A 72089-nucleotide genomic window follows, 5' to 3' on the forward strand; every position below is an offset into this window, starting at 1 on the left:
CCCCAGCAAATAAATAAAATATTTAAAAACTATCGATTTTGGAAAAGCTCATGAAGAATCACTGGACTTGAAAAGTTTACTCTGCTCTCTCTCTGCAGATGCTGCCAGACTTGCTGAGTTTCTCCAACAATTTCCATTTGCGTTATTGAAGCAGTCATTAAACTGCAGTAATGACACCGTTCCCCACCCACCCTCCAGTAATTGTTCACAGACTAAATTATTAAATTTCCAAAGACCTTATGTATATTTTATGATGGAGGTTTCATCTCCAAAGTGTCTATGAGTTTTATTTCCATTTGCTAACTGGAATGACAAATTGGTTAAGTCGAAGAAATCTGGACATCTAAATGAATTGTTAAACAATTCAGTGCCCACAGTTTCTGCATGAAAGGTCTTTGTGAACATTTTGGGAATTTTGCAACAGGCTAGGTTTCAGCACCAGTTTACTTTGTCACAGTAAACCGACTTATTGCTGGGAAAGTTCATGCACTACCTCTGCTTCATGGACATTTGTAATGGAGTTAATTCATGAAATATTTGAATTATTTTATAACATGTGTTTTAAATTGATATAAAATTTAAGAGCAGTGGTCAGAATGTAGGTCTACAGACAAATGAAGGCTGAAGTTCCATCATAACCCATGACCTAAAGGACAGTTAATGAATAGAAAGAGCATTAGAAAGCCAGCAATTCACCAACAGCTAAGATGTGTGTGGATACTTCACTACAGCCAAGCCTATCAATAGGAGAAAGTGAGGACTGCAGATGCTGGAGATCAGAGTCAAAGAGTGTGGTGCTGGAAAAGCACAGTTGGTCAGGCAGCATCCGAACAGCAGGAGAATCGACATTTCAAGTATAAGCCCTTCATCAGCAATGGAGGGCTGATTCCTGATGAAGGGTTTATGCTCAAAAAGCCGAGCAATAGCCCAAACACCCAAGAACCAATTCCACTGAGAACTAAAAATGGATGGGCACTCATCAAGGACAAAGGAAGCCAGCATCAGAAACAGATATTGATGCATCCGCACCAAGATATTGAAATATGTTGAAGAAGCAGTCTCAACGTCAATACCTTCACTTATCTACCTCAAGTGGAAAGAGGAGATCATGCCAATGGATTTACAAGATTTTGTAATTTTGATGATCTTCAGGAGAGGAGATAAGATAGATTGTGGTAACTACAGCAGGGTGCTATATACCAAAGGGAAGGTCATTGCAAATGTTCTCCTGAACTGTCTCCTCCCAGTGGCTTCAGAGCTCCTACTGGAATCACAACACAACTTCCTTCTAATAAGAGGAACAATGAACATTATCTTCACTACAGCATTGAGTTCCATGTACTAATGCACCACTTAGTCATCTGGGGAACAGAGCATTCAAAGAAAAAGACCTTAAGTTTGGCACCAAGCTCAGGATCTATAAGGCAGTAGCATTAGTAGACACAACAGCAATATACAGCAAACCTTTCAGTTCTTTGGGAATTTCACCAATGATATCTCTTCAAAATCCTGCAAATCCTGTGTCAGGATAGGGGCTCCAATAACAGTATCCTCTTTCAGGCCAATAGCCCACAGTCAATGCATTGGTTGCAGTCAATATGCTGTGTTGGATGGGCCATATCGTCTGCAGGGCCTGACACAAAGCCTCCAAACTGAATTCTCTCCTCTCAGCTTCTGCATGGCAAGCAGTTATAGGAGGGCAGAGAAAATGTGTTACGGTCGTCTCCAGAGCTTCCCTGAAAAAAATCATGCAAATCCCTGCCAACCAGTGTGAAGTTCTTACCCAAGACTGCAAACTATCTCAAGCATCTCTAATGAGCCAATGTGGAGGCCAAATAAACACTGGAAACCAAGCCATCTTACCCAACTACCTCAGCAAACAGCTCCTGCAGCAGGGTTTGAGGATCCAGCATCATCTGTTTAGTCACCTCAGGACCCACAGGAGTGGAAGAAAGTCACACTTGATCTCAAGGATCTGTCTAAGAAGAAGAATTCAACTTTATTGAGATCAACTGAGGAGAGAAGGGAAAAAAGAGGAAAGATTTGTCAGAATTAACTGCAATTTGTAGATAGATACTTTTATGACTCATGATTTCTTTATGAAATCTGTTATCCTTGCCTGATAGCAAAATCGCAGACTGATGAACAATTGGTATATAATGTAATGCTTGGAGGAACTGCACAGATTTTCAGATGGTAAGATATGAAATACAACCCCAATAAATGCTTGCAATTTAAAAACTGTGCTCAGGTGGCCATTCTGTTAGTGCTGAGAACCACGTTTCGCCTGAAGTACTCCAATGCTGAGAAAAGAAAATCTCCTGTATCATGCTCCTGTAGATCAGAAGTATTCAGAACAGGATGATCCCCTGAGGAGAGGAAAGCGTCACTTTGCATAGCACAGAGTTAATGTGCTGTTTAGAAATATGTCGCTTGGCCACTTTGAGCACAAAACAACAACCTGTTGCATTCCTCTGCCCCAGTTGCATTCCTCACTGCTCATTTCATGACTTAGGCTTTTCTGTGCTATAAATAGGTTGGCTATTCAGTTTCTGACCAGTTCCTGTTCCTTACCTCAGTTCAGTTAATTCCATTCATTTGAAGTTGTTCCGTAAAGAACAGAATTATTAAATTATTGATTTATGTTTCAGGAGAAGAAAAAGGATTTAATTCAAAAGAGGAGAGAATTATTTGACAAGAATTATTTATTTCTCCCTCTGAACTGTAATTTTAACTTTAAGAAAAGGAAGAAAGGGATCCACAAGATTAATTCTGCTGGAAATGGCGTCTGGTCGAAAAAAACAAATCCTCGCTTTGCTGAAATGGAGAAAAGGTAACATTGTTATTGTCGACTAAATAAGTATGCTGAAGTACACTTGGTAATTCTTAACTTTAAAGGGGCACTCCTTCGTGAATGGGGCTGCAAATTCAATGGTTATTTTGCAAACATGATGAAGGAGCTGTGGTTCTGTTGTAGCTCTGAGAAAATATTTAAGGATATCATAAATTTGAATCACATTTGATTATAGGGTATTGGAATTCAGGATCAATGCTGGAAATCTGAAATTAGATAGGAGTTTGGGTCAGCGCTACAATGTATATTCAGGAAATCGGTGTGACTGGGATCAATGCTGTGAATGTTAATGACAAGAGCTATCCAAACTACACAGTAAACGTTTCCCTGACGTCAGGATGTGAGCTCCTTACATAAAGACAGGATGAGGTCTTTTCATAACCTTGTAGAAAAGGCTTTCAGTGAATACTTTTCATGATGTACCTGAATTATAAAGCAAATTCAATACATCTAAAATAATAAAGGCCCATTAGGTATTCTGGTACAGAGAGAGAGAGAGAGTTACCCCTTTAACCGAAAATATCACTATATGGGCCTAATAAAACTTGTTTGAGCGATAAAGCTTTGAAACACCACAATGATCCAATTGTACTAAAGAAATATAATGGCTTGAAACTTCCAAGGAGCAGCAGTAATGAATGGATTGCTGCAATTCTTGTGAATTTCCCCAACTCAATGCTGCTGCATATTTCTTTAGCTTTCACACTAAATGCATGGGTTCCTTCAGAGAATTTCATAAGAGCAGAGTAGGGGGAAGACAGGATAGCTGGTCTTTACACTATTATCTGCCATATGCTAAATGTGAAGCTAATATCACTCAGGGTGAGTAAGTGATTGAGAAGATGGATGAGATGGCTAAGTGGAAAAGTGGGTGAAGTGAGTTAATGGGCAGGTGGATAGGTTGATAAAGGTGAGTGTGATTGGGATGGGTTGCTTGGTGAGCATGTAGTTAGTTTGGAAGGACCATTAGCTCAGTTCGGACGAACTGTGGGTCAAATTGGGGGTCAAGGGTGCACTTGGGTGGTCATGTCACCGGGGTATAGGGTTCTGGTTGACAATCAGTTATTTTATGATTTTTAAGTGGCTCAAATGACCCCCAGATCCCTTTTTTCTGGACATTGGACTTATTTAGGGAATGTGAAATGACGAGGCAGTAGACATGTGTTTTATTTAAAATATAAAAGGTAAGTATAATACAAGAGAAACAGGTAAATGTAATAAATAAGGAAACTAGCATAACTAATTCTACAGAGAACAGTAATACTTTAAATTATGCTATTTACTAGATTAACATTTGTAGAACCTTACCCTACTGACACACACAGAAAACAACAGTTGTAATGACAGAGTCTTTAATCAGAATTCATACCCTGGTGTCTCAATACACTGTTACCACCCGCCTTCCCCTGCCCGCTAGCTCAGGCGTGATTTTGGGGTCTGGGAAGTTTAAGCTCACCACTCAAAACGTGGTCTGAAGTGCACCCAGTTGGTAAGGTGCTCTTGGTTCAGAACAGGCCCATTCTGGAAGCTCTTGTTCAGAGAGCACTTGCTTAGCTACCCCTTCTTGGATACCCTTTGTTCCAATACTGCTCTTGGTTTGGCTTCTTGATTCCATGAGACCATCGAGTCGATTCCACCATTTAATCATGGCTGATGGGCATTTCAATTCCTCTTACCTGCACTCTCCCCACATCCCTTAATTCCTTGTGAGATCAAGAATTTATCAATCTCTGCCTTGAAGACACCCAATGTCCCGGCCTCCACTGCGATTCGTGGCAATGAATTCCACAGGCCCACCATTCTCTGGCTGAGGAAATGTCTCCACATTTCCGTTCTAAATTGACCCCCTCTAATTCTAAGGCTGTGCCCACGGGTCCTAGTCTCCCCACCTAATGGAAACAACTTCCCAGCGTTCACCCTTTCTAAGCTATGCATTGTCTTGTAAGTTTCTATTAGATCTCCCCTTAACCTTGTAAACTCTAATGAATACAATCCCAGGATCCTCAGCCAATCATCATATGTTAGAATTCAGCTTCTCTTGTTTCTTGCTTAGGAAGCTGTTTGTTGGGGATGGGAGCCGTGGGCAAGCTATTTGTGCAGAACCTTGTGGTTGAAGAAAAACAATGTGGAGGTGCCGGTGGACAAAGTAAAAATCACACAACACCAAGTTATAGTCCAACTGGTTTATTTAGACTGCTGCTCCTTCGTCAGGTAGCTAGTATGACAGGATCATTGTATGACACTTTGATCTTTTACTATAAATTCTGTGTCCTAGGATCTTGCCCATCTTAGAGAGGTGATGTAAATTATAATTCCAGGCTGAACACAGTTCCGGATAGCCCTTTCCATTCTGTGAGTTGTATATTCTCCACAGAGCTCATGTCATTTGTGCCTTTTGAAAACTTTGAAAAGTCCAGGACTTTGTCCAGTGTTTTAAATATTGGGGAGTTTTGCTTGATCCTACAGGGTGGTCAGGAGATTAGCAGGACAGTGGTCGTAGTCGGAATAAATCAGGAAAGTTGTCAAGTTGGATATTTGGATGTGTGATGGGGCAGTCAGTTCTGAACAGTGGAATAGTTGAGTTGGGTCAGGGATGGATTAGTGGGGTGTTCTGGGGTCGATTGGGAATCACATGTAAAGTTACCCAAATGTTTCACTCGACTTGACTCTCTCCAGCATTTCCTCCATAATTGCCCTTGCAAGTACTGTGGATTTGTCTGAATCTTTGATTCTAACTCAGTGTTGGAGACAGACACAGAGAGTCCCAGTCAAAGATCAGACAAATTGTTGTCAGAGGTTTAAACATCCTGTGGAAACCCTAATCTGTCTGTGAGGACTTCAACAGAGTCCTGATGTGCAACTTCAGTTGAATATCTAGTTACGAATGTTTCAGAGCCTGAATAATTTGCCAAAGTTACTTTAGTTGAAGTACAATGTTCCAGGTTTTAGTGTGTTAATTTTTAAAGTCAAACTTCATTAGGAGAGACTCATTGGCCAGAAAAGCAGAACTGTTCTCAGTTTTGTTGACTTTCCAGTTACACAAGTATCTGACTTCAGTTGAATTCTTCATGGAGGTTTAGCCAGTGGGCTATTCTTGGACTCCTCTGACAGTTTGCTTCAATGGTTTGCAGCAGGTCCCCTGGGTCTGCTGAAGGCAAAATATTGCATTGCAAGTGGGCACTCAAAGAAAAGGAAAATAATTTTAAAGTATTCTTGTTTTGTATTTACAATATAATGGTACTATATGTATATATTTCATTTTTTTCTGCATTTTAACCATTATTTTACACTGTACTGGAGTTCCCCTTTCCTTGCTGCTTGCTACTTAGTACTTGAAATAATGTGACTGCATCCTTACCTCAACGTAACCCTTACACTAGACCTATATAAATAAACATGCTCAAAAATAATTTCCTGCCAAGTTAATGGGGGAAAATAAACTTACGTTTTATTCAGACTATCTCTCAGTAATCTGTACCATTTTCCATTAGAACAAGGTCCAACATTGTCACTATTCAGACAATGAAAATTTGGGTTTTTTTTATTCTTTTACAAACATGGGCATCATTGACCAAGCCATCATTTGTTACAAGTCAATGCCCATTATAGTTTAAGTCTGAAGCTGCGTGTCGGCCAGACTGGGTTAGAACAGCAGATTCCCTCGCGAAAGCTTTGGTGAAATGGTTAGGATTTTATGACCATTCATGATCATGATTAAGACCAGCTTTCAATTCCAGATTAATTTATTAAAATTAAATGTGATTTGACTAATTGCATTTAAATACCGCTATATGCTATGGTGAGACTTAAATTCGTGTTGCTCTTACTCTGGGTCTCTCAATGAGTGTCCTAATGTCACTATCAGTACACCACCATCACCCACTAACACCACCCAAACCCTGATATTTTCCTCATCATATAGACGTCCGCCAATAGACAATCATTTGAAATTAATGATTTTATTTCTCTTCCTTAGCAAAGGATGACGAAGGCCTAATTGGAATATTTTAACTGTTATGTTGGTAAAATGAGTTAACTCAATACAGACTGAGTATTGTGTGCCTTAGCAGCACATTAGGAGATACATTTGTACATCAAACTATCAGCAATAACTACATAGAGGCCGGTACCTTGTCACTAAGTCACCCTTTTGTGACAATGCTTTTCCTTTAACAAGGTTATGTTGTGCTTGGCTTTTTTTTCTAAAAAGATTGTAAAAGACAAAGACTCCGAAAAGTCTGGGGTTGAAGGGTTTCAGGGCCAAGTTGATAATAGTTAACAGATACTGCGTCGAACAGAAGGCTTTCAAGTTGTTAGACAACACACTTGTACAATGAAAGGGGACTGGCCCGTTCTCCCAGCTCAGCTTTTCTCTGGTTTGGTTTGGTTTTTAGCAGTACTAGTGAAAAAGCTGATGGACCTAAAGAAGCAGGTCCATGTTGATCTTTCTCCTACTTCTCTCCAGTGAGACTGTGTTTGATTTTACCTTTTGTGCCAAGGGGTGTTTGTGGGGATTGGTGCAAGTATTGGGACCGGCATCATTACATTGGGATGATCTGTTGGGTTTTTGGATATCTTTTGTTTGTGTTTCATACGATAATCTTGTAAATAAATTCTGTCTTGTTTAAAATGAAGTGGTTTGACCAGCTGATTCACTCCTGGAATATCCACTTTACACCTGCTTAAAGCAACGAGCAAAGTTAGGGTCTGGGCTACTGTTTTGAGGGGGTCTGGCCTAGTCCATAACACTTTACTTAGACATGCATAGTACTTGATACTGATCCAGCTTCCTCAGAACCATCTCTCAGAGTGAACAGAACCTCTGACACTCCTGTTTAGCAAGGGCTGTCAGCTAGGGCTCCCTGATTGGGCCAGATTTACAGCACCAATCAGGGAACTCATACCCTATGAGGTCCACCTGGCTGATCTCGTTACAATCTCTACATTATCAAGGGGGGTCCTATGATAATTTTAAAATTTTATCTTTTGTGAACGATCTCATTTCAGGTAAGAAACAGAAAACTGAAAAAGAAGAAGTTGTGACTCCAGATGATATAGATTTTGGCTCTAATCAACAGAAACAAATGTCCTCACTGTTTGGGAGGAGTCAGTCAGAAGACTCAGGCCTGGACCTATCAAACTCTTCCTATCAATTTCAGAAAAATTTTGATGCACTAGAGCACACCTCCATCCACAGCAGAAAAATATCAACTAGCTCTGACCCCTACTCTGACTTATCTTATGACAGTAGGACAGTGCTGTTGCCAAGGACCTACAGTTTTACTGCTCTCTCAGGTGGACAGCATGAACCTAAAGCAACAGCATCTTCATCAGAAGAGGATGATGATTTCTTTGGCTTGAAAGACATCATACAAACAATTAATTCACAATATAGTCTCCCAGAGTCGAGAGAAACAGCGAAGTCTGATTTTGCAGATGTTACAAAGAGTGAAATAGAAGAAGGGAAAAAGCATAGATTAAGTTCAAATAACTGGCGTAATGAGAACAAATGGAAAACCAAGGAGGAACGTGTCATTTTGAGAAGGCATCAAACAATACTTGGGTTCCATGAACAAGTTAAGAAAAGTAGCTTCCGAAGCAAGGTTAGTCAAATTATTCATGAGTCTTGCTTACTTACTCACTTTATTTATCCCATGTATTTTGCTGCTGCAAAGCTTAAGAGATAGTGATAACAGAATGCATATATCCAGCTGTGATGCTCTGTATCAGGATCAAGGATTTCCATCAGTCCAAAGTAGCAAAGGTCCTTCAACTTTTGTCCCATCATTGCCTCAAACCACTCAGACCATCTTAATACAGTGAACCTATTGTTGTACAAAGATTGAAGGTGGAAGCAAAAGCAACTTGTCAGCACGGTGACATTTGAAGTCTCTGTACAGGATTGTACCGGGTTGCCACATCTACCTGAAGTGTCTTTGACCTGACTTCTTTCGGCTGAGACACAATGAACTGGAGTGCAAGTTAATGATTCTCCAATAGGTTGGGGAGCCCTAGCAAAGTCAAACCTATGGGAATCAGGGGGATATGTCTCAGCTGATTGGAGCCATTATTAATACCAAGGAAGATGATTGTGTTTTTTGGATGCTAATTATTTCAGACCCAGGACATCTCTTTCGAGTTTCTCTGTGTAATGTCCTAGGCCCAACATTCTTCAGTTGTTTCATTGATAGCCATCCCTCTATCATAATGTCAAGTGGGCATGTTCTCTGATGATTGCACAATGTTCAGCATGATTCATGACTCCTCATACACTGAAGCAGTTTGTGTCCATATGCAGCCTGGGCAACATCCAGGCTTGGGTTGATAACTGGTAAGTAACACTTTGGCCACAGAAATATTAGGCAATGACATCTCTTTGATGTTCAATGGTGTTACTATCACTGAATCCCCACTATTAACACCCTGCATGGTTCAAATGACCAGAAATTGAACTGAACCAGCCTTTTAATGATTGAGCTACAACAGCAGATCAGAGGCTAAGAACTCAGAATGAATAGCTCACCTCCTGTCTCCACAAAGCCTGTCCATCATCTAAAAGATACAAGTTGGGAGTGTGATCCAATACTCTCCATTTGCCTGGACTGGTGCAGCACCAACAACGCTCATGAAGCTTGACACCATCCAGGACAAAGCAGCCTGCTTGACTGGCACCTATCCACCATCTTCCAACATTCATACCCCTCACTACCAATAAACAGTGGCAGTAATGTGCACTATCAAAAGATGCACTGCAATAACTTCCCTAAGTTCCTTTGAGAGACCTTCTATAACCTCTAGCACGTAGAAGGACAAGGGCAACAGATGCATGTGCCCACAATCACCTGCACATTTCCCTCTAAGTCAGCTGCCATCTTGACTGTATCACTACTCCTTCATTGTTGCTGGATCTAAATCCTGTAATTCCTCCCTAATAGCATTGAGTGGGTGTTCCTACATGTTAATGACATCAGCACTGCAAGAAAAAATTTCACCACCATCTTCATGAGGGCAATTAGGGATTGACAATAAATGCTGCCTCGCCAACAATATCCACATGCCATGAAGAAAGAAAAATGCAGGTTATACTGAAATGTAAACTAATAAACAGTAGGAATCTGGTAGAGATTAAGGGTTAGTACATAGAAATATGGAGGGTAAAAGCAGAAGTAGACCATTTGGTACATAGATCCTGCTGTACTATTTGATATGATCATGGCTGATCATCTACCTGAATACCATGTACCTACGCTCTCTCTACATACACCTTGAAGTTATTAGTATTTAAAAACTATTCATTTCTTTCTTAAATATATTCAATGATTTGAATTACATGGCTGATGTGTTAGATAAGTCCCAAGGGTCACCATCCTCTCTCAGTGAACAAATGTTTCCTCATTTCAGTCCTGAGCAGTCTTCCCTGCATTGTGAGACCATAACCCCTTATTCTAGAATACCCAGATGGTGGTATCGTTATTTCTGCATACAATCCATCCAGCCCTGTTGAAATGGATTTTTTCAATGGAATCTCCTCTCATTCTTCTTTAGTGAGTTCATGTATTGTTGACCCACATTCTCACATAATTGTCAATCCTGCCATCCCAGCAATCAGTCTGGTGAACATTCCCTGAACTCCAATTATGGCAAGTATATCTTCTGTTTAGTAAGGAGGCTGAAGCTGCACACAATACTCTTAAGAGAAATAGTAACATTGGCAACTTGAAAGCTCTATACAGCTGTGGTAAGACACCCTTGCTCCTGTGCCGAAACCCTCTTGCAATGAAGATGAACGTACAATTTGCCTTCCTAACCTTTGCTGTACCTATCTGCTTGCTTTCAGTAATTCATGTACAAGGACATTCAGACTCTGTTGCAATTAAACATTTTTCAATCTATCACCATTTAAATAATGCTCTGAATCCTGTTTTCTTCACAAAGCAAAAAAGCTCACATTTGCCCACAGTTCACCTCATCTGCTCTGCATTTTCCTATTCATTTAATTTGTCCAAAACATCTTGAAGACTCTTCACTTCCTCTGCACTGCTCATAATCCCACCTGGTTTTGTGTTGCCACCAAACTTGGAAATATTACATTTAATTCCCTTATCAAAACTACTCATATATATTTATTAATAGCTGGGGCCAATTATAGTTCTTTCAGGAAGTTACTGTTCACTACATTTCATTCCAAAAAGAATATCTAGGTATTCCTATTCTCTGTCTCCTGACTGCTAAACAATTCTAACTCTGTGCCAGTATACTACCCCCACCACTCTGTGCTTTGATTTTACACGCTAACACCTTATTCTGACATTTTAAAAAGCTTATTGATACTCCAAATATATAAGATCTACTGGTTCTTCCTCAACTGTCCTACTGGTTATGTTTTCCAGCATTATATCTCCACGAATGCAAATTTCCTTTAATTCCTTCTTCCCTACCAACCCTTGCTTCCCCAACATTTCTGGAAAGTTATTTGTGTTTTCTTTGAAGATTGAACTAAATCAGACTGTCATGGAACTTCAATTATTTTCACCTAGTCTCTCTTTTTACATACTTATCAAATTTTGACAGTCTACTTTTAAGGTTATTGCAAGTTTACTCTTATTCTCTATTTTTCCATTCCGAATCAATAACTTGAGTGCTCTTTGAGGGATTCAGAACTGCACCCAATCCTCAGGCTTGGACTTTTTTTTTGCTTATAACTTTAGATGGCTACTCTTTTGATCTAATACAACATTTCATTGGTTTTGTCAGCCATGGTTGGGCCATTTTCCCTGTTGTATCTTTAAAGGAAAGTCACCATTGACCCAGAGGGCTATTTTCTTTTTAGATAGGAACAGCTGGCAATGGTTTACTCTGAGGATCACCAGACCTCAGGCAAGGTGGGACCTTTGCAGTAATTGCAGACCAGCACAAGAATTGAACCCATGCTGTTGGTATCACTTAGTATGACAAACCAGCCAACCGTCCCACTGAGCTAAACGACCTCTTGATATAGCTGCCGTAAGTCATGTAATAGTTCTTCAGAGACTATCTATTTCCTGTGGAGTCATACCTTTTAATGTATTTTCCCAATCCAGCTCAGCCAATTTGTGCTTTATGTTTTCATAATTTCTTTTATTCAATTTGATTTAAATTTAACATCCTTGCTTCAGATTTTACTACCTCACTTTCAAACATAAACTATTCACTCATCCCTAAAAATTCTTTTACCTTTAAGATTTATCAGCAAGACTGTTAATTCATCCTTTTTTCTTTACAGAATAGATCCAAAATAGCCTATGCTCTTGAACATAGAAAGTAGAACATAGAACATCGAAAAGTACAGCACAGAACAGGCTCTTCGGTCCATGATATTGTGCCGAGGATTAATCCTAATGTAAAATAAAATAACCTACGCACCCATCACCTCACTGCTATCCATGTGCATGTCCAGCAGTCGCTTAAATGTCCCTAATGACTCTGCTTCCACCACCACCGCTGGCAATACATTCCATGCTTTCACAACTGTCTGCATGAAGAACTTCCTCTGACGTCTCCTCAAGACCTTTCTCCTAATATCATAAAATTATGACCCCTCGTGCTATTCAATCCTGCCTTAGCAAAAAGTCTCTGGCTATTGACTCTGTCCATGCCTCTCATTATCTTGTATACCTCTCTAACTCCTTCTTTCCAGAGAGAAAAGTCCGAGCTTAGTCAACCTCTCTTCATAAGGCAAGCCCTCCAGTCCAGGCTTCTTTGCACCCTCTCCAAAGCCTCTGGATCTTTCCTATAGTATGGCGACCAGAACTGGACACAATATTCTAAGTGTGGTCTCACCAGGGACTTGTAGAGCTGTAGCAAAATCTCATAGCTCTTAAACTCGATCACCCTGTTAATGAAAGCCAAAACACCATATGCTTTCTTAACAAGCCTGTCCACTTGGGTGGCAACTTTGAGAGATCTATGTACTTGAACACTGAGATTTCTCTGTTCCTCCACACTGCCAAGGATCCTATTTTTAATCCTAAATTCAGCATTCGAGTTCAACTTTCCAAAATGCATCACTTCGCATTTATCCAGGTTGAACTCCATCTGCCATTTCTCAGCCCAGCTCAGCATCCCGTCTCTGTCATGTTGCAGCCTGCAGTAGCCCTTGATAGTATCGGTGACACCTCCAACCATTGTGTCATCTGCAAATTTACTCACCCAACCCTCAACCTCCTCATTCAAGTCGTTTATAAAAACTACAAAGAGCAAAGGACCAAGAACAGCGCCCTACGGGAGCCCACTCAACCCTGACCTCCAGGCAGAATACTTTCCGTCTGCAACCACTCTCTGCCTTCTGTCAGCCGATCAATTCTGAATCCAGACAGCCAAATCTCCCTGTATCCCATACTTCCTGACTTTATAATGAGCCTACCAAGGGGAACCTTGTCAAATACCTTGCTGAAATCCATATACACCACATCCACTGCTCGACCTTTGGCGACCTGTCTTGTCACCTCCTCATAAACTCAATAAGATTTGTCAGGCATGACCTGCCCCTCACAAAACCATGCTGACTGCCTTTAATCACACTATGCTTTTCCAAATAATCATAAATCCTATCCCTCAGAATTCTTTTCAAAACTTTGCTGATCACACAGAGGAAAGACTGACTGATCTGTAATTGCCAGGGATTTCCCTATTACCCTTCTTGAAAAGGGGAACGATATTCGCCCCATTCCAATCCTCTGGAATGGCTCCCGTGGAGAGTGAGGAAGCGAAGATCTTTGCCAGCAGCGTAGCAAACTCCTTTCTCGCTTCCTGGAGCAGCCTAGGATAAATCTGGTCTGGCCGTGGGGACTTATCAACTTTAATGTTTGCCAAAATTTGCAGCACATCAACTTCATCAATCTTGATCTGTTCAAGCCTGTATCCCAGTGCCTCAAAGTTCTCATTCACAACAAGTTCCCTTTCCTTGGTGAAAACCGAAGCAAAAAGTCATTTAGGGCTTCCCCTATCTGCTCAGACTCCTGCACAAGTTCCCTATGCTATCTCTGATTGGCCCTACTTTCTCCCTGATCATTCTAGTCATGTCTTCAATGTGCTACTCTAGAAAACCATCCCTAACACACTCCAGAAACTGTCCTCCACATCTATAGTGATTCAGATGTTCATTTTAAAAATCCCAAGAAAGTAAACATTTCCTATAAGGCATGCAAATCAACTTTGTTTGGCAATTGAATGTTACTGAAAATGGGAGGTGAAACAACTCCATAGAAGCTGTTATCCCATCACCAAGTCACTCGTTATTTACACATGGTGGGCCCTTGACACTGATCCACCTCTCTCAGAGCCAGCTCTCAGGGTGAACAGAACCTCTGACACTCCTGTTTATATCTGTCAGCCAGAGCTCCCAGATTGGTCCTCGTTAACAGCCAGGGGACTCACATTCCATTAGGTCCACCTGGCTGACCTCATTATAATCACTATAGGAGGGAGAAAAGAAATCAGAAGCACAGTAAAAAACCATAAGGACTTGTCTAGCTGGCTGTCAACATATATTACAACCAATTTGAATGATCAAATATCCAGCTAAGACACATATCCAAGCTTTGGCAACTGCAACCAGATTTTTCCAATTGTTTAATCTTCATCCACCATAAAACCCAACATACCACTGCTGCCTGTATCCTAAACCACACCTCAGCCTCTCATCATTGACACATCCAATCCAGTGGTGTCAACATTGCTTGTTTACAACTTTTAATATACCAAAGTAATAATAAATGAAATAGAAGTGGAAACTTTAATCACATGCAGACTTCTAAGGCTCGGGTGATGTTATGAGCCTATGTCTTCCCAGGAAGCTGAGCTGGCCCACCTTCCTAATCTCAATCATCACTCATGGTTCTTTTCCATTTGATTAATGTACATTCCCCTGCCCCTGTGATATTGAAGCATTCAGCCACCTAGTTTGACACTGTGGAAATTGCACACTAAGTGCTGCAGACTAGTCTCAATATTAAATCAGAGTACTTGCAGGTAAGTGACAAGCAGCAAAATAGATAGTTAGTTGGTTATAAAATAGGAAATAATGTGTTAAGCCTAGAAATGCCAATAAACATCAGTTTAAAACAGTGTCCAATAGGGAATGTTGCTGTGACCACCCTGGGTCACCTTCTATCGTAATAATTTTAACTTGCAAATCATTATGTGAAATTTCAAGATTTTCTGATGCCAATAAATTCAGAGGTGTAGGCTTTAAATTTAAAAAAAGCTACAAGGAGACTTTAACAAAATTGCAGTTTGACTATATAATTGATAAATGAATTTGATGGCAGCGAAATGTGAGGTGGTACTTTTAATCAAATGCAGAAAGTGGCCACATAATGAGAGGAAGGAGCTAAGGCAACTGTGGATAGAAATCAACCAATTATTGAAAACAGTCAATAATGCTACAAAAAAAAACAAACCAATGTGGTTTTGTGGTTCATTTCTGAAGGAATATAATTGAAAAGCAAAAAGTTAGTGAGTTTGCAGATGACACCAAAATTGGAGGTGTAGTGGACAGTAAAGAAGGTTACCTCACATTACAATGGGATCTGGATCAGATGAGCCATAGGCTGAGAAGTGGAAGACGGGGTGACCTTATAGAGGTTTACCAAATTATGAGGGGCATGGATAGGATAAATTGACAAAGTATTTTCCCTGGAGTGGGTGAGTCCAGAACTAGAGGGCATAGGTTTAGGGTAAGAGGGGAAAGATATAAAAGAGACCTATGGGGCAACATTTTCACGCAGAAGGTGGTACGTGTATGGAATGAGCTGCCAGAGGAAGTGGTGAAGGCTATACAATGGCAACATTTAAAAGGCATTTGGATGGGTATATGAATAGGAAGGGTTTGGAGGGATATGGGCTGGGTGCTGGCAGGTGGGAGTAGATTAGGTTGGGATGTCTGGTCGGCATGGACGAGTTGGACCAAAGGGTGTCCCCGTGCTGTATATCTCTATGACTCTATGACTCTAAGTTGAAATGAACTTGTATTGAATTTTAAGTGCATCACAGTTGGAGACCAATGCACAGTTCTTGTCTCCATGTTATAAAGCAGATGTAGAGTCATTGGAGAAGGTTCAGAAAAGATGCACAATGGTGATACCAGATGCCAGAACTGAGAGGATATAAGCTTCAGGAAAAAGACTGGGGCAGAATCTTGTTGAGCAGTCTGGGGTCTCAGTGTTGGCTGGAGTCACATATTAGGAAAGGTCCTTGAGTGTGCCCTGGGGAGATTTATCTAAATAGTTGCAGAGATGCGTGAATTTACTTACTAGGTCAAAGAGGTTGGGTTTGTTTTCCATAGTGAAAGGGAGATTGAGAGGAGATTTGATTGAGGCACATAACATTATGACAGGTTTGGATATGAGACACAAAGAAATAACATTCTCATTAGTTAATGGCGCAAAGACAAGAGGAGTTAACTTCGGGTAAGGGATGCAAAAGGATGTGAAGAAAATGCTTTCATGGGGCAAATGTCGATGAAGTTGGTGAAAGCAGAGTTAGTCAATGATTTCAAAAGGAAATTATATGGGAAATTGAAAGAAATAAACTTGCTTTGGAATGCAGCTGTCAGACTTAACATTGTTTTATGAAAGGAAAGTCTTAATTGACTAATTTTCTGGAGTTCTTGGAGAATATAATATGCAGAGTTGATAAAGGGAAACTAGTAGATGTAGAGATTTTGAATTTCTGGAAAGCATTTGATAGCTGCTTGCAGTATTGCGGCATGAATTGAGAACTGGCTAATACACAGAAGACAGTATGATGATGAATCAGTCTTTTTCAGGTTGGAAAGATGAAATTAGTGGATTTCCACAAAGATCAGTTAGGGCCTCAATTATTTATTATTTATGTTAAAAGTTTGGAAGCGAAAGTAGAGTATAATGTGTCCAAACTTGCTGATGATATTAAAAAAATCAGAGAATACATAGAATCTCTACAGTGTGGAAACAGGCCATTCAGCCAAACGTGTCACACCGACCCTCCAAACAGCATCCCACCCAGGCTCATCCCCCTTACCCTATTCCTGCATTTCCCATGGCTAACATACCCAAACTGCACCTCCCTGGATGCTATGAACAATTTAACATGGCCAATCCTCTTAACTTGCACAGCTTTGGACTGTGGCAGGAAACTAGAGCATCAAGGCTGGAATTGAACCCAGGTCCCTGGTGCTGTGAGATAGCAGTGTTAACCACTGAGGGAGTATACAATGATGAGGACAATAAGAAATTTGCAAGGGAATATGGTTAAGTTGAATGAGTGTGCAGAAACTTGGCAGATGGAGTTTAATAGAAAAGTGTGAGAAATATGAATTGATGATTTATTTACAGAGGAACCTCGAATACCTGGGAGGAATAATTTACTCTGAGGTTTTGCCTTTACAAGTACCTAGTGCTTGTTGAAAACAGACTTTAATGCTGAGGAACAACTATTGTTTGCAACTGTGATTGTTGGCATTGTGGACAGGGCCTTCTTCCCAGTGTGGACCTTCGTTGGCCATCATGGGAAGCTTTCAAAATGGTGGCTGGCACCTGTTCCATGTACATTCTATGTTGTTGCCACATCTTTCTTTCAGTTCTACAGCTGTTATGGCAGCTACATTGTTTTTCGAACTAACTGGACCCTTCTGCTGCCCGGAAGGCTATGAGATAGATTAGCGCAGAATTCATTGCTTCTTGGTGCCAAGGTGTGTATGTTCGCTGACAAACTTCAGGCACTCAGTGTTACCTGTATTTGATTTTAAGACTTTGGTTACCACTTGCCATCTTGTAGTAAGATCAGATAGAGAATCAGTTAAATGATCATGGACAGGGTTTTACTGAACAGAACAAGATACCAAGGAAGGTCAGAAAGGACAATGTCTGGAAACTTACAGACTCAGGCTTCAATTCTATGTGATCTTACAGACATGCTCAGTAGCTACTCTTACAATGAAGATATAATTAGTTTGGTTAAGAAGAAGAAGGAAGCATATGTCAGGTATAGACAGGATCGATCAAGTGAATCCTTAGAAGAGTATAAAGGCAGTTGGAGTATACTTAAGAGGGAAATCAGGAGGGCAAAAAGGGACATGAGATAGCTTTGGCAAATAGAGTGCAGGAGAATCCAAAGGGTTTTTACAAATACATTAAGGACAAAAGGGTAACTAGGGACAGAATAGGGCCGTTCAAAGATCAGCAAGGTGGCCTTTGTGTAGAGCCACAGGAGATGGGGGAGATACTAAACGAGTATTTTGCATCAGTATTTACTGTGGAAAAGAACATAGAAGATATAGAATGTAGGGAAATAGATGGTGACATCTTGAAAAAAGTCCATATTACAGAGGAGGAAGTACTGCAAGTCTTGAAACGTATAAAAGTGGAATAATCCCCAGGACCTAATCAGGTGTACCCTAGAACTCTATAGGAAGCTAGGGAAGTGATTGCTGGGTGCCTTGCTGAGATATTTGTATCATCGCTAGTCACAGGTGAGGTGCTGGAAGACTGGAGGTTGGCTAACGTGGTGCCACTGTTTAAGAAGGGTGGTAAGGACAAGCCAGGGAACTATAGACTGGTGAGCCTGACATTGGTGGTGGGCAAGTTGTTCGAGGGAATCCTGAGGGACAGGATTTACACGTACTTGGAAAGGCAAGGACTGATTAGGCATTGTCAACATGGCTTTGTGCATTGGAAATCATGTTTCTCAAACTTGATTGAGTTTTTTGAATAAGTAACAAAGAGGATTGATGAGGGCAGAGTGGCAAATGTGATCTATATGGACTTCAGTAAGGCGTTCGACAAGGTTCCCCATGGGATACTGGTTAGCAAGTTTAGATCTCATGGATTACAGGGAGAACTAGCCATTTGGCTACAGAACTGGCTCAAAGGTAGAAGACAGAGGGTGGTGGTGTAGGGTTGTTTTTCAGACTGGAGGCCTGTGACCAATGGAGTGCCACAAGAATCGGTGCTGGGTCCTCTACTTTTTGTCATTTACATAAATTATTTGGATGTGAGCATAAGAGGTATAGTTAGTAAGTTTGCAGATGACACCAAAGTTGGAAGTGTAGTGGACACCGAAGGAGATTACCTCAGATTACAACAGGATCTTGATCAGAAGGGACAATGTGCTGAGAAGTGGTAGATGGGATTTAAATTAGATAAATGTGAAATGCTGCATTTTGGGAAAGCATATCTTAGCAGGACTTATACACTTAATGGTAAGGTCCTGGGGAGTGTTGCTGAACAAAGAGACCTTGGAGTGCAGGTTCATAGCTCCTTGAAAGTGGAGTCGCAGGTAGATAGGATAGTGAAGAAGGCGTTTGGTTTGCTTTCCTTTATTGGTCAGAGTATTGAGTACAGGAGTTGCGAGGTCATGTTGCAGCTGTACAGGACATTGGTTAGGCCACTGTTGGAATATTGCAAACAATTCTGGTCTCCTTCTTTTCGGAAGGATGTTGTGAAACTTGAAAGTGTTCAGAAAAGATTTACAAGGATATTGCCTGGTTTGGAGGAGTTGAGCTATAGGGAGATGTTGAACAGGCTAGGGCTATTTTCCCTGGAAAGTCGGAGGCTGAGGGGTGACCTTATAGAGGTTTACAAAATCATGAGGGACATGGATAGGATAAATGGACAAAGTCGTTTCCCTGGGATGGGGGAGTCCAGAATGAGAGGGCACAGGTTTAGGGTGAGAGGGGAAAGATATAGAAGAGACCGAAGGGGCAACTTTTTTACGCAGAGGGTGATACGTTTATGGCATGAGCTGCCAGAGGAAGTGGTGGAGGCTAGTACAATTTCAACATTTAAAAGGCATCTGAGTGAGTGTCTGAATATGAAGGGTTTGGAGGGATATGGGCTGGGTGCTGGCAGGTGGGATTAGATTGGGTGGGATATCTGGTCAGCATGGACAGTTGGTCTAAAGGGTCTGTTTCTGTGCTGTACATCTCTATGACTTTATGACTTTAATTAACCCTTACGCCACAGTGTTTAAAACTGACCAGATGTTTCCACGGCATCATTTTGCACACTGCAGTTCCTACTTAACGGTTACACACTCTACATGTACAGTAATAGTATTCACTAAATATGTATCCTGTATAAATTCTCTCTTTAGACTTGGTCTACTGTCAGACTACAATGAACGTTGCACATATTGCAGTGGAATCTCATGATAGCAGTCATGTAACAGTAAATACCAACTTCTCTCTCTAATATCAGCATATGCTGTTACATATGCACAGAGTGGTGTTTCTGGACCTTCTAATACAGGAATGGGAATATTGTACAGAATCTGTAATATGATGGAGAAGATTACTGAACTGGAGAGAGATCGAATGGTGCTGCTGAGGCAAAACAATGAACTTCAGCATCAGTTATCTCAAAGTCAACAGACAGAAGTAAGTTATGAATAATTCCTTTGCTTTGTGCTTCATTAAAAATTGTTTATATCGTCCCAGATCATGGATGCATGTGTTTAAGACTTAGGCTGTAATTAAGCCAGGATCGTAATGAATGGTGGAGCAGGTTTGAAGAGCTGAATGGCCGACACCTGCTGTTATTTTCTATGTAAAACTAACAAAAGAGAAAATTAGTAGCTCTTTGTGTTATCTATGCCTCAGTAAAAAATTTCTTTTCGGTTTTGTAGATGCACGGCTGGTATTTAGGAGGCTTTTTTTTGTCAATGGTCAGGAGTGCTGGGACCACCGTGGGACTCACTCCCCTCTGTAGTATGGATCATCCATCCTTCTAATCCACTATCTTCCCCCACCCCCTAATCTCACTCCTCAATACCTGTTCTCTATTCTCCAAACCTCCTGCTGGGAAGGGGGCCAGCATGTCACTAGGTTGCATGAAAACCCATTATTTTGGGTCATTGCAACAATCTAATGACACAGAACTCATCTCTGAGTTAAAATCCAGCCACTAAAAGTTAACAACAACGCTAACAGAGCTGTTCATCAGAACTTACTATGAACTATAACATGCTGCTGTCAATCAGTTTTCCACTGACTCTCAGTTCTTTCCCTTTTCTTAAAAGTGGTAGCTCCTTTTGAGTACAAAGTTTGTGAGAAGATTTGTAGCTCAGGTGCTCGTTGTTGTGGTTCTGTTCGCCGAGCTGGGAAATTGTGTTGCAGACGTTTCGTCCCCTGTCTAGGTGACATCCTCAGTGCTTGGGAGCCTCCTGTGAAGCGCTTCTGTGATGTTTCCTCCGGCATTTATAGTAGTTTCCGGACAACCGGAAGCGGCAGATTCAAACCACTATAAATGCCGGAGGAAACATCACAGAAGCGCTTCACAGGAGGCTCCCAAGCACTGAGGATGTCACCTAGACAGGGGACGAAACATCTGCAACACAAATTCCCAGCTCAGCGAACATCCTTTTGAGTACAGATTCACAGCTATTAACCTAGATAGCCATTTGACATGAGTATCAAATGCAAGAGCCAAACCCAGTCTTGTTCACATCTAGTTTCTCTCCCACGGCTCATATGCACTTTTAGTCAGGGATAGATAATTCCAGACATTCCTCTATACAGGGGTGATATTTGATTGGCAAGGGCTGCAGGCAAAGGTTTGGTTTGGTGTCAGTGCTGTTCGCTTGGTCTTATGTCAAAGGTTGGAATGGGTCAGAAAAAATAGCCAACTAAGAATCAGGGGCCAGCTATTGCTCATTTACGGGTATCATTTAACTGGAACAAAAACAGAAATTGCTGGAAAAGCTTAGCAGGTCTGGCAGCGTCTGTGGAGAGGAATCTGAGTTAACGTTTTGGGTAGAATGACCCTTCCTCAGAAACTTTCATTCCTTTAACTTGATCTGCTTTGAGCCTCTGGTAGACTCAGAACTCAACAACAATGCACAGCTCATGTGCTTTGATTACCACTCCAGCTTTCCCAGGTTGAGGTACAAAATATAACTAATAATACTATGACTAGGATCAATGGAAATCTGGAATCAAGTAGGGATTTCCCATGGCAGGTTGACTATTATACCAGGTGAAGCATTGAATCACTGAGCAATTGAAGGACCTGCTTTCAGCTAAAATATTAATTTGTATCTAGAAGGAAGCTGTATGATTCTCAAAAACAAAGTTTCTTCTAAATTGGGCTAAACTTAATTAGGCTTCAGAGTTTTCAATCATTAACAAATCAATAGGAATCATTGTACAACATTTCTCTTGTCTATTGTAGGTCACATTTCTTAGCTGCTGTACCTGTGGTGCAGGAGCTAAGTTGAGTGCTTCTCACATTATTCCACGGCAAACCATTTGTTCCAGACAGATGCTGACAAGGAACAGCCCAATAACAGAAGTAAAGAGTCAGGTTTCCCTTGGCCCATCTTCAGGTAAACTCTCAACTTCTTCTCACGTTCAGCTTTAAAGCAATTTCACTGACTGTACGGTACTAATGCCCAATGCTGCTTGCTCCACTCTTTGTGACTGACTCAGATTGTTCCCTGTTGTGATATTCAAACCCCAAAAGAAGATTCATTTTTAGTGTATGTGATGGCAATCTAAGAATCCTGGACAGCATTTCTGATGGTAAATGTTGCAAACTACAACACAACCAACTGTGTTCCCAACTCCAAACACAACAACTTCCGCCCATGCATGTGCAGATGGTCTTTGTGACATAATTCAACCACAACGGTATACCACACGCCACGCCGATACTAGGTTATTCTGATTTACATGTGCAGTGGCAAACTAACTTCAAACGCTGAGCATGAAGATATAATTTTGGGGCACAATCTGCCTTTTTTTAAATCAGCTGCATGAAGCGGTTATTTCCATCAAATAAAACAGAACTGCTCTTGCAAAGTCTCTAGGTTTTTAAGATTAGAAGCAATATTTTAAGTGAAATTAGGTTGAACTAAAATTCCCCTGCCTGGTGAAATTTTAAAGTGAGAGAAAGCCTGACAGTAAATACTCAGTTCAAGTTTAACAAAAAAAATCAAATTCCATTGCATGTCAGAAATAACTACATTCTGGGCATTGAATGGGATCTCTGGCTTTTGTTTCAGGTTTCTGATGGGGAACTGATGCTCATGTGTTTGTCTGTACCATGTTCTGTAAACGTATGGGCAGCGCCATCTTGATAACAGGCTCTGAGTATGCAGTCATTCCGCCATCTAGTGGCTGCATTGACAATTAACACGGCAAGAGAAAAATATGTGTTTATACTTAACTTTAATAATCACAGACCATCCTAAAACATAGTGCAGTCATTTTAATACTTTTAACGAGTACACTGCAGTTTTCTTAGATGTAAACTGTAGATTTGCACACAGAAAGATCACACAAACAGTAATGTAATTATGACCTGATAATCAGTTTTAGTGGTTTTGGTTTATGGATGAATAGTAATCAAGCTCTGGCGAGACCTTCTTTCATATTTTTCAAAATAGTAACAAGGGCTGTTTTACATTTACCTGATGCAGCAGATGGTCTCAGTTTAATGGTGCATCCAAAGTGCCTTTGACAGTGCAGCATTCCCTTGGTATTAAATCACAACAAAAACCTTGAGTTAGTTCAGAAATTGTGGTGGCACTTGAAACCTCAAACGTATGAACATATGAACAGACAAAATAGGAACAGAAGTAGACCGCTTGGCTCCACGAGCCTGCTCCGCCATGATTCATCTTCAAAATGCCTATTTTCATCTACTCCCCGATAACTCCTATTTCCCTTGCCTTACAAGAATCTATCCACTCTACCTTACAAATATTCCACAACACCAGGTTATAGTCCAACAGGTTTATTTGAAAACACTAGCTCTCAGAGCACTGCTCCTTCATCAGGTAACTGGTGGAGCAGGGTCATAAGACACAGAATTTATAGCAAAGGATCACAGTATCATGCATTTCGGCACCTCCACATCATCAAAAATATTAAATGATTCTGCGTTCTGAGGTGGAGAGTTCTAAACCTTTTAGAGGAATAATTTCTCCTTACCTCTTCTGAATTTTAAATTTTAAAACAATGCCTCTTCTTCTGGCCCCACTGACAAAGGGAGACATAATTTCCACATACACTCAGGATCTCGTACATTTCGATCAAGTTAACCATCACTTTTCTAAATCCGAGCAGACACAAATTCTGCCTGCCCATCTTTTGCACATAAGGCACCCCACCCATTCCGGGTATTAATCCAGTAAAGCCCCTTTTGGCGACATATCTATCTTACCTCCAACCTCTCTCAGTGTCACCTTTAAGTTTAGCTACCATGCCTTCGCTGCACTCATGTAAGTCATTGATGTGCATCGTAAAAGGTGAGATCCCCGTTAGACTTTACAACTCTGGGTGAGAGGTGTGCACACTACAGACTGAACCATTGCTAACACTTTACAACTAGAGAAATACTGTGTCCATGAACAAAAAAGAATAATTTACGGTGCCCCTGAGTTTATTTCAATAAAACTAAGGCACATTTTAATGTGAATATCGGGAATCCTGAATCCCAAACCGTAAAAAACTGCTGCCTCTCCATTGACCTAATCTCCCAAAGTCCTGACGGATAAAAGTGCCTAATAGTTCCTCATAGTTCCTCTCTTCACCAGCGATATTAAATTACTGTAACATCTAGTGCATTTGGGTATCAAATATCCTGCTCACAGGAGCTGGCAGCCATTTAGGTGCAGGTAGCACTCCAGCACTGACAGTTCCCATCATCAGGAGCATGAGCTATTGCTGATACTGCCTTGAAGTCAATGTGAGGGGGACATTGATGAAGCCATGGGAGAGAGAGAGAGAGAGACAAGTGAATAGTCTTTAATTGGGAGAAACATTGTTGGGGGACCTGGTGGAGAACGGGGGAGCCAGTCGAGTGCACAGTAGCTTCATTCACGTGCCTCCTCTTCCCAATGCTGGATCCCTCAATCAGGCATACTGTCTGACAAGGCTTGCTATATGGTTGACTAATATGTCAAGTTTAGATTAGAGTAGTGCTGGAAAAGCACAGCAGTTCAGGCAGCATCCGAGGAGCAGTAAAATCGACATTTCGGGCAAAAGCACTTCATCAGGAATACACAGCTCCACTCATAAAATACCAGTAGCAGCTTGATCAGGCCCTTAAATGACCATTATGTGCTTCTTAAAGGCCTCAATCAGGAAGGCTTTCCACCCTGGACTAAGTGAGTATGAGCCAGGAAGGTAGCAGCATGTTCACCCTGCAGCTTCAGCCTGACTGAATAGACCTTTCAAGCCATCCCTAGAAAGGGAGGCAATAGAATAAATTTTGTGTTAATGTTTTGTATATGAATACTCTTGCTACTTTCAAGAAGAAATCTGCTATAATGTCATTCTAATAGTGAGCAACTCATAACTATTGTTTTTCATTTCTGTTTTTCAGAAGCCAGTGCAGTATTTGAACAGTTCAATAGCTCTCAACCCACATTTACTGATGTTGCTTCGACTTTTACACAGAAACCTCTGGAAACACTGAATCTTGAATCTGAAAGTGATCAATGTGTTAGCAGAGTGTGAATGACAAAACATTATGCAAGGAATTGTGTCAGGCAATTAACTTTGAATTTTTTGTCCCAATTTATTTAACTTTCACTCAACATCCATAAATGTGCATTTCCTGGAAACAGTAATTAAAGATTGAGCAGGAATCTAATAATACTAGTGCTCCTAGGATCATTATCATTATCCTGCTTTGATCTGCCAAGTTAGCACAGACAAGAGAACAAGTCTGAATTTGCAATCTACCTTGTGAAGTATCACTGCATGGTACAATCTCACAGCTTTAGAACTTAATGAATTGTTCTTGCAATCTATAGTACTAACACTGTGGTATGGGTGGGAAGTGATGAATTACTGAGCACGTACCAATAATACGGGAAGAATGTTCAACTTTAGTGGAAACGTTCAATTTTAGCAGTACTTGAACAGCAAGTCATTAATGCATGCTGTTCTATTTACCGATCCCTTAGGCAGCACTAAGGACTCAGTCTGACAGCATCAGATTGAGAACATACAGAAGTTACAATTTTTGCTCTATGGACCTGGGTACTATGGACTAAGAAAATGAACTTTGCTGTCACTGAAATTATTGAAAAGGATATATTCATCTATAAAAATTCACAACATGTGTTCCAAAAAAATCAGCCTTGTTTCATTTCAACAGAATAACCCCTCCAAAACTTACTTTATGATATAGAAATGACTATTGATATTATTGCCCAAATATTGAACATACTTTAACTAAATTATCTACCATCTCAGTTTAATGTTGAGAGAAATTTTGTACAAATGCTTAAGGGGTTTCTACAATGATATTGTAATATCAACCACTACTTGATAAATTTCTTCAATCCAGCCCTTCCAAATGTAAAGGTCTGCTCAGTTATGTTGCAAATTTTGTTGAGTTTAGCTATAAAATTTCCCTTTGTTGTTCCATTTATAAGTACCAGAACAAATGGACAACTTCAGGGACTGAAGTTACCAGTTGATTGTAACAGAAAACAACTTGGTTGGTACAAGACAGATTCATGACATCAGTGTCTTATCTAATATTATAACTCATGGATGTTCTAAAACTATAGAATTGTGATCCTAATTTTGTTATTTCAAGATTAAAATGCAGTACTGACAGAAAGGTTATGCTATTTCTGAGCCTATAATATCTTTTGAATATCTGTTGAACATATATCAGAAGCGAAGCTCAAATTAATTAGTATTTATTATATACATTTGATGTATAATACCACCAAATACCAAATATTTCCTTCAAGTGACTGAAACCTCCCCCTAATCATATAAAGAGTGTAACAGTTAAAGAATATCAAGCAAATTTATGGCTGAATGACATTTCTTTCCTAAATATTTAACCAGAACTCATATTATCATCCTTTTTGTGTGAATTTCATTTAATGGGGACATAAAGCTTAAGACAGAGTACCGTATCCATGTGTGCTCATGTCCGTGTGTGAACATTTGGCTAAAATATCCCACTAGTTTGTTGAAGGAAATAAGTACAGAATTGTTGAGCACATTTTTGCAAAGCGCAAGATACCTGGGCAGGTGTTTAAGACGGTTATGGTTTGCTGCAAGATTCCTTGATGGTATCATTGACGGGGCCCTTCTGTTCCTGAGGAAGATCACTGGATCTAAAAAGTTGACTCTCCTTACTTTCCAAGGGTGCTGCCACATCTGCTGAGTTTCTCCAGCTCTTTCCATTTTTGTTTCAGTTTTCCAACATCTGCAGTTCTTTGTTTATTACTCAAGGAGTCCCAAATTGTGAAGATATTTGACATTTTTACGAACATGCCACAACAAAAATCTACTCAGATTTTCTACTCACAAAATTAAAACAGAAAGTGTTCCTTTAGATTTTGGTGTATTTTCAGTGTTTTTGCAATGAGAATCTTTGAATCAAAGTTCTTTCACAAATTTTCTCCATATGCATTTTGTTCACTACTAATATGCAATCTCAAATTTAAAAAAAAAGTCATCCCATAGATGCCAGAAACTTCAGTCCATTTCTTTTAGGAAACTTCGATTTCATAACTGGCAGAATTCTTGGTATAAGAAAAATGTTCGGAGTGAGACTATCAAAATGGAGGTGACAAGTAGTGATGAAATAAGAACTATTATTTTTGTAAGGCTATATTTATAAATCAAGTAAGGGTGTGTTTAAGGTTGCATTTGTTCAATTCCAAGATCATGAACTGAAATTGTGAGAAAAGACCATTAGCACTATTCAAGTACTTTTGAAGAACATGCCTACGCTCATTTTAGCATCCAAATGTATTTTGAATCAAACTGAATTTGCCTCTAGCACCATGAAAGGTTATTGCATTATTTATCAACCTTGAAGTAGTTTGTCCTGACATTTGTTGATGATTTATGTTTTATACACATTTATTACTTGAATTTGCATTTTTAGTCTTTTCTCTGATTACTTTGATATCATATTTGCAGAAGTTGATATTTTAATTGGTTCTGCAGTCATTTCTTCGTTACTTTGAATTTATATCATAGAATGCCTCCAGTGTGGAAGTGGGCCATTTGGCCCATCGTGTCCACACTGACCCTCTGAAGAGCATCCCACCCTCTCCCTGCATTTTCCATGGCTAATCCACCTAGCCTGTACATAATGGGCAAGTTAGCATGGCCAATCCACCTCATCTGCACATCATTGTGATGAAGGAGGAAACCAGAGCACACAGAGCAAACCCACACAGACCCAGAGAGAATGTGCAAGCTCCACAGCCTGATGCTGAAATCGAACCCAAGTTCTTGGCACTATGAGGCAGCAGTGCTAACCACTGAACTACAGTGCTACCTGTATCTCCCTAGTTATTTCTCATAGCTGATATCTATAAAGTGCTGGATTTGTCTTGTTACTCTGTATCCTAGCAAAGTATATAGGAGATTTTTTTGCCACATGTTAGACTGAGGACTGAATGCAATATTCCACATGGACCAATCAGTGTTATATAAAACCATAACAGAGCCCTATATTCTAGATTGGAATAATCTCCTGCAAATGCATTAGCAGAGGCAGTTAATGCCACTGATTTCACTTTTGTGAGCTGACTCTGCCAAATCTGCATGCATGCTGCCATGGTCACCCAAGAGACTAATGCCAGTCTCACTTGGCTCACAGTTCTACTTGGCATCTTCGGCCCAGTTTAGTTTAGCTTTTGTTTAGATCGTAAAATGAACATTCATGTTGATATACCCAAATTCATTTCTAAGAGCCTTTTCTAATTAAATTTCAACTGAACATTTTTACCCTGAACAGGTTTTGAACTCTACAAAGCTTTACTTTTATCAATGTTAAATGTCATATCCCAGCTTAGCACAGTTGCTCTATTATGTTATTCAAAATTTTTACCCCTTGACATAATTTGCATCAATATAAGAACTACAGTGCCTTGGTCTTCTTACAAGTTTATGGTTGATGAGGTTCCTCTGTAATTTCTTATTAAACAATGATGTGAAAAATAGACGATCATCATCTAAGAATAATGACACAATAGCAGACAGTGAGATTGTGAATAGTGGTTTTTAGTTTAACATGATTTGTATGTTACGAAATAAAGCTGTGAGATAACTATTGCTGAAAAGGAAGATATTTTTCGATTAGATTCCCCACAGTGTGGAAACAGGCCCTTTGGCCTAACAAGTCCATACCGACCCTCCGAAGAGTAACCCACTCAGTCCCATTTCCCTCTGACGAATGCACCTAACACTATGGGCAATTCAGCACAGTCAATTCACCTGACCTGCACATCTTTGGACTGTGGGAGGAAACCCACACAGACGCAGGGAGAATGTGCAAACTCCACACAGACAGTTACCCGAGGCCGGAATCGAACCTGGGACTGTGAGGCAGCAATGCTAACCACTGAGCCACCGTGCTGCCCCTAAGGTACTACAAGGCCGGGAATTGAACCCGGTCCTTCCGCGTGGCAGGCAAGAATCCTACCATTGAACCATCAATGCAACCAATGAAGTTTTCCATTTTGTACTTTTTGAGACAAATGTAAGAATGCCATAATTCAAATGAGTGTAACAATTTTACTGCAGGAGAAAAGGATGCTGATTTGTTGGCAAATCAGTTAAGATTAACTGAAGGGGTTACCAAGGAAAATGTCATAGGCTCACCAAGCTCTAAGCTAATTCAAAACTTAGTGGAGGACCTTCAATAACAATTCAATCTCACACTGTGATTAATTTGCACTTACTGGAAGTGACAGGCATTCATTCCCATGGGCCTCTGCAAATGAAAGGAAAATGCACTGGCCTCATGCCTTTGTTTGAATCTGCACCCCGTTCGTGTGTAGAATAAAATAATGTGATAATTTGAAATTTTGCCTTCTTGCATTTTTTGTGATAAGTTCAAAACAAAAAGCTTCGAGAGCATGTCAAATAAAAGCAAAATGCTGTAGACGTTGGAAACCTGAAACAGAGAAAATTCTGGAGAAGCTCACTGGGCCTGGCAGCATCTGTGCAGAGGGAAACAAAGTTAATGTTCCGGGTCCAATACAACTCTTTTTCAGATTCTAAAGCATCATATTAGGCAAAAAATGAATAGGAACTGGTGACCAGGGCAGCCTGTCTGAAGAAGAGTCAAATGGGACTTGGAACATTAACTGTTTCTTTCAATAGATGTTGCCAAACCTGCTGAGTTTCTCCAGCAGTTTTTTTGTCTATTCCTGCAACATCTCTATTTTAAGCATTGTTACATTTATAATGAAGGGTACTATAGAAAGTATTTTTTATAATGTTTTATTCATTTTGTAATATTCCCTGAATGGTCAGGGGACTCTAAACAATGAAATACTTATCTACTGTAATTAGCAATTGTACTGACAAATAAAGTGTAGAACAAACTGAAGTAATATAGAACATAGTCACTAGTTAATTTCTGAATGAAGGTGGATATTGTCGAATAGAGTGTGCAAGACTCATAGAAAAATATTGTTATTAAACAAAATGCAGAGCTACGGAATGACCAAAACAATACATAAAGAACACTGACTGATGTCTGAGGAACATTGAACACTTGTGTGGTATAATGAATGCTGCGTTTCTTCTAAAATTCATTCATGGGATATGGACATCACTAGCTAGGCAAGCATTCATTGCCCAGAGGGCAGTTAAGAGTCAACCACATTGCTGTGAGTCTGAAGTCACATGTAGGCCGGACTGGATATGGATGGCAGATTTCCCTTCCCTAAAGGGCATTAGTGAACCAGATGGATTTTTCCTAACAATCAACAATGGTTTCATGGTCATTATTAGAATCTTATTTCCATATTATTATTGAATTCAAATTCCACCATCTGCTGTGGCAGGATTCAAACCTAGTTCCAATGAACATTACCTGGGTCTCTAGATTCATAGTCTAACAATAATACCATGCGGCCATTGTCTACCCTATGCGATTATGTTTGATTATGTGACAACTTTGAGTACAATAACATTACTGATACATTGCCTTGTACCTCCACTCAAATCCCACATCACCTAACAGAAGCAGCATTGTATGAGGTCTTGTATTTGTCTTTGTGATAAAATAAGATGTTGTTATAACCATGCAATGGCCTTGGTATTTCGTCTAGAGAAAATCTCTGTTGGTGTTTACTTTCTTGCCAATCTTCCCTATCTTGTCAATGACACTTTTTCTGAGGTTTGTATCCATCCCAGCTCTTGCACTGAGGTTACCAAGGTGGATTGGCTTGTCCCCTTTTTGGATATGGGACAACAACTGATCATGGCTAGAGTAGAATTCAGCGCTGAAAATGTGTTGCTGGAAAAGCGCAGCAGGTCAGGCAGCATCCAAGGAACAGGAGAATCGATGTTTCGGGCATAAGCCCTTCTTCAGGAACGTCGATTCTCCTGTTCCTTGGATGCTGCCTGACCTGCTGCGCTTTTCCAGAAACACATTTTCAGCTCTGATCTCCAGCATCTGCAGCCCTCACTTTCTCTCGTAGAGTAGAATTCATTCTAGGTTTGGCGAGAATGTACTCATGACTCTGGTGTACTGCTTCCTTGTTAGCGTGAATCAAAAAGCCATTGTTTGTTTGCATATCTCATTGGGACTTCCCTGAGACAGTCAACTAATGAAACCAACCCTGTGTAATGCAGATTAGTTTCCAAACATCTTGGATGATTATCCTGCCATTGGCTTTGCGTCACCAGGACAATATAATGGGGTTAGTGTATAATGACCATCTGTTCAACATTCTTTTTCAAATTTGTCCTCCTGCCTGCTGTGTCTCACTCAGAACAACAATGTCAACATCATAGCGTTAGAGTTCCTGGGCTTTGATAGTCCTTCTAGAGCATGTCTGTCACTGCTGGGGTTGTTCTTTAGGGTCCTGATGTTCTAGTCCCAAACCTGATTGGAAAAGGGTTGGAAATGCCTGTGTTGGGAAGTTTTTAATGTGGGGGTGGCCATTAGCCATGCTGTTAGGAAGGGAGTTCCAAAACCTTGATTCCGTCACTATGATGGAATACTGACATAGTTTCAAATCAGAATAGTATGCAACTCGAAGGGAAACTTAACAGTTGGTGGTATTCCCATATCTCAGCTGTGATTGTCCTTTTAGATGCTTGAGGTTGTGGGTTGGTGTGTGTAGTTGAAGGCACCTTGTTGATTTACAGCAATGCTGCTTGTAGACATGCACAGTGGCAACTGTATACATCCAGTGGAGAAAGGAACGAATATTGAAAATGATGGATTGGATCCCAATTAAGTGGCTCTTTGTCCTGGATAGTGTCAAGCTCTTTGAGTGTTGTTGGAGCTGCATTCAGTCAGGCAAATCAGGAGTATTCCATCACAATTACAACTGATAGATTGTGGACAGGCTTTGGTAGATCAACAGGCGAGTTACTCATTACAGAATTCTTAAAGTCTGACCCGAAGACTTTAAGGAGGGCTAATGCCCGAAACGTCGATTCTCCTGTTCCCTAGATGCTGCCTGACCTGCTGCGCTTTTCCAGCAACACATTTCCATCTCTGATCTCCAGCATCTGCAGACCTCACTTTCTCCTTAAAGTCTGACCCGGCCTTGCAGCCATTGCATTTATATTGCTAGTCCAGTTCAGATGGCTGGTTAATAATAATATTCCCAGGATGTTGATAGTGGGGCTTCAGTGACAGTAATGTAGTTTAATGTCAACCTTAGATTCTCAGCTGCTGGAACCTTAGACCCACCATTGAACCGTAGCACCATGGAGGTAGTAATTGCTTGGCATTTAAAAGGTACAAACGTTCTTTGTCACTTGTCAGTTGAAGCCTGAGACTTATACTTGTATCACATCCATTGGTTGCTGCATCTCTGCCACAGTTCTCACCTTGTCAGGATCCAGATGAAGTTAGCTTCCTTTCAGTACATGACCTGTGTGCTTGATTTCATGCATCTTCAATAGCATTCTTTTCTTATTCAAATTCAGATTCATTCAGCAAGCTGTTTCTAGCAATTCCACTAGATTCTGATCATGGTGCGCAATGGCCTCTTCTTTCATGTTTCCACATTGTAGATGAGCAGATTATCCACAACAATGCCCATACCAGAAATTCACCTATTACCTTAGGTTGACTGCATTGATACTCTTCTGGAGCAGGGGAAATGGCAATTGGCACACACAACCATCTGCATCTTCCACTGTCTCGGAAAGAGTTAGAAAGTTTTTGCTTTCATCCCATGTCACTTGCCAGTAATACATTTTTTGCCTCGAGGGTCAGGAGCTTTAGCTTGGAAACACTATGACAGATCTTCTCCAATGGTTGGTATAGGATAATTAGATCTTTTCAAAGCTTTATTGAGATTCTTTGGATTGATGCATAATTCCAGGTTTTGTCACTGTTACCAAGCTGCTAATCCAGTTTACATGAATTATCATGACCTTGATGTGTCCGTTCTTGTCCAGGGCTTATATCTTGTCTTTCAGGCTGGAACTGAGGACAGCGGAACTTCCCTCAGCAGATGCTGAGATACTCTCACACTCTCATTTACTTCAAACAATCTGATCATGAACAAAGACCCAAAATATTTTAGAATCAAATTCTACTAACTCCAGCCCTTTTTCATCTGGAATACTGGACCTCTGCTACAAAACAGCTTAGAAGTCCCAGGTTGCTTCAATGGCTATAAATCAGGGTGAACTTTTATGGTGGGCCTTGAAGAACCTGGATTATGGCAAGAAATATGGCAGAATTACGTCAGATGTCAAGAGATCCCTTGATGCTGGGCAACAAGATCTTCCTTTTATGTAAGTCCCAGGTGTCAAGGCAAGGTCTTCACTAGGGAGTAGTGAGTTGCCTAATAAAGTTGATTATTATTTGTTAACAACTTTATTAACAGCACATTCACCTTATTAATATGCAGCTTCCTATTCTACCAAACCCGCAAAGCAAACACTAAGAATTCCCGACTTGAAATTTGGATTGGTTAGCTGATATTTTAGCTTTCTGCTTCCTCCATAGAGCCATATAGACATACAGCATGGAAACAGCCCATTTAGTCCAACTCATCCGTACTGACCAGACATCCCAATCTGACCTAGTCCCATTTGCCAGCATTTTACCCAAATCTCTCTAAATCCTTCCTATTTACATACCCACCCAGATGCCTTTTAAATGTTCTAATTATATCAGCCTCTACCACTTCTTTTCACAGCTCATTCCATGTATGCACTAGCCCCTGAATGAAAAAGTTACCCCTCAGGTCCTTTTAAAATTTTCCCCTCTCACCTTAAACCTATGCCCTCTAGCTTTGGACTTCCACACCCTAGGAAAAAGACCTTGTCTATTTACCCTTTCCATGCTCCTCATGATTTTATAAACCTCTATAACATGACCCCTCAGCTTCTGATGCTCCAGGGAAAAGTACTCCAGCCTATTCAGCCTCTCCCTATAATCAAACCCTCCAGTCCCAGCAATGTCCTTGTAAATCTTTTCTGCACCCACTCAAGTTTAACAACATCCTTCCCACAGAAGGAGGACCAGAACTAAAAGTAGTATTTTAAAAGTGGCCTCACAATTGTCCTATACAACCACAGTGTGAGATCCCAACTCCTGTACTCAAATGTTCTGACCAATGAAGGCAAGTATGCCAAACCCCTTCTTCACTGCCCTGTCAACCTGTGACTCCATTTTCAAGGAACAATCCACCTGGACTTAATTCTCTCTGTTCAGCAACACTCCCTAGGGACCTACCATTAAGTTCTAACCTGGTTTGCCTTACCAAAATGCAACACCTCACATTTATGTTAACTACATTTGCCACTCATTGGCCTACTGGCCAATTTGATCAAAATCCCATTGTACTCTGAGATAGACTTCTTCACTGTCTGCTATATCCAGAACTGGGCAGGTCAACTCCAAACTAACAGTGCTAATCTGGATGTATAGCATCCTTTTAAAGGTAATGTCAACATTAGGGATGCTGGCCAATCATTTAACTGTCACTACCAGTAAGTTGTGGCAGTAACAAGTTGTTCCAAGAAAGTCACTTGATAAGATGGGGCTAGAATCAGGTGAGAGGACTGTCATTAGTGTGGGGTGGGGGCAGATGGTAGGTAGTTAATGGGGCAAATTTTGTTACAGTACAGTATTGGATCTTGCCAGGCCTTGAGGTGAGTAACCCTCCAAAAACCCACTAAAACTTATAGAGATTTATAAAATCATGAGGGACATGTATAGGGTAAGTAGACAAGGTCTTTTCCCTGGGGTGTGATAGTCCAGAACTAGAGGGCATAGATTTAGGGTGAGAGGGGCAGGATTTAAAAGGGACCTCAGGGACAACCTTTTCATGCCGAGGGTGGTGTATGTGTGGAATGAGCTGCCAGAAGAAGTGATGGAGGCTGGGACAATTGCAACATTTAAAGGGCATCTGGATGGATATATCAATAGCAATTATTTAAAGGGATATGGGCCAAGTGCTGACAAATGGGACTAGATTAGTTTAGGATATCTGGTCAGCATGGACGAATTGGACCGAAGGGTCTGTTTCAGTGCTGTATACCTCTATGGCCCTAGGACTATATTTATCCCTTAATTTCAAGTTACAGGTCATTTTGCTATAATGCACATTTCATTAACACAAATTTGCCATAATACGATTGACGAATTGGGGAGTCTGTTTCTAAAGCACGTATTAGTTATAACGTGATTCCAGCCCCATTAGTTTCAATTGTGTTGCTATTGCATGATTTCTGAATAACATGGGCTTGCACAAGAACCGAACTACCATGTTTTAGCAGAACTGACTGTAATATATCCCCACCAATTATCACCACTAGAGGGCATTAACTACCATGTAAACTCTGATATCTGTCTGGCTGTTAGAATAATAATACATCAGACACGCAAGTTATCCAACTTCATAATCAGTCCACTCAATATAAACAGGACAGTAATTTTGTACAGATAAATGACATTTGAAGTCACAAAATTATACATTGAACACTGCTGAGAAAATACCCAATTGAGAAAAAATTACAGACAGTTTTCAGCACCTCTTCATTCTTACCTCTCTAATAACAACTAGACAATCACCTACAATGTCTTCGCTTTCTGCTCTCACACTATTACGTCTGTCACTCAGGAATCTACCTTTTGGCCACTTTTATTTCCCAAGTACATGATGCCCTGCAGATGCATCATTTGAAATCATAACATCAATCTCCACAACACCCAGTTCAACCTCCCACTAACTCTATTGAACCCTCTGATATCTTTCAATTGTCAGTTTACAGAGAATAGTTACAGCATGTCATTGTCTCCATCCAAAATGGAAGATAATGTTCATGGTCTATAATTGTTGAATCCAATTATAAAAGCAAAGTGCTGCAGTTGCTGGAAGTCTGAAATAAAAGCAGAAAATGCTGGAGAGACTCAGCAGGTTTGGCAGCATCTGTGCAGAGAGAAACCGAATTAATGTCTCAAGTCCAATGTGAATATTTTTCAGAACTGAAGGGATCTGGATAAGTGTTTGTGCGTTGCTGCTGTTGGGAAGTGGGGAGGAGTACCAAATTGAAAAGATGGGATAGGTGGCCCAGAGTTCAAGGCAAAGAGATGGGAGGCATCCCTTTGGAACCTCTCCTTTCTCACTTGCATTGCATTTGGACTTCTCTGGATGATTAGATTTCCTTCACATTTTAATCAAATGTCCCGTTATGGATCAAAACTGGACACTGTGGGTGGGACACACCGCATCTTATGCAAAATTTGGATGTTCCACTGAACGTATTGATGACTTCAATCATTGATCCAGAGTCAAGCACTGCCTTGCCACAATTATTTCAAACTGCAAAATTATTCCAACAGCACATTAATCATGTATTTTTTGCGTTTGTACCAAGGTGCCTTTTGACAGGTTTCAATAGATGTTGAGGCAATGATCAAGTCCATAAACCTTTTGCAATGTGCTTCTGCCCACAGACTGGTTGATTATTTCACTTGGCCTTGACAGCATGACAAGCATACCAAATTGACTCAAACTTAAAGATGATGGTCTAAGATCTGAAAATTCTTCACTGTTAAATTGTGGTCATCATCAGAACTACAAGAAAGCCTTATTCTTCTTAACCCTTCAGTACCCAAAGGGAAAAGAAGTTTGCCTGTCCAAAGTCCAAAGATTTGCGAGTTGGGTTGATTGACCATGTTAAATTGTGCAGGGATGTGCAAGCTAGGTAGCTGTGGGATTAAGATGCTAGGTCTGAGTGGAGCGCTCTTCAGTGTGGACTTGATAGACTTTTTCTGTACTGTGGAGATTCTGTTCTATAAAAATGCAGTCTGGTTATCTTTCCTTCTCGCTATTCTGCTGTTTGTGGTATTAATCACTCGTGGCTTATGACTGGGGTAAAATGTTGCCACAAATTGTCCCCTCTATACAACATTTGAAGGTCTATTTAGTTCGTGGTAGAGATAAACCACTTGTTAGTTTTAACAAGAAGAGTCATTTAGATTAACAACAAATGTAGTTTATTGCATGACAGTAATAGGGAAAAATTGCATTCAGCAGTTATAAATAATCATTAAGGCTAATAGGAGCCAGAGATGAAATATTTCAGCCCATCAACATTCACAACTACAGTCCACTGTTCTCCAGTGACAGCATCAGATTGAATAGAATTTAATAAAGCTCCAAATGAATTCTTTCAGAACCATTACTTTCTTTCACATTATTCTCTCCTCCAAGAATGGTGACATAAAGTGATGGCTGGTGGTTGGCCTGCTCAAGGGAAAGAGCCTCCTAATTTAGCTTTCCTGTTTCTGGAAAACTGTTGTTTAGGATCTGGAGCCCTGTTCCAGATGCTGTTGCATGAAAAGCTTGTGAAAGGAGTTCATCAGTATTTCCTAAATGTCTGCAAAGGCCCAACAACAACAATTGCATGTGTTCAGCACGATCCATCATTGGGCACCAAAATGTCTGAGAGACAGCCATCTGAACATTTCAACCTTCATCCTTTTTGCCTTTAAGAACTATGACTTGTTGGCCAAAAGTGTTTGTTTTAAGTGAATCTGTGCAGAGAATAAAGCATTTTTGTGTTTTCCTATGCATGATGTGTGTGTGTGCGTTTTGAGTTATTTGAAGATATAAATATTTATATTTTCATGTTGCACCATTTGGAATCGGTTTTGATTGCATGTTCAATCAATAATCTTGCAACTATTAAAGAAAATTGGCTAATTATTCCTCTAATTTTAAGTCTTATATAGAGAAGATAAGTCTAATACAGAAAAGCTTAACATTATGAGGAATGTTTGAGGACTCTGGGACTTTACACAATGGAGTTTAGAAGGAAGAGACAGGATCTGATTGAAACTCACAGAATACTGAATGGCCTGGACAGAGTAGATGTTGGAAAGATGTTTCCATTGATAGGACAGACTAGGACCCGAGGGCTCGTGTGAAGAGAAGACCACTTAGAACAGAGATAAGGAGAAACTTCTTTAGCCAGAGAGTGGTGAATTTATTGAATTCATTGCCACAGAAGGCTGTGGAGGCCAGGTCATTGAGTATATTTAAGATGGAGATAGATAGGTTCTTGATTGTCAAGGGGATCAAGGGTTACAGGAAGAAAGTGGGAGAATGGGGTTGAGAAACTTTTCAGCCAGGATTGAATGAAGGAGCAGACTTGATGGACCGAATGGCCTAATTTCTGCTCCTATGCGTTATGGTGTTGTGGTCTTATGATTTACAATATCGGAACCAATTTAAATAAGTACATTTCTGTTGTAACTGTGATGTAGATGAACAAGAGAAAGACTGTATGGAGTGCTCCCACATTAGTCATTTACCACACAGAAGTAAGTATGCACACAAACACTTTGCCTCATTGAACTGTTGAATAACATTACGAAGTGTTTGTTGAACTAACTTACATGTAGCCCGAGGCAAGTATGGTGCTTCTACCATAAATCTAGTTTAGACTTGATAACTCAGCACTTCTTCGAGACTTCAATACCACACAAAGTAATGCACTACACATCTGAGACACTGAAACAACTTCCTCTGTTGCAGATTCGCATCAAACAGGGCAGTATTTTCTCTACACTTCCTCCCATAACCCCCTCCTGTAAGACATGTGATCCCTTTTCCCAACTATTCCGCCTCTACCGCACCTGCTCCCAAGAGGAGCAACTCCATTCCAGAACATCCCAGATGACTTCCTACTTCAAGGACTGCAATTTTCCCTCCCCTCGTTGTAGATTGTGGTCTACAGTGCCCTCCAGTGCATCTCCTCCACTTCCCGCAGTTCTGCCCTTGAACACCACCCCTCCAACTGCCACAAGGATAGAACCCCCCTGGTTCTCCCCTTCCATCCCACCAATCTCCGGATACAATGTATCATTCTCCGCCATTTCCGCCACCTACAGTCTGACCCCACCACCAGAGATATATTTCGCTCCCTCCTTCTTTCAGCATTCCACAGAGACCATTCCCTCCTGATTCCCTCGTTAGGTCCATGCCCCCACCCCACCTATCCTCTACTCCCGGCACTTTCCCTTGCCACTGCAAGAGGTGTAAAACCTGCACCCGCACCTCTCCCCACCCCACCTCTGTCCAAGGCACCAAAGGATTCTTCCACATCCGACAGAGATTTTTCTGCACATCCAAAAACCTCGTCTACTGTATCCGTTGCTCGCGATGTGGTCTCCACTACACTGGAGAGACAGGAGGCCAACTTGTGAAACATTTCAGAGAACATCTCCGGGACACATGCATGAGCCAACCCCACCGCCCTGTGGCTAACCACTTTAACTTTCTCTCTCACTCTACCAAGGACAAGCAAGTCCTGGGCCTTCTCCACTGCCAAATCCTAGCCACCCGACACCTGGAGGAAGAACACCTCATCTTCCACCTTGGAACTCTCCAACCACATGGAATCAATGTCGATTTCACCAGTTTCCTCATCTCTCCCACCGCTACACCCCACCTTATCCCGGATTCAACCCTTAAACGTGGCATTCCTATCTTGAACTGTCCTACCTGTCCAGTAGACTGGAGGTTGGCTAATGTGGTGCCACTGTTTAAGAAGGGTGGTAAGGACCCAGGGAACTATAAACCAGTGAGCCTGATGTCGGTGGTGGGCAAGTTGTTGGAGGGAATCCTGAGGGAATGGATATACATGTATTTGGAAAGGCGAGGGCTGATTTGGAATAGTCAACATGGTTTTTTGTGTGTGAAGTCATATCTCACAAACTTGATTGAGTTTTCTGAAAAAGAAACAAAGAGGATTGATGAGGACAGAGCGATAGATGTGACCTATATGGACTTCATTAAGGCATTCAACAAGGTTTCCCATGGGAGACTGGTTAGCAAGGTTAAATCTCACGGAATACAGGGAGAACTAGCCATTTGGATACAGAACTGGCTCAAAGGTAGAAATCAGAGGGTGGTGATGGAAGGTTGTTTTTCAGACTGGAGACCTGTGACCAGTGGAGTGCCAGAAGGATTGGTGCTGGGTCCACTACCTTTCGTCATTTATATAAATGATTTGGATGTGAGCATAAGAGGTATAGTTAGTAAGTTTGCAGATGACACCAAAATTGGAGGTGTAGTAGACAGCGAAGAAGGTTACCTCTGATTATAAAGTGATCTTGATTAGATGGGCCAATGGGCTGAGAAGTGGAAGATGGAGTTTAATTCAGATAAATGCGAGGTGCTGCATTTTGGGAAAGCAAATCTTAGCAGGACTTATACACGTAATGGTAAGGTCCTGTGGAGTGTTGCTGAACAAAGAGACCTTGGAGTGTAGGTTCATAGCTTCCTGAAAGTGGAGTCGCAGGTTGATAGGATAGTGAAGAAGGCGTTTGGTATGCTTTCCTTTATTGGTCAGAGTATTGAGTACAGGAGTTGGGAGATCATGTTGCAGCTGTACAGGACATTGGTTAGGCCACTGTTGGAATTTTGTGTGCACTTCTGGTCTCCTTCCTATCGGAAAGATGTTGTGAAACTTGAAAGGGTTCAGAAAAGATTTACAAGGATGGTGCCAGGATTGGAGGATTTGTGCTATAGGCTGGGGCTATTTTCCAGGGGTGAGGGGTGACCTTATAGAGGTTTATAAAATTATGAGGGGCATGGATAGGGTAAATAGACGAAGTCTCTTCCCTGGGTAGGGGAGTCCAGAACTAGAGGGCATAGGTTTAGGATGAGGGGGGAAAGATATAAAAAAGACCTAAGGTGGAACTTTTTCACACAGATGGTGGTACGTGTATGGAAATAGCTGCCAGAGGAAATGGTAGAGGCTGATATAATTGCAACATTTAAAAGACGTTTGGATGGGTACATGAATAGGAAGGGTTTGGAGGGATATGGGCCGGGTGCTGGCAGGTGGGACTAGATTGGATTGGGATATCTGGTCAACATGGACAAGTTGGACTGAAGGGTTTGTTTCTGTGCTGTACATTTCTATGACCCTATGAAACTGCCCATCTTCCTTCCCACTTATCTGCTCCACCCTCTGCTCTGACCTATCTCCATCTACTCCATCTTCACCTATCTCCTTCCTAGCTATCTTCCCCCAGCCCAACCCCCTCCCATTTATCTCTCAGTTGCCTTGGACCCTCCCCCCACATTCCTGATGAAGGGCTTACACTCGAATCATCGACTCTCCTGCTCCTCAGATGCTGCCTGACCAGCTGTGCTTTTCCAGCACCGCATTTTTTAATACAGGACTTTCAAATGTTGGATATTAGTTCTGACACAACATCAGAATGAATTCTGGGCCCTCACCAGCTGGGGCTGTGAAAAGCAAAGGATACAGCATTTTCTTGTTGATCAGTGCAAGCAGTAAATCACTGCTTTTCTTGGAAGGAGTGTTTCAGGACTTAGCTGGTGACAAGCAAGAGGTAAAAGGTCAAATGCTAACCACTTGTAATTCCATTAGAAAGTGCCATGGAGGAGGGTGAAGTGTCGGGGTTGACCAGGTAGCACCTGAGGAGTGGTCCCTTTGCACTGCTGGCAGGGAAGTGGAGGCAAAGGTACATTTGATGGTGTCATTATGCTGGAGGTGGCAGAAATGATAAAGGACAATCCTCTGAATATGGAGGCTGGTGCCGTGGATAAAGGGGAACCCTATCACAATGTTGGAGGAAGAGGAAGGGGTGAGGACAGAAGAGTGGGAAATTGGTTAGACTCAGTTGATAGCCCTGTCACAGTGGGTGGGGGATGATGGGGGAAATGTTGGTTTGGCAAATGCTTTCAAAGTCAGACAAATTAAGTACAAAATATTATGGAGAGTATGGAGAAGTCCACTGTCTGTTTACCTTTCAATCTTAGGCAGGAGATAGGAAACATACAGGCTTTATTGGAAATAACAAATCATTCCATGACCTGCTACAGAATAATTCTTCTTAGCTAAGACCATGTTGACAATGATAATATTGACATACAGTTACAGAGAGAAACAAATAACATTACAAGTCAAGATGACTTTTCAAAAGAAAAATAGTCATATGCCTAATGATTCTTGGGTATATGGACCAGTCCTCCAAATTATTGACATAAGAAAAAACAGATGAACTTATTTATCTTCCTACTTCATAAATGCTTCTGTCAGCAACCAAGAGCCAATTATTAACAATGTTGGGGAACATGGGATTTAGTGAGAGCGAGGAACTGAAAGAAATCGGTATAAGTAGGGACATGGTGTTTGAGAAATTGATGGGATTGAAGACCATTAAATCCCCAAGCCCTGATAATCTACATTCCAGAATATTTAAGGAAGTGGGCCTAGAAATAATGGATGCATTAAAATCACTTTCCAAGATTCTGTATGCTCTGCTACAATTCTTACAGATTGAAGGCTAGCTAACATAGCCCTATTATTATGAAGAGATGTAGAGAGAAATAGGAATTATAGACCAGTGAGCTGTCAGACAAGAAACAAAGAATAGGAATACATAGGTCATGTCCTGAATAGCAGCAGTGACAAGTGCTAGGACAGAGATCAGTGCTAGGACTCCAACTTTCACAATACATATATTCATTCTTTGCATAAGGGAGCTCAATGTGCGAGGATTAACAGCGAAGGGATGCAGGGATGCTTCAGTGTGATTTGGACAAATTGAGCAAGTGGGCAAATGTATGACAGATGAGATTATCTACTTTGTAGCAAAAATAGAAAAATGGATTATGGCAAAAAATTGAGAAAGGGGAACGTGCAATGAGACTTGAGTGTCCTCGTAGACCAGCCACTGAAGGTAAGCATATAGGTGCAGCAGGAGTAAAAGAGGCAAATGTTATGTTGCCCTTCGTAGTGGGAGGATTGAAGTATAGAAGCAGGGATGTCTTGCTGCAATTATACAGGGCCTTGGCAGGACCATACCTGGAATATTGTGAGCAATATGGTCTCCTTATCTGAAGAAGGATGTTCTTGCTCGAGAGGGATTGGAGCGTAGTTTGCCAGACTGATTCCTAACTTGATGGGACTGATGTAAGAGGAGAGATTCAGTCAGTTAAGATGATATTCACTGGAGTTTTGAAGAATGTGTGAGCATCTTAGAGTAACCTATACATTTCTAACAGGATTGGACAGGTAGATGCAGAATGTTTCTGATGGCAGGTGAATCCAGAACCAGAGGTCACATTCTAAGGACACAAGTAAACAATTTAGAACTGAGATGAGGAAACATTTCTTCACCCAGAGAGTTGTGAGCCTGTGGAATGTGCTACCAGAGAGCAAAATCAAAGCTAGAACATTATCTGATTTCAAGAACGACTTAGATATAGAACTTGGGGCTAATGTATCAACCGAAATGGGGGGAAACCGGGTTCAGGCTGTGGAGTTGAATGATTTGCCATAATAATAATCAATGGCAGTGCGGGCTGAATGGCCTACTCCTGCTTCTATTAGCAATATGTCTTTGAATTTGGAGTCTTGGAGGCAAGCAGTTTCCACACAGCAAGATGCCACAAAAACAAATGAAATATATACTGAGAATTTCCTTGGTGAGTCTCATTTTTCCATCATAACTCTTCGGGATTTGCAACAGTTAGCTGTCTTAACAGCTTCTCCTTCACATTAGTGTCAATTGCCATCTGATTGCATTTTTATGCAGCATCTTGTGAAGTGTTACTACAGCTACACAAATGCTAACTGGCAATTTTGCTATTGATGATTCCAGTCTACAGTAAAACTATTGAATTAGAGTCAAAACTGATAGAGTCATGGAGTATTGCATGACAGATGGTGCCACAAAGAGTGACGGAGAAGCATCAAAACCAGTGGTACTCCCCATCACGGGCTATTGCCTGTTCATCTCCAGTATCTATACGCAATGCAACCACATACTACTGATTGCTGGTATGCCTTGCCAGACAAATCCGATCTTGTCAGGCACTCTGTCAATGCATTCGAGGTTGCCAGGATGATGACGAAGGCTTCCTGAAAGCAGGCTTCCAATATTTTTGGTGGAGAGTATGTGAGACTGATGCTTGTGAATTGTGCCCTACACTGCAGTTTGGCTCTAGGCAAGTTAGAGGTCATTCGGAGAAGGCAGCAAGTTGAATTGGCCAAGAATCTGCTCTGGTTTCTATGTCTAGTTTTCCCAGTGACAAATTTGTTTGTTGAGTTTGATAAGATCATAACTGGTATATTAGTGTGGCAAATTGGCCCGTTAACAAGACACTTAACAAGCAACAATGACAATCAATTGGCAACTCTCTGCTACCCAGGCCATTACCTTGGACACTGTAAGGGATGCAGGACAAATGCTTACACAGTTAACTGCAGTCTGTCCAGTGACTTAAATGGTACCTATAAAATGGGTGAGATACAACAGTTTCTAGTCTAATACAAAAGACTTGCACTTATTACCTGTCCACTAGCGCATCACTGTCATTGAAATGATGCAAAGAAGGATACCCACAAAGACATTCCATCTTTACCACTATATTTGCTGTATGCAAAATGTAATATAAGCAAAAATACTTTGGAATACAGAAGAAGTGTAAAAGCAAATACACTTCTCACCCAATGGAAATCAATGCCATAAACAAGGCACAATCAAATTGGAATGTTTGGCAAAAAGTGTGTTCAATTTTGGAACTGCATCTTAATTTCCAGAACTGGAATCCAGCAGTTCAATAAAAATTAGTTCATGTCTGTTCAGTTTTATATGAGTGAGCTCAGCACCAGGGATGGAGCTAAATTAAAACAGCTGGGGAGAAAATAACCATGGAATTCTGTATATCTTTCCTTTAACCACAACTGACTATTAGACAAACCCCTGCAGAAATGATCTAAGTGGACTTGTTTAGTTGTTTACTGTGTTTCTCCACTGATGATCCACTGGAGTTATGGCAGGAGATCAAAAAACAGCAAGGAAATTCTAAGCGATTATTTTGAGTCAAGACCAGGTTCTTGTTGCTGCAAACTATGGCATATTGTGCTCTGAATGCACTGGGCCCCAATTTTACGATCTCTTTTAACTGCTCGCAAGTAATCGTGCCTATAGGAGGACGTGGCAAAATTATCGTTCTGATTAAAAAGATTTCTCCTCATTTTAATGAGCTATGTTTGAAACCAAATGTAAAAGTGTATGTCAGATTAGAGTCAATCCATGCTGAACATTCTAAGAATTCCTACCTTTTTATTTGATGGAGGGAGGCTGTGTGGCCATCTTAAACTGATTAAACATGCTGAAAACAGCAGTTTTAGATGAAGCAGACATGTTTTTGTGCAAGATTCCAGAGTCACTGGCTCCTAAACAACATGAAATTGGATTTCTTATATTCTCTGATGGATTTAGTTAAGCTTGAGGAAACTTATGAGAATAGCCACAGCAGGAAATATGGAATTTTGTTTAATGCTCACTTCAACGTGTGGCATAAATCCCACGCTCCAGTGCTTGTAATCGTTAATATTGAACACTAGGCAGTGATCTTTCCACATTTATAACTTACCATGCATGATATTGTATACAGCTGTGAAAAGGGCATAATGCCATCACAAACCTGCCATACAGCTTTGTTCAAAAAGACCATTCAGCCCATAGGCTCTGCTGTACCATTTAATGAGATCATAGCTGATCTAATAAACTGCAGCTCCACTTCCCTGACTTTTCCCTATGTTCCTTGATTTTCTTATTGATTAAAAATCTGTCTATCTCAGCCTTGAATATACTTAATGACCTCCCCCTTCCCCCGCCACCCCCCCCCATCCCCTCGCCCTTACCAGCTCTCTGTGATAAAGAATTCCTCAGATTCACTATCCTCCGAGAGAAAAAAAATCCCACCTCCTCTCTATCATTAAATATGTGACCCTCTTACTCTGAGGTGATGCCCTTCTGGTCCTAGACTCTTCCACAAGGGGAAACATCCTCTACACATCTCCCCTATCAAGTCCCCTCAGAACCTTGTGAGTTTCAATAAGGTCACCTCTTTTTTTTAATATAAATTCCAATGAGTACAGGCCCAATCTACTCATCCTCTCCTCATAAGATAGACCTTCTATACCTGGTATCAGCCGAATGAACTTTCTCTGGATTGCCTCCAATGCCAGCATACCTTTCTGTAGATAAGGGGACCAAAACTGGTAACAGTATTCCAGCAGAGGTCTGACTTTGTATAGTAAAACTTACCCATTTTTATATTCCATTTGCTTTGACATAAGGGCCAGCATTTCCATTTGCTTTGCATATTACTTGTGGAATTTGGATGTTAGCGTTCTGTAATTCAGGGACAAAGAAACTTCTGCAGACTTTCTCCAGTTAAATAATATTCATTTCCTCTATTCTTCCCGCCAAAGTGTATAACCTCACATTTCCCCACATTGTGTTGCATCTGATAACTTTTTACCTACTTGCTTACAATGTGTATATGATCTGGGGTCACCTTTGATGAAGGTTAAGTATCCTTTGGAAGAGGTAAGGCACCTTTTGGGGTTGTTCAATGGCAGGCTTATCCATAATAAAGTGTATAAACTCTTTACTCTCTTGCAAATCTGTCAGGAAACTTAAAAAAATGTTTAGCTAAAATAACAGTGCCGGGTATTTCAGAGCCCTGGTTATAGCAAACCATTATCAAAATTGTGCCATGTAACTGATCCCAAACTATTAGCCTTTGAATGTGCTGCATAAAGGAGGTAACCTCCATCTACTTGTTGAACATAAATATTTACTAATATCAGGTTTAAAGTACCTGAGTGAGATGTTTATTGATATAACTAAAATACTTGTTTTCAGAAAGAATTTGTTCTTGACATTTTGCAGAATTGGATGTTTGTTTTGTGTAATGAGTGCATGCCTTTTTGCAGTTGTGACTGTCAGCAGATGCCTCTTTCATGGTGCCTCCTAATTAGTGCCCATGCTGATTAATTGATGAGTTGGCACAGAAAGGGAAGGGCACAGTGTAGTGGGTGGGAGATATGAGTTAACACTGAGTTGACATAGAGGCTGTTGGGGTATTGTGGGTATATGGGGTGTGGGGAGCCATGGGAGATGGACATGGAGTGGTACAGATTGTATGAAGGGACATAGGTATAAGTGCAGTGTCATAGGTTGACATGGTGGGTTAACGGACTATAAAGGGTGCATCGATTGACAAAAGGTGGCACACTATAGGGTCATAGTGCAGAGACAAAAGTTCACATGGATAGAAACAGAGAATAAAAGGAGGGAGGGGATGAGAGTAGGAGGGCGATTTTCTATTTTGATCTATATTTTTAAAATTTAAACAGAGTTCTGGAGTTGAAAAGTGTGGTGCTGGAAAAGCACAGCAGATCAGGCAGCATCCGAGGTGCAGGAGAATTAAGTTTCGGTCACAAGGTCTTCTGAAGGGCTTATGCCCAAAACAGCCATTCTCTTGCTCCTCGGATGCTGCCTGACCTGCTGTGCTTTTCCAGCACCACATTTTTCGACTCTGATCTCCAGCATTTGCAGTCGTCAGTTTCTCCTTTTCAGAGTTCTGGAGACCCATGTAGACTTTCTACCTAGCCTGTTTAGGGAATTGGGTAGGAGAGTCTCTCAAGCTCCTCTCAGATTGCCTGCCGCAATTTCCAACCTAACCTGTACTCGAGACTGAAAATTGGACATGCAGGCATTTTTGAAGGGCAGGTTCACAGAGCTGGATTTTTCCTGACTCAGTGCTCACAACCCAGCAGTGTAAGTCAGAGCTTTAGTTTGCTGATTTCTAGAATGTTTTGCTCTATATCAGTACATCCAAGATGTTATTCAATACAAATTAATTAATTTCAGGTCTTAGTCACTTTAAATTTGCCAATGGAATGTTGATGAGATCATTTATGGATGAATGCTTATCCAACATATTAAAAAGAAAACATTTTATGAGCATGAAAACAAAACCAATTGTTGCAGAAATACAATTGTACCATTATTTATCATTTAAAAAGGTTAATTAGTATTTGCAACTCAAAATCTTGCTAGTAAATATTTTAAGACAAAGTGAGTTCCAAATGCAATTATGGAAGAGGACAATTCTGTTCGCCCCCCTCATACCAAATGTGGGGCCTGAAAATCTATGGGCTGTGATCTAATTATATTGGAATTATGTTCCCTGGTGTCCTCCGCATTGACATTTCAGAAGAACAGGATCAGTGTGAAGTCATTTCATTCGCACAAGGCTGGAGTGTTCATCTCAGGCATGCTCCAGAAACTCCGGGCAAGCCTGACATCAATGTTAATATCTTATGATCACCCCACCACCTTCATTGACTACGCTGCGATCAATTCTCAACCATCGTCTTACACAGCAAAGTGATCGTTTCCAACACAGGATATACAGTTGGAGAATGTACTAACCATAAGTGCTTCAAGAGTCTCAGACTTGCACATCAAGTAGTTGTTGACACGTGCAGCTTTCTGCATGAAGATCTCTGTTTATTGGACCAGGTGAACACTCATTACCTGTGGTTGCCAAGATCATCACATACTAAATTTACATCGTCCTGGCTCCTTCCAGTGATTTGCTTGTGCCATCTATAGAGTCTTGCAATATGTTGCACACAACTGTATCTCCGAGGTAACATCCCCTTCAAGATGTACAACTGTGTCGGTGTTCTGTGCATAGTCTTTGGCAATTGGCGTGCCAACCCGGTTCATAGTATTGACTTCCAGTTCCAGAGGTTGCAACTGTGCGCGTACCTTAGAATTCGCACAGAAGAAAAGAAAATTTGAGGGAATACTGCTCCCAGGTTACAGTGCCAGGCTAGCACTTGTGCCCAGATTGCCATTGATGGGAGCAATCTAAAAGAGAGGGCTCTTGGATTGCTACTGTCTGGATTCACGGAAATCCAGGAGACATGGACTATACACAAGTAGTAAGCAAGGGAGTTGATTTGTCAGATTGACTAGTAAAATTTATCCATTGACAGAGACTCCACTCCTTAAGTAATCAGTTTTCAAGGAGATACAGAAAGGATCAAAGTTTGTGATCAAAACCCCAAAAAACACCTCATTCTTATGCAAAAAAGGTGCCCCAAAAGTATTCACACTTTCAGAGTCAGCAGATGTCTTGTTGGAGATGAGGAGCAACTATAATGACCGTATCTTTTATTTTTCCATATTTTGTATTGCATTCTGAAATGGAAATAGGGTTGTTTCAAAACCAAGTATTGTGAAAATTATTGATGCATATTTTGAAAGCAAGTTACAAAAATTCGTTGTAAATGGTGTTTATGCTACTGCTTTGTTCAACTAGTAGGGGAGGTTGATTGCAGATGGGCTGGCATTAAAGGGTGTGTAGAAAGTGTGATTCAGTCAGCATCAAGTAGCTGGTTTACCAGGTGTCAGTGACAAAAGCCATCAAGCTGTGAGCAACTACGTGATTGGCTCCTGGGTAGCTAAACAGCTTGTGGATGTGAATGATATTGCCAGAAGCCTTCAGACCTCTGGAAGGGGAGATGATGTGTCTGCGTGCAGTTGATAATATCTGAAGTTTGGTAGAAAGCCATTTGTGTTCTCCCATCAGCTGCTGTAAGCTGTTGATTTTTAACCAATAATCACAAACTTTATTATTTGTGAACCAGTCACTCTATGCTTCCTAAAAAAAAAACAAGTGGAAAGCACCTGGAGAAGAGAGATTGAAGAGCAAAAAGTCTCAGAAAGCAAAATGATTATCTCAGTGAACCCTGTGAGCAGAGCCCACTGATCTGCCTTCTCAGAATTTTTTCCACTCCACCCATAACACCAATATATTTTTGCTTTTCTCTGTTCTTCTGTCAGTGTTCACACAAGGTGTTTTATAAAGGAATGAAGAGTTTTGACTAGTAGTTCGCAATTTTTTTATTTTAGCTCGTGTCTTTTTTTTTGGTAATAAATAGTTTACTTTTCGCAAGTACAGAAACCTTTTCTTTCAAACCATTGTCCCGAAAATTGAATAGAACTTTGCAAGCGGTAAGTGTTGTGTGGGGTGAAAGGAATTCAAACAGTTAATGCAGAGGAACACATTAAGTACCTTACATTGAGGCCTTCCTCATAGTCACAGTAATAATATCCAGTTGCTAATTGCTAATATGCAATTAAGTTCAGCTTACTTAATACAGGAACCTCTTCCCCTTAGACTATCAACCGGTTTTCCTTCACGATACTAGAATAAGTTGGTCTGTAGATCCTTACCAGGAAGGAGAATAGTGGCAATAGATCTACCAGATGAATCTTACAGCATGAACTGTGATGAGGATTCATCTTACAATGTGTTCAAAGGGCTGCAGACTCCATTTATCTACAACATCCAACATGCTGACAGTCATAAAACATCTGAAGGTTCTTTGGACACCTTTAAAAAGCCTGCTTGCAGAGAGAACTGAACATTTGAGAAGCCTACAGAAAAGAAGTTTGTGGTGAGATTCAACAAAGCAGAATTGACTGTCAGTGGTAAAAAGCATTACTGAGAGATAGAACATAGAACATAGAAAAATACAGCGCAGTACAGGCCCTTTGGCCCTCGATGTTGCGCCGATCCAAGCCCACCTAACCTACACTAGCCCACTATCCTCCATATGCCTATCCAATGCCCGTTTAAATGCCCATAAAGAGGGAGAGTCCACCACTGCTACTGGCAGGGCATTCCATGAACTCATGATTCGCTGAGTAAAGAATCTACCCCTAACATCTGTCCTATACCTACCACCCCTTAATTTAAAGCTATCCCCCCTCGTAATAGCTGACTCCATACGTGGAAAAATGCTTTGAGATGAGCAGCCATGCATAGGAGCTTGGAACATCATGATGGTGGAACTTCATGGTAGTCGAACAGTAGAGACACCAAAGCAGTTACAGATTGTACCAGGTACCAATAATCTGTCCTAGTGGCACTGAGTCAAGGTTCAACCAGAAAGCAAGCAGACAGCTGAGGCCCCATGAGTGGGCAAGAGGAAAATAGAAAAACATAATGGTATGATGTAGAGGCTGAGAGAGCTAAAAGTCAGCAAAAACTTACAGCCTAGAGGGAGCATCGCCACCACAGCGCATGGACACCAGAATGCAGTAAAGAAAATGAAGAGCCATATGTTTAAACAGAGTTTACAGATCCTGCAATGATATAAAGCCACAGTTAAAGTTATAAAAATGCAAAGTAGAAGCCTAAACAGCCAAAGATTAGTGAAGGAAGAAAATTAGGAGACCAATGAGGCTACAGCAAAGACGAATATCTATTATTTAAACCACAATAAAGCAGGCAGCATTTGTTTAAATAAGGTGCAGTCTCAGCCAGGAAAAAGGCATGAAGCAAAACCAATTATCAGTAGCATCACAGACAACAGAAATCATGCAGTGAAGTTCATAAAGAAGTATGTACAGAGGCACCAAGAGAGGAGGTCTTTTGGTAAACCTGCGAAGAGAGGGGGAATCGCTACCGTAACCACAGGCAGTGAGATGCAGTTAGTGAAGTAACTTAGGAAATGGGAATAGTTTGTTGAGGTCATGATTATCAGAATTCAGAACCTGTGAAAAATGCACAAATCCTCCATTTTATTCAAAAAGGCAAGAATCAACTCTTTCAATCAGAGAAGGTAGGAAATCTCCATTCTAACTCGAGAAGCATTAGAAAATCATTACAAAAGCATTTGAAGCCCTTCATCAGGAAGGGTTTATGCCCGAAACATCAATTCTCCTGCTCCTTGGATGTTGCCTGATCTGCTGTGTTTTTCCAGCACCACACTCTGCTCCGTTGAAAACACTGCAGCACACAGCAGCAACAAGAAATTCTCACAGGCACAAACAGTTCCCAGATATTAAAGTCAGAGCCATGCTTTATCTTTAGAACAGAGATCACTTTCAGAAAATATGTTGAAATAGAACACTGTCACATAGCAACAAGAAATCAAATAGCTATTCACATACTGATTGTGACGTTTTAACAGACTTTAATAGAAGAGAAACCAATGCATTTGTGGGGTAAATAAATAATCCAGACATAGCCTTTTAGCAATAGAATATTTATGTCAATGAGTACCTTGTTAATTTTAAGCTTGTTACAGTGACAAATGTTTCTCCACAGATGCAGCCAGATTTGCTGAGTTTCTACCACACTTGCTGTGGCTGTTAACGAATCAGGAGCCCTGGAACAGTATTATTCCCTCTTTCTCTCTCTTACTTATGCTCCATCCATTCTATAAGCCTGAGCATCTGCATGTCAAAGGTAGTCTTTACGAAACAGCCCAGCAGTTACTTTCTCCCAAAGAAATGATAGATTGTCAACACCTTTAAATCATCTTGTCAAATCCAGATACCACCAAACCCAGTCAGAAATTAACAAAACCTCAATCTACAAAATCTATATACCATTGACACTTATTGCAAGTTTACCTTTTTACCTATCCTCCCAAATTTGAATATGTACATGTGAACCCTTGAATGCTGAACATGTGTGTGTATGACAGGCAGAGGTTTTTTGACTTAATATGTGCCCTAAGTATTACTCAATGTTTTAGCATATTGCAAGGATGTGTTCTATTTCAACATATTTTCTGAAAGTGATCTCTGTTCTAAAGATAAAACATGGCTCTGATTTTAATATCTGGGAACTGTTTGTGCCTGTGAGATTTTCTTGTTGTTACTGCCGTGTGCTGCTGGCTTGAATGGTTTTCTAATGCCGACAAGATTGTCTTTTACAGTCACTGCATTTATGCAGGTAAATATTACATTGGCAAATATATATTTTTTAAAATTGTTGTGGTCAGACACATAGTAGGAATAGCGGGGATCCACTCCATCCCTCTCACGTGGTCATAACACAGGCAGTGGTTTTTGAATCTCGTACAGGTCTACAACCTTCTCACCTATCTCACCTGGTGGGGGGGGGGGGGGTGGGCGGCTCGATGGCTCAGTGGTTAGCACTGCTACCTCACAGCGTCAGGGACCTGAGTTTGATTCCAGCCTCGGGGGTCTGGCTGTGTGGAGTTTGCACATTCTCCCCGTGTCTGTGTGGGCTTCCTCCTGGTGCTTTGGTTTCCTCCTGCAATCCAAAGATGTGCAGGTCAGGTGAACTGGCCATGCTAAATTGCCCATAGTGTTAGGTGCATTAGTCAGAAGGAAATGGGTCTGGCTGGGTTACTCTTTGGAGGGTCGGTGTGGACTGGTTGGGCCAAGGGGCCTGTAGGGAATCTAATCTAATCTTCCTGGATCTAGGCAGGGGGGGTCTTACTTGATTTGAAATGGCCACAGTCAATTCTTGCTGGACAAAGGGTTTTAAAATGAAAGAAACACATATCACTGTTTAATTATAAATGTTTCTTTGTAAGAAAATGTGGCTCTTTTTTCAATGTTAATTATGTTTTTAGATAATGGTGCAGAAGAACTTTGAAACTGACACCTTCCAAACCTGATCAATTTCCATGGTATGGAACCCACCTTTACTTCCTGGGGTTCAAGGGGTATAGATCTCAGCATACCCAGGTAACCACTGTCTTAGGCATACATCACATCTGGCTGCTTGCCACTCTTCCTTTCCAAACTCTCATCACCAATTCAAGATCATCCTAAAGAACATTAGTAAACCCTGACTTTTTTCTTTGACTTCAAATCTTCTCATTAACTGCTTCACCCTCACCACCAATAATGAGTATAATCTCCATGTTATTAAGACTGAGGTCATCGATTCATCTACCTTTGTTATTATTCTCCTTTTCTTCCCCAGCCAAGCTAAAACTTCCTCTGCCGGAATTTTACTTGCTCACCAATTCTTCATAAATTCCTTTCCAAGTGTAACTTTTCTACCAGATATTCCTCCTTCTCTCTTCTCAGTAAACAAAGAACTGTGTGTTTGGGAGATCTGAAACCAAGACAGAAACTGCTGGAGAAACTCAGCAGACCTGGCAGCATCTGTAAGAAGTGAGCAGAGTTATTTATGCTGAAGCCAAAGTCACTCCCATTGGTCGGAGGATCACACTATGGACAGTATGGCATGGCCACTCCACCTAACCTGCACATCCTTGGACTGTGGGAGGCAACTGGAGCAACCCATAGGAAATCCACACAGACACAGGGAGAACGTGCAAACTCCATACAGACAGTTGCCTGAGGCTGGAATCCAGCCTGGATCCCTGGGGCTGTGACGCAGCAGTGTTATCTGAGCCATAATATGCCTATTCTGTTAACCTGCTACTTGGCAGTTGTTTTGTCTACATTTAGCTGCTTAATAATTCAGTCTCAATATTAATATGTGAATTACTCTCGGTGGATTTATTGCTCTGCATCCTAATGAATTCTTTCTCCACCTCTATCTCTGGCAAGTCTTTACAAATACCTATAATGTATGAAAACTCCAGATAAGAGTGGCCATTTAGATATTGAACATGCTTTCTGTGGTGAAAAAAGTAATCTGGGAAATGGTCCAAGTTTTTAGCATGCCAAAAGAAAAACATCAAGTTTCAAGCACAAATAAAATAAATGATTTTTTTCCCATAGATATTCAGACATCTGTATAAAACTTTCTGTGAAAAGAAATATAAATGTCACAATCATTAACTGGGTCTAATCTGCAACTGCCATGATTCCTGCTGCAAACCAGAAGATGATTGGAGATAATGAACATGGCTTTTCAACGTTTTAGAATTATCAAAGATTTTCAAACATTTGCCAAAGAGGGGTGAGACTTCTGCTGGAAGTTCAAAACCTGTTGTTATGATAATTTGTGCCTACTCTGAAGCAATCATTTTGTAAACTGACGTGCACCCCAGCTCAACAGAAAATGATATGTTAGTCCCCCGAGCTGTTTGGCTGCCTGAAGTAGCAATGTTAGAAATAAGCTGTAATATGATGAGCCAAATGGTTTTTCCTTTCATCTATTGAACTGCTGTGTGCGGAATGGCTGAAATGGTAGCATACTTAACTTGGCTGTAAAAAGTTAGGAAGGCCAGCTCCACTCTAGAACATGTGCTGTATTCTTAAATCAGGTGAACAATCTTTGGGGACATATTGTAGTAAAAGTCTTTTAGATGAGACATTAAACCAACTTTCTGATTACAGTGGAAACTCGATTATCTGAACGGGATGGGTGGGCACTATTTCGTTAGGATAATCGATTATTCAGAAAATTGATTAAATACCTTTCCTCTGGGGCTCGGAGTTTTTAAAGTCTGCTCCCCATTCAGGAGACTGCAGCAGTGAACTGCGTGCGAGATCCCGCCCCCAACGCCACCCCCAACCCAGCCCAACCCACCCCCTCAGCACAAAGCATGCAAGCCCCCGTCCTCAACACAGCGCGTCCCCAACCCCGACCCCTATCCGGGACATCCGCACTGTACACCAACAACAAGACTGCTGCTGCAGCTGCTGCATTTGTGGGATAAGTCTCCAAATAGCGCACAGCCACAGCCACACACACAACTTTTTACTGCAAATTTTTGACAGGTCCCCTATTTGCCCTGTACAGGACAATGTTGGAGAGATTATTCCTGGGAGGCGGGGGTGGGGGGTTAGTGTACACCCCTCTGTATAACTCCAGTGAAAGTTGGGGAGAGAGAGAGGGCGGGAGGTCAGTCATTTGGAGACAGTGCCTGTTTAATTACAAAAGACACGATCACTGTTGAAAACACGTCTTTGATGTAATGTTTCTATCGGGACCTCGAGATCTCATTTGGATAATCCAATTTTCAGATAATTGGTATTCAGATAATCGAGTCTCCTCTGTAAATCCATGGATCTCATGGCTCTAATTCAAGGAAACATGAGGCTGTATTTTACCTAAAAGTGTCAATTTTGGGGAATGTCATAAAGGGTTTCTCTCCATAGGTTCCAAGAAATTCTCTGCTGCTAACTTCATTGCATATGCATGACTTATCTATGGTGCCGTGTTCATGATATTGTGCACCCACCAATGACAGAAATTCTCACACTACCATGTCCTTCTGGGATTGGCACTGCCAGTACCACAGTTAAGGCCCAGCTGTGCACCGAGTCATTCACTTCCAGGCACATATTCACAGTACACATTGTGGGAAGGAAATGAGGAAGGAAAGCTTCTGAGGGCATTTGGGTGACAAAGGCGACACTTCATTGCAAATAGAGGCTGACTTTTGAAAATGCATTGCTACTCTATATCATCATCTGTCTGATCGACTGTCGTTGTGATTGCAGTTACAAGAATCAAACTACACAGGTTAGCCCTCCTGAATGTCATATTGGATTGGAGCCATGTCTGAGGAAGTCCTCGTATCCTAATGCTCAGATGGCCATTGTTCAATGTGGGAGCAGCAAGTGTTGGAAAACCTTCAAAGTGTTTAAAACGTTAATGTTAATAAAGCAACAGCTAAAGTGAAGGAGAAAAAAAAAGAATCAAACAATCATTTATTTCTGAAAATAAACAGGGGCTGCTTGCATTTTGAGAAACAACAAACATACAGTTAATGAATGATCTGACTTGTTGCACCTGATGCTGAACCACCATATCATGCCGAACATGATATTCTTCCTGTGCCACATCCTCATCATCCTCGTCAGTAGACCCCCCTCACTGTCCCAACAGTTCAGCATCCATCCTGCCCTTCCTTTGCCTGCACCAGCTGTGGAGGGCAAGGTTTGTGCAACATATGCTGCCTGAAATGTACTGTAAGGCATTCCCCAGACCAATTCAAACATCAAAACCTTATCTATAGGAAGTGTATCATCTGCTCCATGATGGCCCTGGTAGGAGAATGTGCAGCTTTCCATTTACAATCAGCTTTAGTCAGAGTTTTGCAAAACGGGATCACCAACTGTGGTTGCAGAGGATCTCCCAGTGACCACTGTTTTAAAGCATGCAGCCCTTAAAACAAGGCAGAAATATGAGAGTTTTCAAAGATAGAGACATAAGGACAGCTTCCAGGATACCTGGCGCAGAATTTTAGGATGTGATTAGGGTTAGGGCAAGGGGATGATCACAGATGACATGTAAATTGATGGAATGGAACAACTGAAGTCAGCCACTTTATGATGTGATGCATGTACAGACTGGGCTATCACACTGACTTCATCATGAGATGAAGTGGTATTATCTGATACAAATTACATCTGTAACAGCCTTGATATATTTTAGCGTTGACCATTAAGAAATCCCATTAAGGTCCCCTGTGGATCCTTGGAAGCAGCTAGTTACATAAAAGTTTAGTGTTGCTATGATCTTGCCAGTTACTGAGATAGGATGGCCACCTATTCCTTCGGGTCACAAGTCCTGCTCTAGTAGAGGGCACAGTTCAGTGATGGTGTCCTGGTAATTGTGAGTTCACAAGATATCAGTGGAGTAGATGCTCCATCCACAGCTTATCCGCTTCATCCATTTCTTTTTTCTTTATTTTCTCCTTGTGTTTTATTTCTTCTTTCTTCAGCAGAGTTTTTTGGTGGCCTGTGGTGGTCTCTCGACCAGGAGTGGGGGTCTTTCGGCAGCCCATGGCGGTTTCCTGGTCTGGTGCAGTAGCCTCTTGGCCCAGAGTGTGGTCTGTTGGTGACAGTCTTTCAGTCTGGCATGGAGGTGTCTCAGCAGACTGTGGCAGTCTCTCAGTCTGGTGTCCAAGGCAGCCGGTGGCGAGAGCAGATCCTAGCATGGTGCCAAGTGGTTAGCACTGCTGCCTTACAGCGCCAGGGAGCAGGTGCGATTCCAGCCTCGGGCGACTGTCTGTGTGGAGTTTGCACATTCTCCCTGTGCCTGTGTGGGTTTCTTTCGGGTTCTCTGGTTTCCTCCCAGACTCCAAAGATGCGCAGGTCAGGTGAATTGGCCATGCTAAATTGCCTGTAGTGTTAGGTGCATTAGTCAGAGGGAAATGGGTCTGAGTGGGTTACTCTTCGGAAGTTTGGTATGGACTTATTGGGCCAAAAGGCCTGTTTCCACACTGTAGGGAACCTAATCTAATGCATACCTGGTGATCATAGACTGTGAGCAGGTCCTGCCCGTGCATGTTCCATGAGGCAGCAGGAAGAGATTGGAGGCGGCAGCTTCAGCGATGATGGCATTCCAGCCCAACACGGGAACAGTGAGCACTGAGGGAGGTCCCCTGATATCTGGGACAGCAGCATCAAGAACAGGCAGCTGAGGTCTCCTGGACAGCGAGATTAGCAGAGGAGATTGGGACTCAACACAGTTTAGCACTCAAGAAAGACTCCTGAACTTTTAATTACATTCCTTTATTTTTCCAGTTTATATTAAGAAGGATTTAATGTTAACTATTACCTTATTTTTTTCACTTTTCTACGTATTCTATGAAGGTCTGTAATGCTTAACCTTTTAACGTTGTTTCTCTCTTTTACTACCTTGTATCACACCGTGTTGATGACATTACACATTTTTCACTATACCTCTGAACTGAGTACACACAATAAACTCTAAATCTAAATCTAAATCCAAATACTCTTCACTCATCTGAAGGAAATCACATGGAGGATATCTGAGCTTCCTGTACCTCCTCTGTGCCCTGAGCAGACCTTCAGCTGTGACTTCTTCATGAGGAAGCTATTTGGAGATTGCTGCTGATCCTGGGCTTGTTATTCCTTCTCAGTTTCCGGATACTTTCACAGCACCACGGCTACAATAAGGATGATCCCTGTTCTGGCTAGATCCGTCCATCATGGATCTAATGAACCAATGTGGAGAATATCAGAAACAGAACAGGTTATTAATAATGAAGAAAGTCAGCATTTCTATCACAATTTAGCATAGTGATCCAAATAGGGACAAAGGATCTGACATGGAATGCTTCTACATGGACTTTTGACGTAGTGGACCTTAATCTAATATATGAACCACAAGCCAAGTCACAGAAATACAACATATGGTTGCAACTACCGTAGAATTACTGTAACCTTTTTCCACTAACCCCACGCCTCCCATCACCCAAGAAAGATATTACCGAAAATAAGAACATGCTGGCAAATACTTATGGTTTAAGTGATGGGGAATCAGTTCCATTCTTTTGTGCAGCCTAACAAACCCTGAAATTTCTTTGTGAATTGTGGTCTGCAGGTGAAACCTTTCAAGTCAGTTATGATTATTTCTGCTTCACAGAGATGTTTATGAGCAACTTGAAAGGGCAAACTTGATGGTCAAGCTTGCTGGTGACCAGGATTTGTATTTTTCAAGGTTGGACACACAGCATGCATTTCACATGCCGTACACTATACTTATAACGGTCTTTGCCCAGTTCTGTTTAAATGCCTGACTAATGTAATTGCCCTTGAAGGACAACACATCACTCAAAAGCACTGTGACAAAAAAAAACACCCCATTCACTCCAGGTGTGGTAACAGCCATTTTCCTTTTCTATTAAGCTTTTACAATTCTTTAAATGCCTGACTAATGTAATTGCCCTTGAAGGACAACACATCACTCAAAAGCACTGTGACAAAAAAAACACTCCATTCACTCCAGGTGTGGTAACAGCCATTTTCCTTTTCTATTAAGCTTTTACAATTCAGATGAGATGAAAGGCATGTTGCAGGATCAGCTTGATCATCAAGGGTCCACCCCTAAATCATCATGTTTTTCCTTGACTCCCTGCTGATCCCATCAGTTCTGAATTTCAGACATTCCCACCCAACTCTTTCATTTCTGTATAGAACAAAGAACTGTAGATGCTGGAAATACGCAGACAGGGAAATTGCTAGAGAAACTCAACAGGTGTGGCAAAATCTGTGGAGACAAAACAGAGTTAACATTTCAAGTCCAATGGCCTTTCTTCAGTTCTTTGTTTTATATTACTCTGTGAACCCTGGTTCCACCATTTATCCGTGTCAATCAGTTGAAGCCAGAGTGCTGGTGGCCATTGATGACCCTTCCCTCCTGCAGTAACCCATGTCTTCCAATGGACTATTATCTGCCACACTTATGCAGATTCATAGAATCATACAATACAGAGGAGTCCCTTCAACCAAGCAAATGTAAACCACCAAAAATATACCTCTACTTACATTAGTCCTACTCAGCCTATATCTTTGAATGTTATGACACTGTAAGTACTTTTTAAAGGTTGTGAGATTACCTGCCTCAAATACCCTCCCAGGCAGTGCATCCCAGACACCAACTGCCCTCTGCGTGAAAATAGTTTTCTTCAAATCGTCTGTAAACCTCCCAGCTTTTACTTTAAAAGCATGTCCACTTGATATTGATACTTCAACTAAGGGGAACAGCTGTTTTCTATTCATCTGGTCCATGCCCCTCATAATCTTTACACTTCTATCAGGTCTCACCCCAGGCTTCCCTACTCAAAAGAAAGCAACCAGAGTGTATCCAGCCTCTCTTCGCTGCTGAAATGCTCCATCCCAAGCAAGATCATCATGAATCTCCTTTCCACCCCTTCTAGCACAGCCACATCTTTCCTACAATGTAAAGACCAGAACTATACACTGTACTTCAGTTGTTATCTAACCAAAGCTTTGTACAGCTCCAACATAACCTCTCTGTTCATATAATCTATACCTGGACAAATAAAGGCAAATGTCCGTATGCTTTCTGAACTACCGTATTAATCTGTCCCAGCCACCTTCAGGGATCTGAGGACAAGGGTGCCAAGATCCCTCTGTTCCTTTGAGCTTCTGCGTCTTGCCATTCATTGAGTACTCCCTTGTCTTGTTCCTATTTCCAAACTGCATGACCTCACACTTATCAAGGTTAAGTTCCATTTTATGTTGCGATCCCTCTCTTTCACAATTATTTTCCCTCTCCATGCTGCCTCCAATCTCTACAATTGATTTATCCAACATCCCCCAAGAAGCCCTTTGACTGTCAGTTGACTTCAGTCAACACATTCCCAGGGTTCACCCAACTGATTTGGAAGACAAGCCCCAAACGATGAGTGACCGGACCCTTGACTGACCTCTGTGCAGTTCCCTGACTGACTTACCACTAATCTCCACACTGTTTGTACCGGACCTGTAGGACATAGAACATAGAACAGTACAGTGCAAAAATAGGCCCTTCAGCCCAACCTGTCTGTGTCAACCATGATGACTTTCTAAACCAATCCCATCTGCCTGCACATGGTCCATTGACCATGCTCCACATTCTGGACTGTTTCACCTTGACTGCTCGAGGGAACCGATTAATCTTAGCCCCTCGACTGACATCTGGCACTGCTCTCGAGTGACTATGACATCCTCCCCTACTGTTGACAGCCCTCTTAGACCTGACAGAGGACTACTCCCCTTAGATTTAAGACATGGCCATTTGACTGAAGCACATGCAGTGTGTTTACCATGTAAGCTGGTGGTACATGCTGTAGGTGTGTGATTGACGTACCACAGTGCCTTCCAACACCATGTCTCTACACTTGACTGATGCCTGCTGACAACTATGATAAACTGACTGACTTTGTTTCTGCTTTCAGTGAGTTTTTAAGTTCTGAATGAAAGCACAAAAAGGCAAAGTAGGGCAGAAATGCTGTAAGCATCAGGATTTGTGAAAATTCTGATCTCGCCAAATCTTCCCAGCTGATTCACATCACCACCGTTGTTCAGGGTTTGGGAAAATTCCACCCAGAGAGGTCTCTTGGTAGTTGCATCATGTTTCTTTCTTTATTTAACTTGCCAAATATAGATTATCTAAACCGTCATTCAGTTGCAAGGCTTTGCTGTCTGGAAATTGATGTACACAACAATAGTGCAATCTAAACTTTGAGTGTGATCTGTGTCTGAGGAAAACTGGGAACATGAGGACGTAATATAAAATTAACATAAATTCTGCATTTTCACAACATTATCATATAGAATCACAGAATAGTAACAGTAAAAATATCACTACCCTGGTTTTCACTTAGTTCTTCAACCTTTTTCTTCCCATTATTATAGAATTCTCCTTTCAAAGCTATAATTATATCTGTCTCCATCACACATAGTGGCACAGCACTCCACGTCCTACTCATACACTCTATAAAAAAGACTTCTCTCATGTCACATCTGGTTATTTTGCCAATGACCTTAAACCAGTGACCCCTGGCTGTTTGTCCTCTGTCAATGGGAAAAATGTCTTCCTCTTTCTTCTGTTTTGACCCCTCATGATTTTGAACACCTCTAGAAAATCTCCTTTCTGCCTGTTCTAAGGAGAGCAGTCCCAATTTTACCAATCTATTCATACAAGTGAAAATCCTTGCCTCAGAACCATTCCCATAAATCTTTTCTGCATCATCTCCAATGCCTTTATACCCTTCCTAAAGTACAGTGCCCAGAATTGGACATGAGTGTTATGCCCCACCATTCTCATATTCTCATTCTCAAATCAGAGAATGTCACAAACAGAAAAATTGCAATCAACAAACATGATTTATCATAGCAGTCAACGGGATGGCTTCTAGTCAACTAAACCAAAATACTACACACCACAGAGCAAGCTAAAATTCACTGAAAACAATGTTTTTTAAAATAAAAAGTAAGTATATTCTAATGGAGAAATAATGAAATAAACTGAGAGGAAAAGCAAATGTCTAACATTGACCATTAATATAAGGTGATGTTTGTAGCCACAAATTACTGTGCTCCACAATGTTGAGTGTTCATGTGCAAGACAGAAGTCAAACAGACGACACTTTGGCAACCCAGAAATAGAGCACAGTTTGTCATCAGTATACCAACTCAAGAGATCTTTTTCTGTACATCATAGAGAAATACAGCATTGAAACAGACCCTTTGATCCAACTTGTCCATGCTGACTGGATATCCCAACACAATTTAGTTTGTCAGCACTTGGCCCATATCCCTCTCAACCCATCCCATTTATGTACTTTTCCAGATGCCTTTTAAATGCTTTAATTGTACCAGCTCCACAGCTTCCTCTGGCAGTTTATTCCATACACGCACCACTCTATGTGTGAAAAAGTTGCCCCTTTGGTCCCTTTTAAACTTTTCCCCTCTCACCTTAAACCTATAGCTTTTAGTTTTGGATTCCTCTAACCTGGAGAAAAAAACCTTGACTGTTCACCCTATCCATGCCTGCCATAATTTTGTAAAACTCGATAAGGTCACCCCTCAGCCTTCGACAGCCCCAGGGAAAACAGCCCCAGTCAATTCTGCCTCTCCATCTAGCTCAAACCTTCCAACCCTGGCAAGATCCTTGTAAATCGTTTCTGAACTCTTTCAAGTTTCACAACATCCTTACTATAGCAGGAAGACTAGAATTGAATGCAGTATTCCAATAGTGGTCTAATCAATGTCCTGTACAGCCGCAACATGACCTCTCAACACCTATACTCAATGCACTGACCTATAAAGGCAATCTTATCAAACGACTTCTTCAGTTTCCTATCTACCTGTGACTCTACAATCAAGGAACTATGAACCTGCACTCCAAGGTCTCTTTGTTCAGTAACACTCCCCAGAACCTTACCATTAGGCATATAAGTGCTGCCCTGATCTGCCTTTCCAAAATGCAGCACCTAACTTTCACCTCAGTTAAACTCTAGCTGACACTGCTTGGCTAATTGGCCCATCTGATCAAGATCCCATTGTACTCTGAGATAACCTTCTTCACTGTCCACTATAGCACCAATGTTGGTGCCATACTAACCATATCTCCTAAGTTCACATCTAAATCATTTATATAAATGGCAAAAAGCAGTAGACCCAGTACACCGCCACTCAGAGGCCTCAAGTCCAAAAGGCAACCCTCTGTCTTTTACCTTCGAGCCAATTTTGTCTCCACATAGCTAGTTCTCCCAGTGTGATCTACCCTTGCTCATCAGTATACCATGCCTTTATCAACCCTCCTTGTAACATCTTCAAAAAGCTCAATTAAGTTAGTGAAACATGATTTTCCATGCACAAGGCCATGTTGACTATCCATACTCAGTCCATGTCTTTCCAAATACATGTAAATTCTGTCTGTCACAAGCCCCCCCAACAACTTGCCCACCACCGATGTCAGGCTCACCAATCTATAGTTCCCTGGCTTTTTCTTCCCACCTTTCTTTAATAATGGCAGCACGTTAGCCAAGCACCAGTCATGCTCATCTCACCCATGGCTATCAATGATACAACTATCTCAGCAAGGGGCCCAGCAATAACTTGTCTAGCTTCCCACACAGTTTTAGGGTGCACCTGATCAGGTGTCAGGGATTTATCCATCTTTATGCGTTTTAAGAAGTCCAGCACCTCCTACCCTGTAATATGGACACTTTATTTCTTCAGATATTTATTTAAGTTATGTCATTCTGTGCTCATATTCCACAGTAATGATCTTTTTCAATTTCTATTTCCCAATGTTTTGGAATTATCTTCAAAACTACTCACTTTTTGAAAGGATTCATACAAACTTTCATCTCCAACTATGTCTTCAGTCTCTCCCCACAGCACCCATACTCCAGACCTCTCTCCCCACATCATATCTCTGTGCATGTCTTGTTCATCATTTTCAGTTTTTCCTGAAAACACTCAGATGTTCCAAGTAAGGAATAGTACATAAAAGCAAGTTATGTTTATGACTAAAAATAATTTTTAAAAAGTCCAATGGAATTTCATGACTAGCAGACTAAAATACAAGGAGGTAGAAGATAAATCGTAGTTGTACAAAGCTACGGCCAGACATACGTGGACTATGAGCAATTGTAAGCACCACACCTAAGCAAAGACATCTGTATTCCAAGGTTTACATTCAGAGTGATTATACAAAGTAGGTTTACATCCACTGGAATTTATAACGTGAACACATTTAATTGTAAGCAGATCATAACTGAGACAAAACAATTTGGCAAAACAAAAGACTTGGCAAGATGGATTAGGGAGAACCCAAAGGCATTTTATTCATACGTGGGGAATAAGAGAATGATCAGGGAGAATGTAGGACTGATCAGGGCTAGTGGAGGGAACTTGTGCATGGAGTCTGAGCAGATAGGGGAAGTCCTAAATGAGTTTTTGCTTCGGTTTTCACCAAGGAAAGGAAACTTGTTGTAAATGAAAACTTAGAGGAGCTGGGATACAGTCTTGACCAGATCAAGATTGATGAAGTTGATGTGCTGGAAATTTTGGAAAACATTAAGATTGATAAGTCCCCTGGGCCAGACCAGATTTATCCTAGGCTGCTCTGGGAAGCAAGAAAGGAGGTTGCTAAGCTGCTGGCGAGGATATTTGCCTCCTCACTCTCCATGGGAGTCGTACTGGAGGATTGGAAGGAGGCGAATGTTGTTCCACTTTTCAAGAAGTGTAATAGGGAAATCGCTGGCAATTACAGACCAGTGAGTCTCACATCTGTCGTCAGCAAAGTTGTGGAAAGAAGTCTGTGGGATAGGATTTATGACTATTTGGCAAAGCATAGTGTGATTAATGGCAGTCAGCATGGCTTTGTGAGGGGCAGGTCATGCCTCAAAAATCTTATTGAGTTCTTTGAGAAGGTGTCAAGACAGGTCGGCGACGGTAGAGCAGTGGATGTGGTGTGTATGGATTTCAGCAAGGCGCTTGATAGGGTTCCCCATGGTAGGCTCATTCATAAAGTCAGGAAGTATGGGATACAGGGAGATTTGGCTATCTGGATTCAGAATTGGCTGGTTGACAGAAGACAGAGAGTGATTGTAGATGGAAAGTATTCTGCCTGGAGGTCAGTGGTGAGTGGTGTCCCACAGGGGTCTGACCTTGGGCCTCTGCTCTTTGTAGTTTTTATAAGTGACTTGGATGAGGAGGTTGAGGGGTGGGTTAGTAAATTTGCAGATGACACAAAGGTTGGAGGTGTTGTCGATAGTATAGAGGGCTACTGCTGGCTGCAGTGCAACATAGACAGGGTGCAGAGCTGGGCTGAGAAACAGCAGATGGAGTTCAATCTGGATAAATGCGAAGTGATACATTTTGGAAGGCTGAAGTTGAACGCTGAATATAGGATTAAAGACAGGATTCTTGGCAGAGTGGAATAACAGAGAGATCTGGATGTGCAAGTACATAGATCCCTCAACGTTGCCACCCAAGTGGATGGTTGCTAAGAAAGCATATGGTGTTTTGGCTTTCATTAACAGGGGTACCGAGTTTAAGAGCCATGAGGTTTTGTTGCAGCTCTGCAAGTCCCTGGTGAGACCACACTTGGAATATTGTGTCCAGTTCTGGTTGCCTTCTGTAGGAAAGATACAGAGGCTTTGGAGAGGGTGCAAAGAAGGTTTACCAGGATGCTGCCTGGACTGGAGAGCTTGCCTTATGAAGAAAGGTTGAATAAGCTCTCTCTGGAGAGAAGGAGGAAGAGAGGAGACCTGATTGAGGTGTACAAAATAATGAGAGGAATAGATAGAGTCAATAGCCAGAGACTTTTCCCCAGGGCAGGATTGACTGGTACGAGAAGTCATAGTTTGAAGATATTAGGAGGAAGGTGTAAAGGAGACATCAGAGGTAGGTTCTTTACACAGAGAGTTGTGAATGCATGGAATGCATTGCCAGTTAAGGTGGTGGAAGCAGAGTCATTGGGGACATTTAAGCGACTGCTGGACATGCACATGGATAGCCGTGAGTTGAGGGGTGCGTAGGTTAAGTTACTATATTTGACATTAGGATTAAATCTTGGCACAACATCGTGGGCCTAAGGGCCTGTTCTGTGCTGTACTTTTCTATGTTCTATGTTCTAATTTCTGTTGACTGAGGATTCTAATGCAGGACATAGTCTAAATATCAATGACACACCTTTCAGGAGTGAAATTCAAAAACACTTTTGTGTAGAAAGAGTGGTTACATTTTAGTTTTCTCTTTCATAAGTAGCAATCAGCATCACATCAATTATTCTGAAATTGCTAATTTTTTGCCATCTGAATATATTAGTGGCAATGACACGAAAGTGCATTTATAGAATTAGGTTGCATGCTCCCCATGATCCTATTGAATGACCTAATGCTTTAAAGATCTATACCCATTCCCATGATCTCAATCTTTATAGATTTGAAATATTCAGCTAAAATCCTGCAGATGGTGCTGGAACTACGCACAACCTTAAAATATCTGAAACCTGCTGGGCTCTGTTCCCTGACCATAAACTCGTCAGTCGGTTATTCTAATATTTCAGGATCAGGCCTGTAATGTACCCCAGAATATTGTAAGCGAATACACAGATCAGTAACTTCACCTGTAAGAGGAAAGAGGTGGTATCTATCACTCATCTCTTGTTCAGAAGCACCATATTTCCTTCAAGAGACTTTGTCATGATCAAGTACTATGGATTCTACTCAAACCCTCATTGAAAATAATCTTTTATTCTCTGGAAAGTCTGTTCTTCTCCATATCATATTATTACTTCTCAGGCAATGCTTGATGGTCACATGATCTGGTCAATTATTTGCATAAGCTTGTGAAAATCCATATTGAACTTTGATACTCTCGTGCGTCCAGAATCCATTCCTAGATTTAAACTCAAACGGGCTGAATCGTATATTTGAGTTTGGCTAAGTATTAGTTTTGTTGAGTTTTTTGGAAAGTTTCTCTCCATGAGAGTTACCTTGAGCTCTTGCTACATATTACCAAACACACGTCACCTAATCCCTGCCCCTCTCACCTGACTTTGGACCGATTCTACTACATGCCCTTCCTGGAAGAACTTACCACTGGTCGGATATCCGCTGTAGATGAGCAAACCTGGTGTCCCTGCCCTGTTTAAAATGAAGCTGTGCATCCAGCTCTGCAATTTTGAAGCTTCTCTGCTCAGCAAAGGGCTGTCTTTCCGCAGATGTCTCAGAAGGGGAAAAGGTCACCACAATTCTCCTCCAATGACCTGGAAGGCTCAAGCGGAAGGCTGTCCACTTCCCAGGGAACTGGCAAAGGAGGCCACACCTCCGGATCTTGGCAGGGTTACTAAGTCACCACCCAGGTCAGTGTAGTATCTACAGTCAGGAGGAATGGCCAGCAGAACTGCAAGAAGACTTTCTCCGCTTTATCAGGATATGTGTCACTTTCTTCTCTCTGCTACTTCACACTCACTCTGTCTCTGTGACTGCACCCATCTCCCATCAAGGGAAACACTCTGCCACTGTCAATGCCTGCAACATCTTCCCTTTCTGCCAAATCCCCCCATACCACTAACCTTCCATGGCCTATAGGCTGCCTTCTCTCTCAACCAGGACCATTTTTGACCACCCGCAATAGCACTAACAACTGTGCCACCCACTTTCAGCACACTCAGTGCCTCTCATTCTCTCCTTAAAGATTGAAAATGGCTGACAAATGAGCAGAAAAAGCCATAACGGTTGTAGGATTTCTGCAATCAGGCTTCTTGCACACTTTAAGAAAAGAATTCTGTACCTCGCTGGAGAACATCAGGACTACTCTTGTGGGGATGCTGAGGCCTCCATTTCCTCACAATCAGGTAGCTACCACACTTCATTCCAGGACAAGTCTTTACATTAATACCGCTCTCAGTGCCATTCATTGAATGTCACTTATTGCCTATGATGCTTTAGAATAGATTAGGTTAAATTCCCGACAGTGTCGAAACAGGCCCACACCTCTGAAGACCAACCCACCCAGACCCATTTACCCTTGACTAACGCACCTAACACCATGGGCAATTTAGCATTGCCAATTCACCCGACCTGCACATCTTTGGACTGTGGGAGGAAACCGGAGTACCTGGAGGAAACCCATACAGACTCGGGGAGAATGTGCAAACTCCACACAGACAGTTGGCCAAGGCAGGAATCGAACCCTTCTCTTTCTTGTGTCTTGCCAGCAGGATGACCATAGGAATAACTGGATGTTCTGTCAGAAAGCACTTTCTTCATCTCTGAGCAAGAGAGTTCAGATGCCTCAGGGGAAGCATTATCAATAAGACCTCCTCCTCTACCCCTCACTAGCCCAGGTACTGATATTTTGGTGGAAACAAGAGCATCATGGGTGCTACCGACATAGCCGGCATTCACCTGCCTGATGTTCTGTGCTTAGAGTCATAGAGTCAGAGGGATGTACAGCACGGAAACAGACCATTGGTCCAACTCCTCCATCACAACCAGATATCCTAAATTAATCTAGTTCCATTTGCAAGCATTTGACCCATATCCCTTTAAACTCTTCCTAATCATATACTCTTCTTGATGCCTTTTAAATGTTGTAAGTGTACCAACCTCCACCACTTCCTCTGGCAGCTCATTCTATACATACATCACCCTCTGCAAGTAAAGGTTGCCCCCTTGGTCCCTTTTAAATCTTTCTCCTCTGACCTTAAACCTATGTCCTCTAGTTTCAGATCCCCCTACCCTAGTCACCCTATCCATACCCCTCATGATTTTATAAACCTCTATAAGGTCACCCCTCAGCCTCTGACGCTCCAGGGAAAATAGCCACAGCTTATTCAGGCTCTGCATATAGCCCAAACCCTCCAAACCTGGCAACATCCTTGTAAATCTTTTCTGAACCCTTTTAAATTTCACAACATCCTTTCTATAGCTGGGAAAACAGAATTGCATGTTGCATTCCAAAAGTAGTCTAACCAATGTCCTGTACAGCAGCAACATGACCTCCCAACTCCTGTACACAATGCACTGACCTATAAAGGCAAGCAAACCAAATGCCTTATTTGCTATCCTGTCGATCTGCGACTCTACTTTCAAGGAGCTATGAACCTGCACTCCAAGATCACTTTGTTCAGCTACACTCCCCAGAACCTTATCATTAAGAGTATAAGTCCTGCCCTGATTTGCCTTTTCAAAATGCTGTACCTCACATTTATCTCAATTTAACGCCATCTGACACTCCTTCGCCCATTTACCCATTTGATCAAGATCCCGTTGTACTCTGAGGTAACCTTCTTTGCTGTCCACTGCACCTCCAGTTTTGGTGTCATCTGCAAACTTACTAACTATATCTCCTATAATTACATTCAAATCATTTATATCAATGATGAAACGCAATGGGCGCAGCACCGATTCTTGTGGCACAGACTGTTCACAGGCCTCCAGTCTGAAAAGAATCCCTTCACCACCACCCTCTGTCTTCTACCTTTGAGCCAGTTCTGTATCCAAATGGCCAATTCTTCTGTATTCCATGTGATCTAACCTTGCTAACCAGTCCAACATGAGGGAGCTTGTCGAACACCTTGCTTAATTACATATAGATCACGTCCACTGCTCTGCCCTCATCAATCCTCTTTGTTACTTCTTCAAAATACTCAATCAACTTTGTGGGACATGATTTTGCATGCACAAAGCCATGTTGACTATCCTTAATCAGTCAAACACATGTAAATCCTATCCCTCAGGATTCTCTCCAACAACTTGCCCACTACCGATATCAGGCTCGCTGTAGTATAATTCTCTGGCTTTTCCTTACCAAATTGCTTAAACAGTGGCACCACATTTACCAACCTCCAGTCTTCTGGCACCTCACCTGTGACTATTGATGATACAAATATCTCAGTAAGGGACCCAACAATCACTTCCCTAGCTTCCCACAGAGTTCGAGGATGCACCTGATCAGGTCTTGCAGATTTATGCACCATTTTTTTTAAACCATCCAGTACCTTCACCTCTGTAATATGGACATGTTACTATTCATTTCCCCACGTTCTTTATCTTCCAAGGCCTTCTTCTTGTTAACATACAACTTGCTCCAACTTTGAAGCTGAGGGTGACAGTGACCTTAATGGCAACTGGCAATCCTTTCCTTACTCAGCTGTGTGGCTGTCCATCCATTTGAAGAAGGCAGCACAATTCAGTCAGCGTCTGTTGGCCTTGAAGGAAAATTCAATAAAACTTGCAAATGACACATGCTGGTCTAACCCATCTTGTGTACTTGAAAATGAAGCTCCAGTAAAACCAGGGTGTTCATTCCCACATCTTCATGATTTTCTTTGACGGTGTTTTTTTACCCCTCTGTGATACAGTGAATCATGGTTGCCTGTTTCTGGCTGAGGTATTAGTCTGAAAAGTGCTTACAAAATAGCTTTATTAATCAGGATTTTCTCTTGACAGCCCTCTTCCTTCACATTTGACTTGCTCACATGCAGATTAAGCTCTATAGATTAGATTACTTACAGTGTGGAAACAGGCCCTTCGGCCCAACAAGTCCACACTGACCTGCCAAAGCACAACCTACCCAGACCAATACCCCTACACCTAACCTGCACATTTTTGGACTGTGGGAGGAAACCCACGCAGACACGGGGAGAACGTGCAAACTCCACACAGTCAGTCGCCTGAGGTGGAAATTGAACCCGGGTCTCTGGCACTGGGAGGCAGCAGTGCTAACCACTGTGCCACCGTGCCACCCACAAAGAAGAGGGGCTGCAACTGTGTTGTTGGCCCTGCAATATTCAAGCTTTCTGTAAACGGGGCACAAATTTTACATCATCTCCCAGTTCACTGGTTGCAACAAAGCCATTGAAACATCACCCACACTTTTCCAAGAACGCATTGTGCACTTCCACAAACTTTTCAAGACTAAATGCAGGCCAAAAGCATAAAACAGAAAGTCTTGGCTTTTTAATAACAATAGTGAGGTTTGGGGACATGGGAGGGTTCTTTGAACAGAAAACACTGACTCCAGCAGCATGGCTGAAAGAAATTTGCAGCCTGGAGAAACTTCCTAGCTGAGAAAGATATTTTCTCAGCTACAGATCAGAAGTGAAATGCAGTTGTTTGAAAGACAAGCTTAATTGAGGATTGTGTGGGTATTTTGAACTATGCCTTGTCAGGGCAGCACAGTGGCACAGTCGTCAGCCCTGCTGCTTCATAGCACCAGAGACCCGGGTTCAATTCCCGCCTCAGGCGACAGACTGTGTGGAGTTTGCACATTCTCCCCATGTCTGCGTGGGTTGGTTTTCTCCCACAGTCCAAAAATGTGCAGGTTAGGTGAATTGACCATGCTAAATTGCCCATAGTGTTAGGTGAAGGGGCAAATGCAGGGGAATAGGTCTGGGTGGGTTGCGGATCGGTGTGGACTTGTTTCCACACTGTAAGCAATCT

At 41.4% G+C, this 72089-nt stretch overlaps 1 protein-coding gene across 1 annotated transcript; it reads left to right on the forward strand.

Moving 5' to 3' along the window:
* Nucleotides 1–2579: 2579 nt before the first annotated feature.
* On the forward strand, nt 2580–27918 carry LOC122556903. The gene is made up of 5 exons (XM_043704156.1): nt 2580–2833; nt 7862–8457; nt 20094–20249; nt 22042–22195; nt 25201–27918. The coding sequence occupies exons 1-5, from the start codon at nt 2782–2784 to the stop codon at nt 25332–25334; spliced, it is 1092 nt and encodes a 363-aa protein (XP_043560091.1). The 5' UTR covers nt 2580–2781; the 3' UTR covers nt 25335–27918.
* Nucleotides 27919–72089: the final 44171 nt, after the last annotated feature.

This window comes from Chiloscyllium plagiosum, chromosome 14 (assembly GCF_004010195.1).
Source record: "Chiloscyllium plagiosum isolate BGI_BamShark_2017 chromosome 14, ASM401019v2, whole genome shotgun sequence".
Lineage (NCBI taxonomy): Eukaryota > Metazoa > Chordata > Chondrichthyes > Orectolobiformes > Hemiscylliidae > Chiloscyllium > Chiloscyllium plagiosum.

Bases quoted from the DNA above. Each gene is read 5' to 3' on its own strand.
- LOC122556903 (XM_043704156.1), top strand. From the start codon at position 2,782: ATGGCGTCTGGTCGAAAAAAACAAATCCTCGCTTTGCTGAAATGGAGA. The intron at 2,834-7,861 runs GTAACATTGTTA...ATCTCATTTCAG, and splicing joins TTTGCTGAAATGGAGAAAAG to GTAAGAAACAGAAAACTGAA. The intron at 8,458-20,093 runs GTTAGTCAAATT...ACATATGCACAG, and splicing joins AAAGTAGCTTCCGAAGCAAG to AGTGGTGTTTCTGGACCTTC.